Raw genomic sequence first — 72,089 nt, forward strand, 5'->3', positions numbered from 1 at the left:
AGAAGTTTTATGATTGCCATATTTTTGTTAGCCCATTCCTGCGATATGCGATCTTGCGATCGGGGTTATCGCAAATCGGAAAATCTTGAAGGCTTTCCCATTGGCATTATTTTATTGTGATGCGATATATCGCTTAGTACGAGAATCTTGCACATACCAGGATTATACCCAAATGGAGGAGTTTTTCTGTCATTTTATGATGCGACTCTTTAAATATTTTTCTTATCATAAACTTAGGTTTTAAAGTATTCAAAATATCTTCCTAAGCTTACGATGGTAACCTTATTTCGAAGAAAGGAAACTCTAGCTTTTCCTAAAGTTTTAACTAAGGGTCCCCATTCATTTAGTATTTTGGACAACACTTAAATGAAAAAAAAGGGGGGGTTGTTGCTGGCCACAACAATTGGCGATTCACTTGGGAGAACCAGTTATCTCTGATTTTCTATTGAACTTTTCAAATTTCCAAAACAAAAATTTTTTTTTGGAAAATTAAACTTTATTATAAAAAGATAAAGTGCATTATACCCTAAACTGTCAACGACATTTCGTTCCAACCTCTTTCTACTTTAATTATTTTCTTCCTCAGCTGGTCCTTGCATTTACATCAGCCATTACTCGGTCTTGTAAAAATAAAATAAGGTCTTCCCTGTGTACCAGTTTTTTTTTAAAATATGCTCATTTGTCGCAAGTAGAGCCTCTGCTGCCAGCAGGCGTTCATAGCCTCGACAGGGTTACCTATTACCCAGTAATGATCCTTTATCCTGCTTAAGGTGATCTACAACTTTCAAAGAAAAACCCATATTGACACTTTTTCCTTTTTTATTCTCAAAGAACAATGTCTTGGTTTGGTAGCCAAATTATGACACAGTCATTCACTTGATTTACACTTTTGCTGAACAAGCTGGCTCGTGATGAGACCCCTTGTCTCTTGATTTCAATAATCTTGAGCCATTGCCCTGTTTTGATGGACAGTGTTTGGAAAAGTCAGCAAAGTTTATAATATATGTGATCATGATAAGCCGGCTCGTGATGAGACCTCTTATTCTTTGAGATATAGTGTTTCTTGGATTGTCTCTCTGAATGCTGCGATTTTCTTTAACAGGGAGGATATCATCGCTTTCCTTAAGAAAGCTCTGGATGACAATAATAGAGTTTTTTGGACATGGCTGATCTACAGTGAATCCTCATTTCGTTATTGATACCTTTCATTGTACTGATATAAAACAATTTCTTCACTAAGATTGCCTTCGTCAAATTTTTGGAAGTTGAAACTAGTATCATATCTGGCTTAAAGTTTTTAACTGTATCTATTAATAATAAAGATCAAGTTTCCAAAAGATTTGATATTTATACGAGCAGAAGTTCAAAATCTGATAGAGAAATGGTGTCTTTAGTAAATGTCAAATGCTGTTAACCACAGGCAAATTTTATTAGGGAGGAGAATATTTAAAGAAATGAGAGGTAACTATTCCCTTGGATATATGTACATGATAGGGATAAGTTCTTCTCTTATTTTGCCTATCAATATTTAGAAACTAAATCATCCTCTTAACAACCTAGCTAAACTACCCCTACTCCTATTCTAACTATAAACAGAAAAATTCACTAGGTAAAATGATATTTCCAGTGGAACCATCTTTTCATTTTTATTCCCACACGTATGTACCTTTTAAACATTAGTGTTAAGAATAAAAATTTTCTTGGACTATGAATATTGGATGTAGGATCAGAAAGTGTAAATTCAGTTGGAATTCCGCCTGAAATTTCTTTCTTATGATATCTTCTGTCCAATTGGATACCTATTGGATCATAAAAATCGGGATGAATTTCTGTTATGGATTGGTGATCATGTAATAGGAAAAATGACAAGCCAGATTGTGAATATGATTTTTTAGTTTTAATGGCCTGTAATCTACTATGCACTAAAGTCAAGCTTTTAGCAATTTCTCGTAAAAGGAAAGTTTCCACATATAAATCACTAAATAAATCAACGAAGAATAGATGGAAATTTTTGGAAAGAGATTTATCAATTAACGCGAATTGCTAGTGAGTTTCCAAAAATACTTTTTTTTGTTGATGATGTCTTGGATGACACAGAATTTTCTCCTGAAAGGCTGATATTGATTGATCGTGGAATTGAAAAAGTTCTGTATTTCCTTGACACAATTCAGTTTTCCAAAATGGTAATACATCTTTCGAATGTTCCTTGATAAGGTGCTCAATATACCATAGTAATCTATTGAAAGTCTGAAAATTTAAAATACAATCCGATTTTGTACAAAATGAGTGCAAGCGAAAAAGAATGCAATGATTATCTGTACAGCTAATGTTACAGCACAACTGGGACTGACATGAAATATCTTCTTCTTCACAAGAACTGGCCAGAATTATGGGATCTGAGTAACTTTGAATTATGTCTTGTGAATCAGAAAACAAGTTATGATTGGGAACAGGCATAGGGGTTTGCTCATGATATGAATCATAGATCGGGACATTGTTTTGAATAGTAAAATCATGCAAATGATTTGTCGCTCTGGAATGAGGATCGACTGATATGATTCTTGAATTAGAATATCTCTCATTATTTGAGCTCTGTTGAGTTACTTGAGATAAATCAACATCAGCATCATCATCATAGTAGCTATCATAAATGATTTTACTGGTCTCTCTAGATTTTTCTTTTTCATCCAATATTTTCAGAAAAGGAAGGTCAAGTCGTTCTTGTTTATTAATGACCAAAGGATGTTCTATAGCTGCCTCTTTATTTTGAAAACCTAATGGTGATTTATTTGAATAATCCTCCGTACTTTTTGAGATATCATTAATACTGAGGGGGAAAAAATTATCATCACTAAATACATCAAGATAAAGAGAAAAATGCAATTCCGAAACAATGCATTTGAAAATATCATCGTGAAAAAATTCTTGTTCATCACATTCACCGTAGACATCGGGCTTTAGATCATACCTTTGCGTGTTTGTATTTTCCGAAAGAGAATTAATTTGCTGTTCTAACCTGGGCGTTTGACTTGCGATGATATTATCGAACCTTGTCCCCAAGTTGTCTTCTGGTTCCAAGGCAGGCTTTCTTTCAACATCTTCGCTTTTATCTTGTTGCGTTAGAGCAGGCAGGTTTCCTAAGCTTTGGGAATTTTCTTCATCATGAGTGATTCGCACATTTAAATTGGAATTTTCATTCCTATTAGAAGAAAATAAAACAAGACTCGAACTAATTTCTGATGGATCAGACATAGGAGGTAGGGAATGTTCAGAATAATCCGAAGATTCTTCATTCATGAGTTCATTTTCAAGATCATATTTCAGACAATCAAGATGAAATCGCATATTAAAATCCCTAACAGATTCATCTTCTTTTCGTAGATATTCAATCTCATCATATACCTGATCATAATCATAGCAATCAAATTTACAGATGAAAGCTTTGACAAATTGGTCCCAACTGTGAATTGAGGCAACTGGGAGGGTTCTACACCATTTTCTAGCTTCCGTCGTGAATGTAAGAGTAAAAATTCTGCATAAAATGCCTTCATCAATTCTTTGAACGTTCGAACTTGAAACTCTTTGAATAAATTGAAGAGCATGATTAAAAGCAGAAGAATTATTCTTACCATTGAATTTTACCTAAGACAAGAGTCTTACCACTTCAGGTGGAGTGTTGGAATAGGCACGAACATGGATGCAACTCCAAATGGGAAGTTTGTGAGCAGCCATCCTAATTCAAATGATTACGATTTCAAACCATTCCAACAGACACTATGTTCAAGCCCTCCTTCCAGCGCCAAATATGTTGAAGCCCCGAAAATCGGGTCGACAACAAGGGGGATACCCACCCGGTCCAGACCTTGGTTGGCAGCTCCTTATCCGTTTGGTATAGCAGATCCGACTGGGGATAATGGGACCAGTTTCCCAATCTAAGGGTGTGTGTGTGCAGAGTTGGATTATGCTGATATAAGAGTTCTGATCTAAGCTACTTTAATCTAATTCTATGCTATTATAATCTAATGAAAACAGCACATCTAATCTATGCTAACCCGGGGTGTATTTCTTCTATTATGCGATCTAAAGAGATTTCAAACAATAACCGGTAATAAAGATCATTCAGCTATCATAAGAATAGAAATCAATTAAGATGAACCACTTTGCATAAAAAGTTAGGCAAAACAGTTGTGAACAACATATCGCATAATAAGTTATTCATATATCAAACATAAATAAATGACTCCACTATACAAAAGTGCCAAATGGTAACTCACACATTCATGCAATAACATATAAACAACTAAAAACTGTATATCACTTTAAGAATATAAGCAGAAATGGCCAAGAGATAAAAGTACCATTTATGACTAGTCCTACTCATAAGCTTCAAGCAAAAATGATTTATCTCTACTTGTTCTAACATCTACTAAGAGTACAAAAGTGCAACATCAGTAGCAGACATCAAATGCAAACATTAATAAACCTCGATCCATCCATTCAAAACCTCCTCTGAGGGTGCAGAAGTGCATGTTCTGAGGACAAGTTTTTGACAAATTTCTGGACCCTTCTCCAAATGCATGAGAAGGGTTAAAATACTACTTCCTAATTCTAATAATAGTTAATTTACAAAATTTAGGATGCAGTTTTCAAATGACCGTCCTTTTTCTAATCTAATTTTAAAGAAAAAACAACATTCTAAATAAAATTACTTCTGAATCTGATCCTTAAAGCTGCATGCATTCATCATGGGTTTGAGGAGAGTCAGCTGGCTGACTTCTGCTTTGAGCTGGGCTGAGAAAACAGAATCTATGAGAGCTGGCACTACTTTCTCGGCCGCATTTATGATACATTTCACAGTCATTTGCTGACTATGCGGCTTCACTAAGTATGCCCAGTAACACTCCCAATTTAACCTGTCTAGTGCTTGGACCGCCTTTTTCTTTTCCTATGCCTTCTGTTTCCATTCTGCTTCTAGTCGCAGTTTATTTGGCAAATACCCTGGGGTGGTCTCTTCAATCAAGTTTTCTCTGTGCAAATTTTCATTTACACAGTCGACAAGAATGCTCGCTGTCGTAGCCGCTGTTTCTGTTGCTTGTTCCGCTTCCCTGATTTGATCGTCCCATTTGTTGAAGAGCAAGTCTTTATGATTTTCATTTATCTTGGGTGTGCCTGCTCTTTTTCCCTCGTCTTCTTCCTGCCAAGCCATGTACTTCGTCACTCATTTGTCAATCTGATCATAGTCACTTCGCAAGTCTACCACTTGATTGGTGATTTTATCACTCAGTTCGCAATAATAACTCCACTGTGATATATTTTGTCCCAACTCCTCCTGTTGCTGCAGTAGTTCTTGGTTCAAGGAAATAGACTCTGAAATGAACTCTGTAATTTTGGGGTTGTCTCTGTGCATCTCCTGTACATCCTGCAATTGTTTTCCCTTTTCATCCAAACTTCTTTGATAGCTTATTTGCATTTGCTGGAAGTCTTCCTGCAACTTTTCAAGCTGTTTGCGTACCTCATTATTGGCATTGGCTTGTTGCAATTGTAGTTGCAGTACCTGTATCTGATTTTCTTGCTCTTTCAGCAATTGTTGTACTTCTGACGCTTTGTCAATTGTCGCAGAGGCATACGCCCCTGCGATCTGAGACAGTTTGGTGAGATTTTCAGTTGGATTATTGACAGGATCTTTCCACGGGACGTCTAAGTGCTCAGCATCCTGAGAAAGTGTGTTTTCTAACTTCCTCTTTTTCATTTGCCTTCTTAAAACTGCTTTATGTTGGGGATTGTAAAATATGTCCAGTGAGGGAATTTCTTCTACATTCAGTAGAAGCTCAGAAGATGGAGCGATAGGAATATGCTCCGTTTCTGTGACATTGCTGACTATGGTTGAGCACACTTCTTGTGTTACCTGTGTATTTCTCACAGGTGTTTTTGGGGCTTGTCCTTCAATATTGATCAGTTCGTTGAAGGTTTCCCATTCTTTGTCTAATTCTGTTGTGACGGGTGGTGCTTCAACGATGAGAGGGGGAACATCTCTTGACGGGGAGACGATAACTTGCTGCTGTGGAAATTCCATTGACTGAGCGGTGTCCTTAGTTGACTCTTCACCTTTATCTTGGTCATTTACGGATTTCTTAGAATGCTCAGGCATCTCTTGTCCACTCTTAGATTTAGATCCAGCAGCGCTTGAATTCTCACTAAGGCTAATGCTTGGAGTAGGTTCTCTGGTAGGTAGTTGCAGCTTTTCTAGAGGAACAGTGACTAGTCTTCTTTCCCTGTATACCATGAATTTTTGGAGGTCATTTGGAGACAATTGCGATTGAGCTTCCCGCAAAATTTCCTGGAGTGAGCTTTTATTCTAAAATAAATCGTTAAATAAATCCTTCTTTCCAACGAATATTTTAATTTTGACGTTCGTTGTGAAATCTTTGGCAATTTTATTTGGGTCAAATGGCCTTGCCAGGAATTTAAATAATTGTAGACACGTCATATTCTCCACTTCGGTGAACGCGTGACCCACATCGAACAATGAAAAGGCCCCACAAGCTACAGGAAACTGGGGCCATATGGCCTTCTTTTTGTCTTTTAGGTCTTTGGTTAGGCCGCCTTCTGAACAGGTTTGATATGCAATTTCTCGAGCCAGCAGTTTGTCAGGAATATATAAAGGTAGGACATGAGGAGGGACGGTGCTTCCAAATACTCTAATATAGGTGAACCATTCTTCCCCGAACCATCTTGCGATGGGGATGATATCTATTTGTGCCTTAGGTGAGCACCTCAGGGGTTCTTTATCATACATCATTCTATACATGGGTAAGATAAGCCCATGACAAATTTGGTAGAAATGCAGAATGAACTCAGAATCCCATAATATCTTATGATAAACATGGATGGGTAATGGGTCCTGAGTTTTCCATTTCCAACCCATAGAGGGAAATTTAGACACATAACAAATAGAATCCATAACATATGCAGATAGGTAAAAAGGAGGATAGATCCTTTGAGACATGGATCTCTTAGACCGGTATTTGATAATAGTTGTGAACAGGTTATCTGAAAAGATCTTGGCCCAATCTATAATAATGGCATTTGTGGCAGCATCAATCAATGGTAACCATTCAGACGAAAACTTATTGATATCTGGCATCCCAAATAATCTACAAAGCATGGCCATATCAAAACAATACGGAGAGGTGAGAGAACCAGTGCTGTACATACCATTTTTATCCTTTTTGAGTGGTTCATCTTTTCTGGACCAATCTTTAGTGGTCTCTGATAGGTTCAGGTTCTCTACCACAAATTTTTTAATGAATTGTGCATTGTAAGTCGCCTGTGGTTCAGGAAGATGATACATGAGCTTTAAGTCTTGTGCAGCGAATGACCCGATGAGCCCATGTCCTTGAATCTTGAACTGTCTGTCGTTCATTTCTGCATTGTCAAGTATCCACTTGATCATATCCGTATATGGGAGAATTTTAGGCCTTGCTGCTATCCGATGAAGGAATGAGCACGCCAGTTCTTCTAAGGATGCTTCGGAAGAGCCTTGTGAATCTGCGACAACGGTAACCTTCATTATTCTGGGATTTTCTTCTTCAAGCAGTCTGTACATGCTTTCCCACGTCGATATCCCTGCGTCTCTGTTACAAGCTGTGTCTGTATATAAAGGTGCCATCTCCTTCACCTCAGAGCCCTGAGCCTTACTTTTCTTTCCCATTTCTTCCTGCGTATGGCTTTGTATCGCCTTTCGTTCTTCGTTCCTGCAGCTCACAAATGGAAATGATTGATCAAGAAAGGTGATGGGAGAGTCTTAAATGCAGCAGATATATCAAATATGCCACCTTACGTGAAGTAATTCTTTGTAAAAGCACGCGTCTACATTTAATAGATGACAACGAATTCCTTTATTATCATTAAAATCGCATGATCTTAAGTCAGATTATGGTAAGTGGCTTTTCTTGGATAACGTGCCCGAAAGTTTCGTGATGGGGTGATTTTTCGATTTGGTTCGCAATCGTCGCAGATCGCGACATCGCATTATCGCACCATCACGCTCTCGCATTATCGCACCATCGCATTATCGCAATATCGCACACATCGTAGATCGCAGAAGTTTTATGCTTGCCATATTTTTGTTAGCCCATTCCTGCGATATGCGATCTTGCGATCGGGGTTATCGCAAATCGGAAAATCTTGAAGGCTTTCCCATTGGCATTACTTTATTGCAATGCGATATATCGCTTAGTACGAGAATCTTGCACATACCAGGATTATACCCAAATGGAGGAGTTTTTCTGTCATTTTATGATGCGACTTTTTAAAGATTTTTCTTATCATAAACTTAGGTTTTAAAGTATTCAAAAGATCTTCCTAAGCTTACGATGGTAACCTTATGTCGAAGAAAGGAAATTCTAGCTTTTCCTAAAGTTTTAACTAAGGGTCCCCATTCATTTAGTATTTTGGACAACACTTAAATAAAAAAAAGGGGGGGTTGTTGCTGGCCACAATATATATGAATGCAATAAAAGTTATATGTTTACGCGAAGATAATCATAATTACATGTGAGGACTGTACGAAACTAAGACAATATGGGTAAATACAGAAGTAAGAGTAATTACAAAGGCGCGTAAGTGCCTGATCTATCTATTTAGGGTACGCAAAGGACAATCGTAGACCTTCGCGAAGGACTCCAGGATGATTAAGAAAGGTGTATCGATAAGCCTTAAAGAGTTTATCGATCTACATGAAGGTAAAGTGAAGGCATAAAAGAGACATTGCTACCATCTCAGGGTGCAGAAACTTGGTTGATGCATCCCCCCATACTGCTTCTGGTGAGACTTCAGTATGCACTCTGCGGATTGATGCTGAAAGGGCCAGTAGTGTAGGGATTTTCTTGGCTGACTAACATTGAACCTGGGTCAGGGCCCATCAAGCCAACAAATGGTTTCATTTCTCGGACCAGGATATGCATAACAAGATGTGTGATGTCGCATCATTGGAATCCAAATAAGAAAGAGATCGAAGACTGGTTGGATAGAAAGATCCACGAATTCACGACGCAAGAAAATAGGAATCCGCGATTCACAAAAGAACAGTGGTTGGACATGTTATACTCCTATACCAATAGGTGTCATATTTCATGATTGACTGGTTGAGCTTTGTAATATGTTCATCCCTTTCCTTGTTGCAAAGGTTTTCCATATTATCAAAAAGATCAAAAAAATATAAAAATATAAAAAAATGTAAAGAGGGTATGTCCTAAAAGAAAAATCAAAGGGTAAAAAGAATAAAATGGTCAAAAAGAAAAAGTGAAAGAAATGAACCCCAAACAAAGAAAGACCAGGAAAGTGTGCAAGTCAAAAATGCCACTACTTTTTCATTTTCTGTAAATAAGCATTGTGTGTAGCTCGTTAACTTCATGCCACAATTGATGAATGGCAAAACAGCTTAATCTTGGCTAGTTCATGTTTGAATTTCCTGTTTTAGAGATAGAGAATAAAAATCTGACCAAATTGTTTAATCGTGGCAGATAAGTAGATAGGTAGAGAAGCAAAGGAGCTCAACAGTTAAATATGAGCCCTTGGAAGTAATAAGTGCAGACTTAGGTAGGCTTGCCATGAAAAGAAAAGAAAATTTGATGAGGGTTTTCTAGTCTAAGTGCACCCAAGAAAGAAGGAAAAAAATGCTAGGCAAAGTAGGTAGGGTAGGTAGATTGGTGTTGCAGAATGATACCTGTGATAGATTTTGTCTCTAAAAAAGTGTTACTTTCACTTCTATCACAAGTGCAGTGGCGGACATTATACTTGGAGCAGCTCAAGCAAGGCAAGGTTGAATAACTAACTCCCCTTCATGCTTTTCCCCAAATCATTTACTAATTCCCCCCCTAAAATATTAAGAATCTATTCTTAATATCCTTCATAAATCACTCAACTCATTTCATAAACGTTTGTCTAAGTAAAACCCCTTTTTACTTAGGAAAGTGGCAAATATTCTCCATAAAAATCCTTTTTTCATCCTAAGCCTAAGTTTAACTACAAAAGCCAATTGTTTTTTACTTAGCGCTTATTTTCAATTCATTTTTCCATATTAAATTTAACCTTTATTATATAACTCCCATGTAAATATAACACGATCTCGTATTATGTAAATACAATAAAAATGCCAAATAATTAATATTCCCCCCCAGTCGATTACGACCATATCACTGTTTAAAGCAGGGATTAACAAGTTTAATTGAAACTTGTTAATAACATTCCCGCCTTGCCGTCAAGGGATTAATTAACCTTTGGTTAATTAATAACCAAACAACCCCAAACCATTAAAAACATTGGCTTATTACATCAGGCCCGTAGTGTTAACCTCCCGCCATCTCCATGTGTGTCCGCCGTCCAATCAACCGATCCATCATCCAACGGTCTGCATCCATTTCACGACCCACCTTTTGACCGATGTTTAACTTGCTAGGAACCGGCGGTTTTGGCGCCCATACTTTGCCACACGTCGCGCTCCCAGGGTGATCGCTCTCCCTCCACCCGAAACCACTTGACCCCAAAAGCGGTGCGGGAAAAACCACTTACCACCACCCTCCGCTTGACCCCCCCCTCCCCGTTGACGTCAGTTGTACTTTGCTGACGTCACCTACCACGTCCTCTACCATGTCATCTGCCTCGTACTCCTGCTAATGTCATTCGTCCTTCAAAACTAAAAATTCCCCCCAAAACTTCAGTTTGTCGAATAAAAAGAGTAAAATATCATTTTTACTATATTTTCGCTACAAAGGACACTCCAGGCATGATATCTACCGAGTTCACAGTTCATTCTTGACCGCCTCTGGATCAGAAAAGGCTCCATCGATGAGCTCCTCCACCTGTCAACCGACCCTCCAGTGTATGGTTTCCTCCTCTTTTGACACAGGTACCTGTAAATTTTCTCAATACATGGCTATTAGTGCATCAATTGCCAGGACTTCTCAGCAATCTCCACAGGAAGTTAGCATACCAGCCACAGAAATATCTAAAGGAAAGGAATTGGAAGGTGCAGAACAACCTCCAGTGTCCCAAAAACAAGTGTTTATCCATAGCTGCATTGTTACCGTTGGGAAAAAGGAAATTTTGGGCGAAATGCCAGACAGCGGTGAGCAAGGGTCAGTTCAACATTAAAGTGTATCAGTTCAGCATTAAAGATGTCAAAGCAACATTAAAGGTGGTAGATCATAATTAAAGAGCATAGTTAAGACAAGCAGTGGGCGCAGAGCTACTACAGAAGACAGCTGCAAGCCGAACCTTAAAGGCCTGCCTCCAGCACAACATAAGTTAGCCGTTTCTATTTTACCTGTAAATTATTATTATTCATCCTAGACATTATCTCACTGTAATGAGATATTTGTTGTACAAATTTGTAGTATAAATACCCCCTCCATTAGAGTATGGAGGGAGTGGGTGGTGTGATTTCCTAGACTGTGCAGTAACACTGAAATTTTGGAATAAAGAGCTGTTGGAATCAACTGTTGTTTGGCCTACTAGATGAAGAATTGAAGCAGAGGACTTGTCATAAAATTCTTGAATCAACCACTGGATCAATAAGTCCTATATATCTTGTGTTTATAGTTTTCTTGTTTATGATATCATCTGTGTTTCATAATCTGAATGATAAAGAAAAAGATTAATTTCAAAATATGCTTGATTGCACTCTGTTTTCAGTGTTTATTTTTCTCTATGTTTTCTTCAGAATTAGAATAAGCAGTGAAATCTTAATTGCTCCTGTTTCCTGATTCTTTCATGTTGATTATTTGCTAAAGAATTATTAACTGCTCCTTATCAGTAATCATCCATTTTTCCTCTTTCAATATGTTGAAGGATTCTTAACTGCCCTTCATCCAATTGAGTCCATTCCATCTGTTTCCAGTCTCTATTTGTTCCCTGTTTAACTACCTTGCTTTGTGAAGCCATCCTCTGTTAAAAAACAAAATCCAGAAATCTATCTTCTTTGACTCCATTAGCCCAATGGACTGAACTGCTCTATTTTACCTCTCTGTTCTATTGAATCCCACCACCCAAACTCAAACAAAACCTTTGAACTTCATAACTAGCCTAATACCTTCTAAAACAAAGCTAAATCATAAAGAGAGAGCCCTCTCTGGATACAAATTGGCTAGATTCTGTATCTAAAAGATTGGTCTGTGGTTACCTCGACACCCTTCCCTTTCTTACAACTTTGGGGAAAACCTGAGTGATAACATCATTGGCGACTCCGCTGGGGACCAGAATAATTGTTTGTTACTATTGTTTATTTCATAAGCTACATACGGAGCCTGAAGTTAGCCAGGTAGCCTTTGAAATGCTTTTTCTTTGCAATTGCAGAAGTAAATAAATGCTACTTCAGTCTATCTTCGGTCTAGCTTATAGATTGGACAGTTGGTTTCAAATACTTGATCAGTTCCTTTTTTTCAAACAAGTCTTTCGGAAAGTTCAAAACTCCCACATCTAAAAACTCCTAAAAGAGACTGTTAAAGTTGTATTGTCAAAAATATATTTCAAGAAAAAACCAAAAACACATCTAGAAACTGGCTTCAGAAAAGATTCATTACACTAGATCAAATCCTGATCCTAATCCCCCACCTGTGTTTGAAAATCCTAATCTGATTCCTAGGATTCTTAGAAGACAAGAGAGCCAAGAAAATTCTGCTACTTCACACCTTGACAGACATTTGCAGAACTCCATTCAATCTGAGCTTACCTCTAGAAAAACACCAAACCTTTCTGTGATTACTACAGCTTCTCCAAGTTCACCATCAGCACCTCAAACTACCCTTTCCACTCCTCCATCTACAACACACATTCCCATTGTTATCCCTACTCCTCTAGTTGTCACATCTATTTCTGCAACCATGGCAAACCGATATACTCCCCTAAACTTACCTGCCAATCCAGGGGCTATGCCCCAAGACTATCAAAGTAAAATCCCTTCTTTTGACAATACTGGCACTTACACAGCTCAACAACATACCAATAAAATGATCGACTATTTTGAAAAATATGAGGTTGATGATGATGATGTTAGAATGAAAGTATTTGTTCAAAGTTTAACTGGAGATGTTAGAACCTAGTTTAGAGCCCTCCCTGCAAACAGTATCAATGACCCACAAACTCTTTATTAGACCTTCTTGAACAGATGGGAAAAGAAGAAAGATCCTCTCCACATTTTATTAGAATATGAAAACCTAATAAGAGGCACACAAGAAACTGTCCAAGATTACTGTACCAAATTCAATAATGTCTACAATGTTATTCCTTAAAATCTCAAACCTCCCCCCAATTTGGCCTTGATCAAATTCCTTGATGCATTTGATTCTGATATGGCATACCAACTTAGGGAAAGAGCTCCTCGAAACTTAGAAGAAATGCAGAGTATAGTTGTTAGTGTTGAGGCCAACCTGATATCTAAATGGTCTAGAGCCAGAGCTGAAAGGAGGACACCTTTAAAAGAAGAACCTTTTGCCGTTGAGCAAAAATTAGATGCTATCATTAAAGGAATGGACAGACTTTGAGATAGAGTGGAAACAATCGAGAGAAAATCCCCTTGGGATGGTCAACCAAGCAATACTGGGAGAAATCCAAATTTCAAGAAGAACCAAAATCCTAACAATAGAAAAATAGGGCCTGACCAAAATATTAGGCCCCCATTTCAAGAAAATTATGCTGAAGCCTCAACTTCTGATGAACCAACAGAAGACACTCAAATTAATTTGATGGAACTCAACAATGAACAACAAGTTTTCTTGACCCAAGAAGATCAAGAAGCTCACATCCTTAAAAAATTCCAAACTCAGTCAGGTGAATCATTTGACTTTAGGGAGGGATATGATACAACCATTTATGAAGTCCACAAACAATACAATCTGAGGAGCAGAAGAATAGATGTCCCTGAAATCAACAAACAGAAAGATACCAAGCAGCCTAACAAAGGTAAGATCAATAACCCCCCTGTACATATTCTTGCTAAAACAGATCCTAACCCTAATAACCCAATTGTTGAAGATGTATCAGATAATCAGCCACCTAACAGACAACCTTCCACTTCTATTCCTTCTAAAGGAAAAGTAGAAGAGCCTCTAGAACTTGATTTGGAAGAAAATTCAGCCCATAATCCCACTCCTGAAGAGGAGAAAAACGCAGAAAATCCAGCTGTCCGAAATACAAGAACTCAAACCGAAAAACCTTTCAATCTTGAGACAGAAATAGGCAAACTAAAGATAGTTGTTCCATTATCAAAATTAGCTAAACATGATGTCTACAGAAGTCAAATCAGCAGATCACTCAAAATTTCTGTGAACGAAGATTCAGTAAATGTTTTTGATGACCAGCCTGAATTGATATTTGGCCCTGGAGTAAATGGAAAAACAGTAGAGGGAGAAGTTCCTCCTTTCTATGTAGGTTTAAACATACATGATAAAATACTTCATAATGCCATGTTTGATTCCAGTGATTCTCATAACTTAATGCCTAAATCTGTAATGGAGAAACTTAAGCTTGACATCACCAGGCCATATAAAGATCTTTTCTCTTTTGATTCAAGTCAGGTCAAATGTTTGGGATTAATCAAAGACTTATGTGTGTCACTAGTCCAATATCCTGCCAAAACCATCTTAATGGACATAGTAGTAGTTGATATTCCACCGAAGTATGGTATGTTATTGTCTAGATCTTGGGGTGCAAAGCTTCAAGGATCCCTACAATTAGACATGTCTTACGCTACTATCTCAGTGTCTGGTCAACCCAAGAGACTATACAGAGAAACCTTAATGAAGTATGTAGTAAGTAGTCAAGGGAAACCTCAAATTTTCCCTATCTACTCGGTACATTCAGATATGAATTCTTTTATCCTTTACAATGCTGAAATTGATCCCCCACATGAAACAAAAGTTCTAGCAGATGAAATAGAAAAAATTGTAAATGAAAGGTCTAGTGTCTGAATCCAATAAATTTCTGAAAATCCTGAAACATCAAATAAACTAGAAGAAACTGAAAAACCAAATCTCCATATTAAACAGATCCCTGAAACTCCAGAGACTAATTATGAACATAAAATCCTTTGGTACTTAGAATTTGATGGTTCTGTGAACAAATTAGGAGCAGGAGTCTAGGTGCACAATCTTAAGAACAATCATGCTGAAGGCCATGCCTATAGATTAAACTTTAGATGCACTAATAATATGGCTAAATATGAAGCTCTATTGCTAGGTCTTAAACTGGTCAAGAAATTGGGAGCAACTAGAGTGTCAATCCTGGGAGATTCTAATTTAATCATTCAACAGATAAAAGGGAAGTTCTTAACAAATGATCCCAGATTAAGAGAGTACAGAGAGACAGCTACAGAGATCCTCAATACATTTCGAGAAACTCAGCTTGCCAAAATCCCAAGAAAACATAACTTGCAAGCTCATAGCCTAGCAATGTTTGCCAGCACCTGTAAATTACCATTTGAACCAAATCATCAATTCACAGCCAAAATTAGACACAGGCCATCCATACCTGATAATGTGAAGAACTGGAAAGTGTTTGACAGTGATAATCAGATCAAAAAAATTTTAACCCTAGAAGAAAAATTTTCCAGCACTAACATAGATGGAGATACAGTTAGTGAGTTTGATCCAACAAGTCAGACAGAAACAGACATTTCAGCAGAAAATGCAACTCAAATGCTTCATCCAACGAAATTTACCAAAAAGGAAATACAGGATCTTAATGAAACAGATGTTGATGAGATTATTGAAGGAGAATCTGAAATTATCAATTTGAAAGACAATCATTTGCCCAAAGGATTAACTCCTTTGGAAGATCTCTTTGATTTTAACGATATTCCAAAGAAACCCCAGATGGAACCTCTAAAAGTAGACATTGAAGACTACAACATAGGAACTGAAGAGAATCCAAAAATGGTAAAATTGTCCAAATCTTTGCCCCCGGATCAAAAACTTAAATATGTTGAACTGATCAAAGAATTTCAGGATGTTTTTGCCTGGAGCTATGAAGACCTGAAATCTTATGACACCTCTATAATTCAGCATACAATACCCCTCAAGGAAAATCAAAAACCATTCAAACAAAAGCTCAGAAGAATCAACCCTGTACTGCTTCCTTTAATTGAAAAAGAAATCAGGCGAATGCATGATGTAGGGATAATTGCTCCAATCAGATTTTCAGAGTGGGTGTCTAATTTAGTGCCTACCAGGAAGAAAACAGGGGAAATCAGATTGTGTGTTGACTTAAGAAATGTAAACAAGGTTTCTTTAAAAGACAATTACCCTTTACCTAAGATGGATCATATTTTACAAAGAGTAGTGGGTGCTTCTAGAATTTCACTTTTGGATGGGTTTTCAGGTTTTAATCAGATTCTGGTTCATCCTGATGACCAAGAAAAGACTGCATTTACAACACCATGGGGTACATTCAAATATGTTAAAATGCCATTCGGACTTAAGAATGCAGGGGTAAACTTTCAACGAGCAGTGGACATAGCTTTTGCAAAAGAAATTCATGATTTTCTAGTTATATATCTAGATGACCTCACTGTGTTTTCTAGATCAGATCAGCAACATTTAGATCATTTGAGGCAAGTGTTTTTAGAATGCATAAAGTATGGTATTTCATTAAATCCTAAAAAGTCTTTGTTTGGTCTAGAAGAAGGCAAACTATTAGGCCATATCATCTCCAAAGATGGCATCAGAATTGATCATGCTAGAATAGAAGCTATTCTGCAAATACCCCATCCCAGAAATGTCAAAGAACTTCAAGCTTTCCTAGGAAAGATTAATTTTTTGAGAAGATTCATATCTAATTTGGTTGAATTAATTAGATTGTTGAAAAACATGTTAAAAAAGGATTCAAAGGTTGAATGGATAGTAGAAGCCAAACAAGCATTTGAAGAAATCAAAATGGCTTTGACCAAAACACCAGTCCTTACAAGTCCAAAGTTCGATAGAGACTTCATCATTTTCTCATTTGCATCACAACATACTATAGCAGTTGTTTTACTGCAAAAAGATTATCAAGGATGTGAAAAATCCATAGCCTTTTTCAATAAAGCACTTAGAGATGCACCTCTAAACTACAAAATCATGGAAAAATAGGCTTTTACACTCGTAAAAGCTATTAAAGACTTCAGAGTTTATATATTGTACTCCCATGTAATAGCTTATGTGCCAAATGCTGTTGTCAAAGACATCCTAACTCAGGATGGAATTGAAGGCAAAAGAGGTAAATGGATAGCTAATATATTGGAGTATGATATTGAGATAAAACCTACAAAGCTTATAAAAGGATAGGGATTGGCTAAACCCATGACTGAAACAAACTTTCAAGCCCTGGATACTAATGAACTGGATAATGAACAGGAGATGGCGACTCCACAAATCAACCAGGCCTTCTTAGAATCACCTTGGTATGTTGATATAATTCATGTATTATTAAACCTGCAGGCTCCTCCAGGGTTATCCAGAATATAGAAAAGGTTTTTAAAGATGAAAGTTTCAAAATTCTATATTTTAGATAATGCTCTTTTTTGGAAAAATCATGAAGGTATTCTATTGAATTGTTTAATAAAAGAAGAAGCTGACAGAGTTCTCAAAGAATTTCATGCAGGGGACTACAGTGGACACCTTTACTGGAAATCAAGTGCAGACAAAATCCTAAGGGTTGGATTTTACTGGCCAACCTTGTTCGCTGATGTAAAGAAGTTTGTCACCACTTGCCACAAATGCCAAATTTTTGAAGGCAAAAGGAAATTGTTACCTTTACCCTTGAGACCAATTTCCACTGAGAGACCCTTTCAACAATGGGGTTTGGACTTCATTGGAGAAATACATCCTCCCTCTTCTGGCCAACATAAATGGATTCTTACTGCCACAGACTATTTCACCTAATGGATAGAAGCCATTCCTTCTAGACAAGCCAATGATATAGTGATTATAGGATTCTTAGAAACCAACATATTGTCTAGATTTGGATGTCCTGAAAAGATCATAACTGATAATGTTGCCACCTTCAAGTCCAAGAAAATGATAAATTTCTGCAACAAATACCATATCACTTTAGGCCATTCCACAGCCTATTACCCTCAAGGTAATGGTCTAGCTGAGTCTTCCAATAAAAGAGTGATTAATATTATTACAAAATTGTTGGAAGAGAACAAGAAAAACTGGCACAAGAAACTGACAAATGCACTATGGGCAGACATACTTACTACAAAGAGATCTATTGGAACTAGCCCTTATCAGCTAGTTTATGACATGGAGGCTGTGTTTCCTTCATCTTTAGGAGTTCCTGTAATGAAATTACTGCAAGAAGCTTAGGTGGAACCCAATGACATTCAAAGAAGAATAAATCCGACTATCCATTTGCAGCAGACCAGAGAAGAAGTGCACTAAAGATCCCAAGTGTTACAAGAAAATATTTGATAAAAGGACCAAAGCAGAAGACTTCTACATTGGAGACAAAGTTCTAAAGTGGGATTCTGGGAGAGAAGACAAAGGAAAACATGGGAAGTTTTACTTCCTGTGGAAAGGGCCATTTATCATCCAAGCATTGCAAGGGAACAATACTTACTTTCTGAAGAGCCTGGATGGTACAGAAACAGAAGAAGGACCAGTGAATGGTCGAATGCTGAAACATTACTTTGATCCAGATTTTTGATGTATTTTGACTCTAACATGTACATATTATACCCTTAATAATGTCACAATTTGGATTGGATAGTAACTTGCTGAAGCCAGAAGAGAAGCATTTTCAAAAAGCAGAAGCCTTGTTTGAATTATCTTCCCCTCTGAAAGAAAAAGATGACATTGCTTCTTTTGATGATTTGACCAAATATGATCAGTATGATGATAATCATGTTCTTCAAATCCAAATTAACCTTGCAAAGGAATCAGAAACTAATTTTGGGAATAAGGAAATTCATGTTCAACAGCTTGAAAGAAGTGATCAGCTTGTTCATTTCAGCAATGAGAATGAGGAGGAAAGTGCAGAAAATTTTGAAATCAATGAAGGAACTTTATCATTTTGTTTTGCCTCATTTCAGTTTATCAGAGCCCCAAAATGCCATTGAATGTCAGATTGCAGAAGAATATTTGGAAGCAGGAAACATATGATCAAGTAATCCAAACTATGAGAGTCAAAATCAAGATGAGAATGGTTTTACAAGACAGACATTACAGTCAGCAGAAATATCATCACAAAGAATAGTTGAAAACATGTAGGGTGATAAAGATAAAAGTGATATTTCAGTTTCAAGGCGTGAAAACTATCCAGAACAGATGCACAATTGTTTGAATCAACTCAAGAATAGTGTATATATTTTACATGATCCTTTTGTACAGTTTCTAGATTCAGCATAGGGATATTTCAGAGCAGAGTCAGAATTATTCAGAAGACCATCTAACCTGTTGTTCTTGACTTTCCACCAGGGAAAGCCATCCCCAAGTGGAGCCACTGTTATACTCCTATACCAATAGGTGTCATATTTCATGATTGACTAGTTGAGCTCTGTAATATGTTCATCCCTTTCCTTATTGCAAAGGTTTTCCATATTATCAAAAAGATCAAAAAAATCAAAAAATATAAAAAATGTAAAGAGGGTATGCCCTAAAAGACAAATCAAAGGGTAAGAAGAATAAAATGGTCAAAAAGAAAAAGTGAAAGAAATGAACCCCAAACAAAGAAAGACCAGGAAAGTGTGCAAGTCCAAAATGCCACTACTTTTTCATTTTCTGTAAATAAGCATTGTGTGCAGCTTGTTAACTTCATGCCATAATTGATGAATGGCCAAACAACTTAATCTTGGCTAGTTCATGTTTGAATTTCCTGTTTTAGAGATAGAGAATAAAAATCTGAACAAACTGTTTAATCTTGGCAAATAAGTAGATAGGTAGAGAAGCAAAGGAGCTCAACAATTAAATCTGAACCCTTGGAAGTAATAAGTGCAGACTTATTTAGGCTTTCCATGAAAAGAAAAGAAAAGTTGATGAGGCTTTTCCAGTCTAAGTGCACCCAAGAAAGAAGGAAAAAAATGCTAGGCAAAGTAGGCAGGGTAGGTATATTGGTGTTGCAGAATGATACCTATGATAGATTTTGTCTCTAAAAAAGTGTTACTTTCACTTCTATCACAAGTGCAGTGGCGGACATTATACTTGGAGCAGCTCAAGCAAGGCAAGGTTGAATAACTAACTCCCCTTCATGCTTTTCCCCAAATCATTTACTAATTCCCCCCCTAAAATATTAAGAATTTGTTCTTAATATCCTTCATAAATCACTCATCTCGTTTCATAAATGTTTGCCTAAGTAAAACCCATTTTTACTTAGGAAAGTGGCAAATATTCTCCATAAAAATCCTTTTGTCATCCTAAGCCTAAGTTTAACTACAAAAGCCAATTGTTTTTTACTTGGCGCTTATTTTCAATTCATTTTTCCATATTAACTTTAACCTTTATTATATAACCATGTAAATATAACCCGATCCTATATTATGTAAATACAATAAAAACCCCAAATAATTAATATTCCCCCCCCCCCCCCCGGGTCGATTACGACCTATCATTGTTTAAAGCAGGGATTAACGAGTTTAATTAAAACTTGTTAATAACCTTCCCGCCTCTCCATCAAGGGATTAATTAACCTCTGGTTAATTAATAACCAAACAACCCCAAACCATTAAAAACATTGGTTTATTACATCAGGCCCACAGTGTTAACCTCCCAGCCATCTCCATGCGCGTCCACCATCCGATCAATCGATCCATCATCCAACGGTCCACATCCATTTCGCGACCTGCCTTTCGACCGATGTTTAACTCACGGGGAACCAGCGGTTTTGGCTCCTGTACTTTGCCACGCATCGTGCTCCAGGTGTGATCGCTCGCCCTTCGCCCGAAACCACTTGTCCCTAAAAGCGGTGCGGGCAAAACCGCTTACCACTGCCCTCCGCTCCCCCCCCCCCCCCCCCCCGGCTGACATCAGCTGTCCTTTGCTGACATCACCTACCACGTCCTCCGCCATGTCATTTGCCCCGTACTACTGCTGACATCATCCGTCCTTCAAAACTAAAAATTGCCGCCAAAACTTCAGTTTGTCAAATAAAAAGGGTAAAATATTATTTTTGCTATATTTTCGCTGCAAACGACGCTCCAGGCATGATATCTACCGAGTTCGCAGTTCATTCTCGACCGCCTCCAGACTAGAAAAGGCTCCATTGACGAGTTCCTCCTCCTGTCAACTGACCCTCTAGTGTACGGCTTCCTCCTCTTTTGACACAGGTACTTGTAAAGTTTCTCAATACATGGCTATCAGCGCATCAATTTCCAGGACTTCTCAGCAATCTCCGCAAGAAGTTAGCATACTAGCCACAGAAAGATCTAAAGGAAAAGAATTGGAAGGCACAGAACAACCTCCAGTGTCCTAAAAACAGGTGTGTATCCATAGCTGTGCTGTTACCCTTGGGAAAAAGGAAATTTTGGGCGAAATGCCAGACAATGATGAGAAGTGGTCAGTTCATTATTAAAGTGTATCAGTTTAGCATTAAAGATGTTAGAGCATCATTAAAGGTGGTAGATCAGACTTAAAGAGCACAGTTAAGACAAGCAGTCATCGCAAAGCTACTACAGAAGACAGCTACAAGCCGAACCCTAAAGGCCTGCCTCCAGCACAACATAAGTTAGTCGTTTCTATTTTACTTGTAAATTATTATTAGTCATCCTAGATATTATCTCGTTGTAATGAGATATTTTTTGTACAAATTTGTAGTATAAATACCCCCTCCATTAGAGTATGGAGAGAGTGGGTGGTGTGATTTCCTAGACTGTGTTGTAACACTGAAATTTTGGAATAAAGAGCTATTGGAATCAACTGTTGTTTGGCCTATTGGATGAAGAATTGAAGCAGATGACTTGTCGCAGAATTCTTGAATCAACCATTGGATCAATAAGTCCTCTATATCTTGTGTTTACGGTTTTCTTGTTTAAGATATCATCTATGTTTCATAATCTGAATGATAAAGAAAAAGATTAATTTCAAAATATGCTTGATTGCACTCTGTTTTCATTATTTATTGTTCTCTGTGTTTTATTCAGAATTAGAATAAGCAGTGAAATCTTAATTGCTCCTGTTTCCTGATTCTTTCATGTTGATTATTTGCTAAAGAATTCTTAACTGCTCCTTATCAGTAATCATCCATTTTCCCTCTTTCAATATGTTGAAGGATTCTTAACTGCCCTTCATCTAATTGAGTCCATTCCATCCGTTTCCGGTCTCTATTTGTTCCCTGTTTGACTACCTTTCTCTGTGAAGCCATCCTATGTTAAAAAACCAAATCCAGAAAGTTATCTTCTTTGACTCCATTAGCCCAATGGACTGAACTGCTCTATTTTACCTCTCTGTTCTATTGAATCCCACCACCCAAACTCAAACAAAACCTTTGAACTTCATAACTAGCCTAATACCTTCTAAAACAAAGCTAAATCATGAAGAGAGAGCCCTCTCTGGATACAGATTGGCTAGATTCTGTATCTAAAAGATTGGTCTGTGGTTACCTCAACATCCTTCCCTTTCTTACAACTTTGGGGAAAACCTGAGTGATAACAGGACAGATACCTATACACATGAATACATGAGATCTTCTTATCTTCCTTCCCGATCGAGTTGTACGAGTGGATCACGAAATTGGCAGACGGCCAAGGGAGGTGGAGGCTTGATGTTCCAATAGTCTGAACCCCAGAGTTAGTGTGGAGATTAGAAGCCTCTGAAGATAATATCGTGCACACTATCAATCATTGGCTCGATCGTATCATAGGAGGATTTGTGACAGAGTTTGTGGTTGATACTTTGGTCAGTTACAACAAAGCAAAGATGTGCTTCTACAGAGGCCCGTGAGGTAAGTATTTAAGGTCTTTAAATACTTAGATTAAGATGTTATTGTGTGAAAAGTGGGTTATGCAATTACCTTGATGTTTGGGGCTACACAAAGTGGAAGGAAATTCAGGAACGAAGGAAAAAAAAGGCCCTAAATATAGCCCACTGATTGAACCTCCTATGAGTGACGACAAGGGAGCATCACGAGATTCTCCACAGAGCATTGTTCAATTAATAAGGCAGGGTTTCCTTCGAATACCTCATCCACCCACACCACCTCCATCTTCACCTCCATCGCTTACACCCTCGCCCACATCACTGCCACCTCCACCACCGTTCAGTATGGCGAATTCAATAAAGTTGCCCATGTTCAAGGGCTTGGGGAATGAGGACCCAAACCAATTTTGGTTTGACGCGAAGGCTGTATGGGAAGCTCAGGGTATTACTGATAATCAAATGAAGTAGGCAACATTGGTTAGTGCTTTGCAGGTGTTGTACCTCTGAGTTGATAATGGTCAGTTATCAAGCCAGAGCATCTAAGATAATTGTTTTGGGTTTTTTTTTAATTGGAGGACCAATGAATGAAACAGATGTAACACTGTAATTCCTAACCTTTTGAATAATATTAACATCAAAGAAGAGGGCTGCTATAAAATTTCACACGGTGATATAGCTTGAATAGTGGTGAGCAGAAACAAAGAAATAATATGATTATCACAATTTCCAGACTGAAAATTAAATAATCATGAGTATGAAAGCCTCTGACCGATGTTTAGAAGGTTCAAGAGAATATGCTTATGCTTACAACAAGATGTTGATGATTTATTGATTTAGAGGGAATTAATTAAACAGACAGTTCATTAATCCATTCTCTTTATAGATTATCACTTCAAAAGCTTATAGGAATGGATTGAAACACAATTATTCCTACCTGCTTATCTCTATAAACATAATAATATGAAGAAAAACATAATGAGTAATACTGGAAAAACTTACAGGAAACACAAACTGTGTAAAATTAAATTCAGAATCCTTTACTTTGTATTAAGGGTCCAGAAAAGCTAAGTACATCAAATGCTTACAAATGCTCCATCAAGGGTGCAACCCTTCTTCAATGGTCAACCCATAATAACTTGTGAAGAGAGTTATTTATACAATAGTAGAACTAAGAAAATATACTAAACTCTTTTTACAAAAATAGATTATTATAAAATCAAAATAAACACTGCTAGTTGATCTGGCACTATTTTGATGTTGCTCTGTTGGTGACTATCACTGAAAAAGCTGAAAATTGTTGAAGCTAGCTGACTGCTCTTGTTATTTAGGTTCTACTATCTTTTAGACTTTTATCTTTTTCCCTTTAAGCTATTTGGCTATTTGGTCTTCACGCTGGATGTCATATTCACTTATGACCTTTCATCTGATACACTTTTATCTGGTCCTCCTTTGTTTTAACATTTACTGTGTAAATTGTTTCCTTCTGCTTTATCTATGGTTAAACAAAACTTTTGCTTGTACAGGAAAACCATGTGAATTCATTTCTCGAGAATCTGTAACAAACAGGGTTTTAAATCAGTATCAAACTATTTATCCAAACTTTTGGCCTTTTGCTAATCACCTGCAAAATACAACAATTGTTAAGAAAAACATAGGCTGACACAAAGGGCCGCAAATGGCTTTAGGGAACAAGATAGTGTATGGAGGGAGTCCTGGAAATGTTTGGAAGGTAATCGGAGGCACAATTTTTTTGTAGAGGCTCAGGGTGGCGCAGGCAAGATTAAACAGGTTTCACTGAAAAACAAGCGAAAAGAGTGAAAACGAGGGTTTTCGTGTTTAAAAGGTTAATGGTTAACGGTTAAATTTGGCACGGAAATTCATAATTGTGAACAATGAGTGGTTTAGGCCTAGGCGAGGAGGTGGTTTCATTACTAATCGCACTGCTTTTGGCAGTGAGGTGGCTTTTCTCTGAGGGCACGCGAGTTAACGTAGAGCTGCCACGTAACCATAAGGGGCCCGAGAAAAACCACGAATCTCGCATGCTCTCAGGCAGGTAAAGGTTGGAGATCGGGAGCGCGCGATATGGATGCACGCCGTTAGATCTGGGGGTGAAAGATATAACGGCTATCGCACGATAAAGCTACACGGAGGGCAATCGGTGTAGATTGGTGGGGCCCGGGGAATAATCACAAGTGATTTGTAATTAATTTATTGAATAAAGCAATGATTAAACATATCACAGTGGGTTTAGGAGTGGGACCGGAGTTAACCGCGGCAGGCTTTATTTAACCCTACCAAGGGTGGTGGGTTAAACAGGTTTAGTCGGGAAAAAGTGAATTTGCAGAGTTTTGTTAAGTAATTCGAGGTTTAATAAAACTTTTAGGATAAATGGTTTTATGGGTTAAAAGGGTTTTTTTCGGCAAAACATGAAGGCGGAGTTAAAGTTAAATAAAGTGGAGGGGGGGAATAAAAACTTAGGACAAGGGGTTTTATGGGTTTTTTATGGGTATTTAGGAAATTAATAAGGGGAAAGTGATTTTTTCAAAGGGGAATGGATTTCACACTTGGAAAAAGGGGTTTTTTGGTAGGAAATGACTTTTAGAGGGTAATTTGCTATGAAAATGTGTGAAACCAAAGGGCAAAGGTGAAAATGAAGGGAAAAGGGTATTTTAACAAGAAATGATGGGATAATGGGGAAATTAGTAAGTATGTAGTGGGGGATGAAATGAAATGAGGGGAAGTTAATCAAATCAACTAGTGAACATCCTTTCACTTTCATAAATGCTCCTGCACACTGAAACACATGATCAAGCATGATGTGCTTATGCTTCAATCAACTTTGTACTTCTGCAACTTTTCTTCTACCTACCCTTTACTTATCCTAAAAATGTTTACTTCACTTTATTGGGTGCATTTAGGCTAGCAGACCCTTTTCTTTCCTTTTTCTTTTGAAAAGCAAACTATCTAATTCTAATCTTATAACATCGAAGGGCTCAGATTAAACTGATGAGCTCTTTATTATTCTTTACCTAACTACTAATCTGCCAAGATTAAACAGTTTGGCTAGATCTTTATTCTCTAACTATAAACATTAAATTTAAAGCATGAAGTAGTTAAGATTAAACTATTTGACTATCATGGGTTGTGGCATTTATTACGAGCTACACACAACCATTATTTTTCATAATAAAGTAAAAAGTAATGGCACTTGGACTTGCACACTTTCATGATCTATTTTTTTCTTTTTTCTTTTCTCTCTAACCTAACATTTTATTTTTGCCTTCATTTTCTAGGGCATCTATTCTAACATTTTCTTTGATATGGACATATTTATCAAAATATTTCCTAACATTTTTATTCATTATTATTTTTGTCCATATCCTAGCATAACAGTTTTTGAAAAATATTTTCATTTTTGGACTAATTTATTTTAACTTATCAAAACCAAAAAATGCTACAACATTGGCTCCATCTAGGGACTGCTTTCTCCTGTAGAATGCAGAGAACCTACAGATCCATGTGGCTTGTCCTCGGGCTATGGAGTCTTTTGCTATAAAAAAAATCACACTGATAGCTTGAAAAGTAAAAGAAACCAAAGTTTTTACAATGCTAGTAATGAAATCTACTTCAACTTCGCAGTACTGAATGTAATGTTTGAGAAACCTTCTATTCACAGGATAAGTGGAATATATATCCACAAGATTTTGTAGCACAAAAGTGTTGTTTCCCTTCACTTCAACAATTGATGTTTTGTTGTTTCCCTTCACTTCAGCAATTGCTAAAGGTCCAAACCACAAGTTGTCAAACTTGCCATGTTTTCCCTTTTCTTCTCTCCTGGAATCCCATATTAGAACTAGATCACCTTCCTTGAAGTCCCTTTCCACGGCTCTTCTGTCAAACAGGCTCTTCATCTTATTCTGATACTTTTTCAGTTTGTATTGAACTTCATCTATGTTTTCATTTAGTTCAATAATCTGGTTTATTCTCCTTGAAAATTCATCAGGTTCATCTGTTGAATCCTATAGGAATTTCAAAACAGGGAAGGCCAAATTGGTAGGGAAGATTGCATCTTTTCCATAAACTAACTAGAAACGAGATTTTCTAGTAGATCTCTTTGGAGTAATTCTATTTTCCCATGCTACATAAATTAAATGAGAGTCCCAACTCTTTTTATGATCTACTAGAGTCTTTTTTATTACCTTTACCAGACTTTTATTGGAGGATTCTGCAAGGCCATTACCTTGTGGGTAATATGGGGTTGAATGATGTAACAGAGTCTGATATTTTTGGCAAAACTCAATCATTTTAACACTAGAAAAAGTTGTTGCATTATCAGTGACAATTTGAGTTGGGCAACCAAATCTAGATAAGATATTATCTTCAATAAATTTGATTACTACTGAATCAGTAGCATTTCTCACTGGAATTGCTTCCACCCATTTAGTGAATTAGTCTATTGCAGTGAATATCCATCTATGCTAATTACTTGAAGTGGGATGAATCTCTCCAATAAAATCTAATCCCCATTGGAGAAAAGGTCCTGAGACTATTGATGGAACCAGTGGAAGAGTTGCTAATTTTTGCTTACCAGCAAACATTCGACAAGGAACACAACCTCTGACCTTTGCTCCTACTTGCAAGAACAATGTTGGCCAATAAAATCCTCCCCTTAATGTTGTTGGGAAAAGTATCCAATACGGAATGACCCTATCCCACTCTAAGGGTGATAGTACCTCAGCAACAATCAAAGCAAAGCTATTTGAGATTACTTCTTTATGAGATGTAAAAGAGGAGAGAAAGAGATCCACTAACCGATGTCTTTCGCTAATGATTGATCCAATCTTCTCTCTTTGCTGCTTTCTCCCAGCTCCTTGCTCTTTCACTGGCCCAGCTACAACAAGATCCTGCAAAATGGCAAGAGAGGGAAACTACAAGAAGCATACATTCATAATTGATTCAAGGATTAGAATAAATCAAATACACAAGTATAGCAACACATCATTGAGACACATGTATATAGAAGAACCTCAAATGCTTTATTAATGGAAGAAGTAAAGTTCAGGAAGTGATACAACCATAAGAGGCCCAATCCAGCATCACCTCCCAGCAGAAAGAAATCTCCTCTTCACCTCCTTCAAAGCAAATCACCCAATAGTTCTATACTCAAACCAACAGCACTTCCTTACATTCACAAGATTCCAGCCTCCCTAGACCTCATGAGAGAGCTCTATATATAGGAGTTTTGGAGAAAGGATGAGTCAGCTTGAAGCTGGCATGAAGCTGACTAGTGTCCTCTCTCACTTCAGTTATTCTTCAGTTCTTGAGTCCACTTGGAGGTTCTTGCTTCCACTTGGAGATCTAGACCCTCTTACTCATCACCAGTCGAATTCCTTGATCCAAGTGTCATGTTGGAAGCTTCCTGGGCATTGACACCTTGAGGAATGACTGTGCCACATGTCCCAAATCGCCCAGCGCAGGTATCCTTCTTTGCAGTTGACATTCAGCGCAGGTAGACAGTGGAGCAGTTGACATTCAGCGCAGATGCTCAGTGGAGCAGTTGACATGATCCAAAATTGCCTTGTTTTTGAGTGTTTTCAGGTGGAGAACTGATATTCAGTGCTGTGGTTTGCTGACCTTGTTCCTCTAGGGGTAGGAACAACATGTTTAGGGACTTTGGATCCCTTAGATTATGGACATTTCATGCTTCATGCTGTAAGGCACAAAAATGTCTATAACACTTAATATCTTATATGTTGTTTCTCTCCAAGCATAATGTCATCCACAAAATCCTGTATGAAACTGGTCAATGATTCCTTTAGTTTCTGATTTTGTTAAACCTAATAGCAAAATATTTAGTGGGTATTTCTAGTACAAATTTGCATTTATGATACAATACTTGACTGATTTCAGTTTGAGAGTTTTACACTGGCTTTTGGAGAATGATGTTGGACATTCAAAATGGATCAAGAAATTTACAATGTCATGGTACCAATCTGACAACGGAAATTTGTCATCAATGTATAAAGGGTGGATCTGATCTAAAGGTAAAGGTTCTTATGTATTCTTTTCTTCGGGATGAAGGGAAGGTTCTTGTGGATTCTCCTATTCAGGATGAAGGGAAAGTTCTTGTGGACTCTCCTCTTCAGGATGAAGGGAAGGTTCTTGTGGACTCTCCCCTTCTGCAAGGACAGAAGGTTCTTGTGTATTCTTCTTATCTGAAGTTTGAGAAGGTTCTTGTGGATTCTTCCCTTGTATCTCTAAAACAGAATTGATTCTAAGCACTTTACAGTTGGATTCATCTAGAAGCTTAGTTAATCCTTGGCCTTTTACTAGCTTTATAGTTTTGATAGTTAGATCAAACTTCAGTATTTGAGTGATCCATCTACCTCTCTTTCCATCAGTGTCTGGTTGAGTTAAAATGATTTTAACATAAGCAGTAATAGGAGAATGTAGGACATACATCCTGAATGATTTCATGGCTTGAATAAGGGCATAGTATTGCTTCTCAATTATGTCATACTTAAGCTCGGCATCTCTCATAACCTTACTGAAAAAGGCTATGGGTTGGTCATGGGAATCTTCATTCTTTTGTAGTACAATAACAGCAAAGGTTGTTTCTGAGGCAAAGGAAAAGATACTTAATGGTTTAGTGTAATCAAGGCTGGACAAGGTGGGAGCTTCAGAGATAACTTTCTTGATCTGATCAAATGCATGCCTGGAAGAGACAATCCATTTAACTTCATGATCTTTTCGGAGCATGTTAGATATATCTTTTACAATCTCAGCATAATTTTGGATGAATCTCCTTAAAAAATTAATCTTGCCTAGAAAAGCTTGAATCTCCTTCTTGTTTCTAGGTAAGGTCAATGTTTCAATGCCAAACACACGCTTGGGATCAATCATTACTCCTTTTGAAATTATATGGCCCAGCAATTTTCCTTCATTGATAGCAAACAGAGACTTTTTTTTTCTAAGTTAGGTTAATCTATTAATATAAAACAAAAATGTATAGAGAGGACCAACCCTCGGCAGAGTATAACATAGTGTTTCAAAGTATATCTAGACTACCCCACTATTGGGGAAACTAGTCCGTAGAGACAAAAAAAACTAGATGGGATATCAGTCCTTAAGCCCAGAAACAACAAAAACCAGTGAAGTTTTACCATGAAAAATAGATCCAGACAGTTTCCAGTAGAACTAACATAACAAAAAGACCAGACAAAAGACACCTGGCAGCCACGTCATATCATTTGAATTCATCCGAGATGGGTTCCTCAACAATTGGACATGCCCAGTCATCCTCCTCCTCCGTCGACGCTCTGTCGTGTGGCCCACCTCCTCCACCGTGTGGCCCATCTACTGGATGGATGTCGCCATGGCTGCCAACCGCCACCTTCGGAGCTAACCCTTCATTTCCGGTTCCACCTGGGGAGCGCGTGGCACCAGAGCTACCACCCTCAGCATGCTGACCGCCACCAATGTTCTTGCCATGCAGAGCAAAATTACCTTCGTCCAGCAAATTCTTTCTTGTGTCTCGGCCATTTCTACATTTAGGAACCTCCTCTTGCCGTAAGTCAAAATTTTCCTCCTGGGTAGCTGGCTGCTCATTGTCTTCGGTGAAAAGGATGGTGATTGTAGCAGTAATTACTCACCTATTCAGGGTGCTACGAAATCTAAATGGCAAAGGAAAACTAGCTGAGTGAACCACAAAATCTCCATGACTTGCACCAGGAGACAGAGCATGACCCCGTCCACTATGAGTATTGGTATATCTTCCCAAATCATATCTCTGGGGGTGAAACAGTTTAGGGGAATGAGAGGAGGCAACAGGCTTAGGATTTGGCTCAGTCTGAGGGTGGGAACTACCTCCCTGAGTTCCTCCTCTTCGACTTCTCATGCGATGTCGCACCATGTCAGAATTTCTGGCTGAGTGTTCAGAGGGAGCGATGACAGAGGGATTGAGAAGGGGAGCAGAGTCAGGCTGAGCGATGGTTAAATGGAAAAAACTAGAATGGGAATGGTGATGCCCATTTCCAAAATCGACGCAACAAGTTAACCAGCATCGACACCCAGTAACTGTGCAAGAGTTGGGATCAGAAGCTTGGAGCGGGCAGTTACAGTGGAGCAGGCGAGAAGGAGAGATAATGAGCCGAATCCATGTTTGAGCAGTTAATAGCGCTTTCTTGATTCGAGCCTGCATTAAATGCTGCCTACGGTCTATCAAGAGATCAGTTCATAGTGGTATGGGTAGAGGGGCCATCAGCCAAGTGGCCCATCCTCTCGCCGCCGTTCTTCATATTTTCCATAAATTCACTGAATGTCACCCGCATCTGGGTAGCAAACAGAGACTTTTTAGCATTTAATGATATTCTGAATTTTCTACACCTATCAAAAACCTTCATCAAGTGCTTTAGATGTTTCTGATCAGATTTAGAAAAAATAGATATGTCATTAAGATAAATGACCACAAATTTATTTACCTAACCCACAAAAGCTACATCCATAGCTCTCTGAAATGTTACCCAATCATTGGTTAAGCCAAATGGCATTCTAGCATACATGAATGTACCCCAGGGTGTAGTAAAGGTTGTCTTCTCTCTGTCTGCTAAATCAACATTTACTTGATTATAGCCTGAAAAACCATCAAGCATAGAAAGTCTTTGTGCTTCTGAAACCATTTGAAGTAACTGATCCATTTTGGGTAAAATATATTTATCTTTTGATGATGCTTTGTTCAAATTTATAAAGTCCACACAAAGTCTAATTTCTCCATTTTTCTTTCTAATAGGAACTAAATTTGTAACCCAATTAGAATATCTAAGACGGAGAATAATCTGGGCATATAGGATTTTCTTAATTTCCTTTACTGCAATTGGTAGAAGAGCTGGATTGATCCTCCTAAGTTTCTGTTGATAAGGAACTTCTTCTGACTTTAAAGGAATCTTATGTTGTATTAATGAAGTATCATAGGTTTTTAGATCAGCATAGGTCCATGCAAAAACATCCTTATAATTTTGAAGTAACTTAAGATATTGAGCTTTGATCTCAGGATCTAGAGATGCACAGATTTTGATGTTTTTAATATCATCATTTGTTCCAATATTAATTTCTTCTATGTCATCTTGTGAAGAAATGGACTGAGGGTTTTGGAGGACATCATTTTGATCAAACAATTTTTCTAAAGGAATGAGGCCTTTGGGAATAAAATTGTTAGACAATTGAATAATGTCATGATAAACAATTTTTGAAATGAAATTTGAAGTAGCATTTCATTTATTTATGTTCTATCTTCATCAATTTGTAGAACTGAAAATTCATCTATAACCTGCAGAAAAGATTTCAAATGTTCATCATCTTCAAATATCTGCCAGTGTTTTAGATTGTCTAGGATGGATGGTTTGTACTTGACTTGTATTTGATAGAGTACATTGGTCTGATCAGGAATTTTAAATGAACTAGAAAAAACAGCTAAGGCATCTACATGAATATTCTTATTTCTTGGAATATAAGACAAATCAAAAGCATCAAAGAAGTTTTTGACTGAATCCAAAACTTCATTTCGATAAGACCTAAGTCTAGGATGCTCAGTCTGGCAAATATTTCTCACTTTTTTGACAATAAGTTCTGAATCAGTAAAAACACTTAAGCTTTGAACCTTTAAGCTTTTGGCTAATTGCAGTCCCAAAAGGAAAGCTTCATATTCAACCACATTATTTGTAACTTCGAAGTCGAGTTTGCATGATTGGGTTGTATTTTCTTCTTCTAGTGAAATTAAAACTACCCCATCTCCTCCTCCATCTTTTGTACAAGAACCATCAAAAAACAGTTTCCATACATCAGTTTGATTTGGTAAAGGACTTTCAATTACATATTTTATTTTAACTTGAGTTTGATGTATTGGGTTTGAAGAGAGTTGAAAGCAACAAAAATCCTGATCAATTGCATAAATGGGATGGTTCCTTGGTTGGTCTATTTTGCAAACAGTGTGCACAAATCTTACCTCTCTATATAAGCTTAGTTGTTTTCCCCCATAAACTGGAATAGTGGCATAAGACATATCCATTTGAATAGTTCCCGCTAATTTGGCACAACAAGACCTAGAAAGGAGCATTCCAAATTTGGGAGGGATATCTATGACAACTATATCAAACACTACACTTTTCACTGGAATTTGGGCAAGGGTGACTACTAAATCCTTAATCAATCCTAAGCAGGGCACAATTTTAGAATCAAAGGTGTACAAGTCATGATAGGATCTAGTTATGTCAAGTTTCAAATGGTCCATGATAGTTTTTGGCATGAGGTTATGTGATGCACCAGAATCAAGCATACAATTATATAACATGGAATCATTTGTCTTAAGAGTTACATAGAAAGGAGGCATTATTTCATCTATCATATATGAGCTAGGACCAAAGACAACTATTGGTTTTTCGTCTTGCATACTAATGATATCACTTTCAACATCAACCGAGGTGTTTTGTATCCATTTGGAGACTTGATTTTTATACCCAGGGTTTTTGGAAAGTTTTGAAAATGGAATTGGGATTTCAACTCTTTCTAACTCTTTTTCAACATTAAATGTAGTCAAAGCATTTTTATCATTTTGAGCAGTATCAGTTGACTGATTTAATGGTCGAATAACAGTTGTTTAAGTTTCAGCAGCTTTGGTACGATGTTCAATTATTGGAGTCTCCTTTGGAGGTCTTCCAGGGTTGGGTCTAGGCCTAAGATCATATATCTTATTCAACTCAACAATTAAAAATTCAGAGAAGGCATGGTATTTAGAAACCTGTGAGGATTCTTGATCTTCTTGAACCTGATTTTGTTGTGAAAGAGGAATAGTAATTGTTTGACTAGAAGAAGTATCCATGTTATTGATATCTTCAGTAATAGTCATATTATTTTCATCAGGTTGCTGGTCATCTATCAGTAAAGGAGTGGGAACCTGTTGATCATTGCTAGGTCTCTGAAGAATTTGTAATTGTGGATTCCTTCTATACTGACCTTGATTTTGATTTTGGGGTCTAGTAACTATTTGTTGAACTGTCCTGGGTTCAGTCTCAATCTTGGAAATTCTATTAGATAGATTTCTAAGAAGAGAAGTTATTTCATCTATTTTAGAATCTTTTGTTTTAGTCTTAGAAGAACTAGAGGAACTAGAGGCTTCTTGAATAGATTCAAGTTTTCTTTGGGCCTTTTCCTCTTTAGTTTTCAAGGAAGTTGAAGCAGCCCTATTTGCTTCCACCTCTATAGCATTCATTTGCATATCTTCAAAATTTCTTGAAGTTTTCTCTCTTAGCATTACAACAAAATCATCGTCAAAGGCTTTAGAAAACCTAGACTTATCTGTTGCTACAGGGGGTTTACAATCAGGGGGCATCTTATGATAAAATTTATTGAACCTTTTGATAAAATCTGATACAGGTTCACCAAATTTTCTTTTAAGTTCTTCAAACTCAGTCAAAAAGTAAAGAGGATCTTTCTTTACACGCCATTGATTTTTTAATATGCTTGTAATATCTTCCCAATTTCTAATGGAATTTACAAGTAACTGCCTAAACCAGATTCTTACATTTCTTTCAAGTGACTGTACAAACAATCTCATGTAAACAATTTCTTGTTCGATATTCATGTTGTCTTCAAAGTCTAGAAAAGCTTGAAGATGGTCCTCAGTTGTGGGACCAGTTTCTCCATTATACTTGGGAAGGTATTTCAAGTATCCAACTGGGAATGCATCGAGGTTAGCAAGTAAGGCTAAAGCTACATATCTAGCCTATACAATAGGTTGGAATGCCATAGTAGAAGGTGGCGTATGAGGTGTTTGTGTGGATGAAGAAGAAGAAGATGAAGAAGAGGTACATGAAGAAGGTGATTGAGGGGATGTGTGACTATGTGGAGGTGAAGAAGGAGGGGATCTCCTGAATAAATTTAAAGGACTCTTAAGAACTAACTTTGGGACCTGTGAATGAATATCCTCTTTTGTTTCAAAGAGTGGATTTGAATATACAGAGATGGTCTCTTCAGGTTGTTCAGAAGTAGAAGCTTCAGGTCATTCATAAGTGGAAGCTTCAAGTCGTTAAGAAGAGGAAGGAAATGAATAAGTGGTAGGGGATATGAAATCTGTGGTTTTGTATTTAGGTAAATGAACACCCAAGTCAGACTCAGTTTTAGGTGATCCTGGTGGTAGTGGGGGTTATGGATGCTTTTCAAAAGAATGAATGCGGAAAGCTGAATCTAAGTCAACTCCCCTATCTAATAGTTCAGAAACCCTAGGAGGTATTTGTGTCAAATCAGGATCAGATGGAATATTACTAAAAGGATCAAATGATACTAAATCTTTAGACTACAAGGCTGAAGAGGAAGAAGAATATGGTTGATGTCTCCTTTTAGAACTGGCTTTTCTCAGAAGTTTTTCAGGATCTGACAGAGGATTAACTAAGTCATATTCTGAATGAGATCTGGTGTGCTTAAAAGGTGCCAGTTTGGGCTAGTGGAGTCGTCAGGTGAAGGATTTTAACCTTTCTAGACCTTTAATCACCTTAAAGGAATAGAATGAATATTGTTGCCCCAGGAAAACTTAATGAAATTCAAATTTCCCTACAATGGTGACAGATTGATGTTGTACCTCTGAGTTAATAATGGTCAGTTATCAAGCCAGAACATCTAAGATAATTGTTTTGGGGTTTTCTTTTAAATTGGAGAACAAATGAATGAAACAGATGTAACACTGTAATTCCTAACCTTTTGAATAATATTAATATCAAAGCAACGGGCTGCTATAAAATTTCACACAGTGATATAGCTTGAATAGTGGTGAGAAAAAACAAAGAAATAATATGATTATCACAATTTCCAGACTAAAAATTAAATAATCATGAGTATGAAAGCCTCTGACCGATGTTTAGAAGGTTCAAGAGAATATGCTTATGCTTACAACAAGATGCTGATGATTTATTGATTCAGAGGGAATTAATTAAACAGACAATTCATTAATCCATTCTCTTTATATCTTATCACTTCAGAAGCTTATAGGAATAGATTGAAACACAATTATTCCTACCTGGTTATCTCTGTAAGACATAATAATATGAAGAAAAACATAATGAGTAATACTGGAAAAACTTATAGGAAACACAAACTGTGTAAAATTGAATTCAGAATCCTTTTCTTTGTATTAAGGGTCCAGAAAAGCTAAGTACATCAAATGTTTACAAATGATTCATCAAGGGTGCAACCCTTCTTCAATGGTCAACCCATAATAACTCGTGAAGAGAGTTATTTATACAACAGTAGAACTAAGAAAATATACTAAACTATTTTTACAAAAATAGATTATTATAAAATCAAAATAAAGGCTGCTAATTGATCTGGCACTATTTTGATGTTGCTATATTGGTAACTATCACTAAAAAGCTAAAAATTGTTGAAGTTGGTTGACTGTTCCTATTATTTAGGTTATATTGTCTTTTAGAATTTTATCTTTTGCCCTTTAAGCTACTTGGCTATTTGGTCTTCACACTGGATGTCATATTCACTTATGACCTTTCATCTGATACACTTTTATCTGGTCATCCTTTGTTTTAACATTTACTGTGTAAATTGTTTGTTTTAACATTTAATGTGTAAATTGTTTCCTTCTGCTTTGTCTATGGTTTAAACAAAAATTCTGCTTGTACAGGAAAATATTTTGAATTCATTTCTCGAGAATCTGGAACAAACAGGTATTTAAATCAGTATCAAACAGTTTATCCAAACATTTGGCCTTCTGCTAATCACCTGCAAAATACAACAATTGTTAAGAAAAACATAGGCTGACACAGAGGGCCGCAATGGCTTTAGGGAACAAGATAGTGTATGGAGGTAGTCCTGGAAATGTTTGGAAGGTAATTGGAGGCCCAATTTGGTTGCAGAGGCTTAGGGTGGCGCAGGCAGGGTTAAACAGGTTTCATTGAAAATATGAGCGAAAAGAGTGAACACGAGGGTTTTCCCATTTAAACAGTTAACGGTTAATGGTTAACTTTGGCGCAGAAATTCATAATTGTGAATAGTGAGTGGTTTAGGCCTACGTGGAGAGGTGGTTTCATTACTCATCGCACTGCTTTTGGTCGTTAGATGGTTTTTCTTTGACGGAATGAGAGTTAACGTAGAGCTGCCACGTAACCATAAGGAGCCCAAGAAAAACCACGAATCTCGCGTGCTTTTAGGTGGGTAAAGGTTGAAGATCGAACATATCGTGACGTTAGATCTGGGGGTGAAAGATCTAATGGCCATCGCACGATAAAGTTGCGCGGAGGGAAATCGGTGGAGATTAGTGGGGCTTGGGGAATAATCATAAGTGATTTGTAATTAATTTATTGAATAAAGCAGTGATTAAACATATCGCAATGGGTTTAGGAGTGGGACCAGAGTTAACCACGGCCGGCTTTATTTAACCCTACCAAGGGTAGTGGGTTAAACAGGTTTAGTTGAGAAAAAGTGAATTTACAGAGTTTTTTTAAGTAATGTGGGGTTTAATAAAACTTTTAGGATAAAGGGTTTTATGGGTTAAAAGGGTTTTTGTCGAGAAAACATGAAGGAGGAGTTAAAGTTAAATAAAGTGGAGGGGGGAATAAAAACTTAGGACAAGGGGTTTTATCAGTTTTTTATGGGTATTTAGGAAATTAATAAGGGGAAAGTGACTTTTTCAAAAGGGAATGGGTTTCACACTAGGAAAAGGGGGTTTTGGGTAGGAAATGACTTTTAGAGGGTAATTTGCTAGGAAAATGTGTGAAACCAAAAGGCAAAGGTGAAAATGAAGGGAAAAGGATATTTTAACAAGAAATGATGGGATAATGGGGAAATTAGTAAGTATGTAGTGGGGGATGAAATGAAATGAGGGGAAGTTAATCAAATCACCTAGTGAACATCCTTTCACTTTCATAATTGCTCCTGCACACTGAAACACATGATCAAGCATGATAAATGTGCTTATGCTTCAATCAACTTTGTACTTCTGCAACTTTTCTTCTACCTACCCTTTACTTATCCTAACATTTTTTACTTCACTTTATTGGATGAATTTAGGCTAGTAGACCCTTTTCTTTCCTTTTTCTTTTGAAAAGCAAACTATCTAATTCTAGCCTTATAACATCCAAGGGCTAAGATTAAACTTATGAGCTCCTTATTATTCTTTACCTAACCACTCATCTACCAAGATTAAACAATTTGGCTAGATATTTATTCTCTAACTATAAACATGAAATTTAAAGCATGAACTAGTCAAGATTAAACTATTTGACTATCATGGGTTCTGGCATTTATGACAAGCTGCACACAACCATTATTTTGCATAATAAAGTAAAAAGTAGTGGCACTTGGACTTGCACACTTTCATGATCTATTTTTTGTTTTCTGCTTTTCTCTCTAACCTAACATTTTATTTTTGCCTTCATTTTTTAGGGAATCTATTCTAACATTTTCTTTTATATGGACATATTTATCAAAATATTTCCTAACATTTTTATTCAGTATTCGTTTTGTCCATATCCTAGCTTAACATTTTTTGAAAATTATTTTCATTTTTTGGACTAATTTATTTTAACTTATCAAAACCAAAAAATGCTACAACAGCAGGAACACGCACTAACATGGTACATTAAGTACTGCATTGTTAACCCGATGGTTGCATTAGCAAATATCCAAATTTCCCTAAATAAGGAATTCAGTAGACCTAAGTCTGAAGCGCAATCAATTGTGGGATTCAAGAGATCATGATGAAGCCTGGTGAGACACCCTAGGATTTGGATCAGATATTGAATTGTTTGATCCATGAGGCTAACATGAATCTGACTGATGGGCAGCACCGTGAATGATTTGTGGCCTCACTCCTGCCTCATCTAATGGTTGCGCTATCACAATAGAATATTGGGACCTAGGCGAAAGCTCTGGAAATCGCAATGAGATTGTATGAGACGGAAACGCAAGATGTTAATCTGGGGGTTCAGCATATTCACGCGCAGTTGCAGAACCTTTGCCTCGAAATGTAGAGTCTGAAGAAACATAGAACAACTCGGCCTGAGGCACGTGAAGAAGTTTGGTGCCTAAAGTGAAAAAGTCAAGGGCATGACAAAGATCACTATCCAGTTTTCACAAATTATGTTGCAGTAGGGGAACCAATGCCTCTGAGGCCGGAAGCTACAGTAGGGTCAAGTACAGGACCCGCGCTATGGTTTTCTATATGTCAGGTAGTTGGGAAACATGCGACAGACAATTGCCATTTGCTGCAGAAATTCGTACACACACCGCAACAGCTCTTCTGCAACTTTTGCCAATCAATGGGTCATGATGAGTGAAATTGAAGGAGTTACGAATTAATGATGGACAGGACACCTACATATAGGGTGCAAGCAGAAATGCAACCTCCGGACGAAGGTGCTGGAGGAGCGCAAGGCGAGTATCAGGTGTGCGGATGAGGCTGAGGTGGAGGAGGACCTGGTAGAGGTCAAGGGCAGTTTATTTGTTACAATTGTGGAGGACCGAGACACTATGCACGAGACTAATCGAATCTGACATGTTTGTCATGCTGCTCTTGTACTCAGTTTGACCATGCAATGGAGGATTTCCCTATATTGTTGGATAAGATATGCAAGAAGGGGGCGCAAACTCAATAACTGACTCAGAACCTATAGATGACGGGGGCTGAGCCTCGCGAGGAAGATCCTAAGGTAAATATTGTGCTATGGAGTGGGACAACAATTGGTGAAGATAAGGGGAAGTAGCTTGAAGAAGGTGAGTGGGTTCGCAAAGAGCCAGAAAAGGAGACCAGGTTTGATCTAGAGCACGCAAAAGAAATGTTTGTGGACGCAAATAAAAGTTTCGCTGAGGCCTCTACCTCAGGGAGTCAAGAGAAGTTGGCCAAAGAAATGGACCCATCCATGATTACCACGTTTTTGGAGACCTGCATGAAACTTCTACGCGATAGCAAGGCTATGAAGAGACTGTAGGAGCTGATCAATAGGTGTGCTAGGAAGGAAAATGCTACTAATGGACCATGCGTAGTCAGAAATATTGGCAGGCATAAGACAAGAATGGGGCGTGAGATGAGGCTTACTGCGCAGATAGGCGAATATGAGATGGATCAAGTTATTTTAGATTTGGAGTCGGACATGAACGTTTTGCTGAAACAGACATGGGAGACAATGGGGATACCTGCGCTACAGTGGTCTCTGATTCAGTTAAGGATGGAAAATCAGCAGAAAATCATCCCAATGGGGAGGTTGCAGGGGGTAACAGTTGATATTGAAGGCGCGAGCACACTAGCTGATTTTGAAGTGATAGAGATTGTGGATGACAGCAATCCCTACCACGTGCTCCTTTGGATCGATTGGGCCACTGACATGAATGGGATAATCAATATGAAGAAGCAAAAGATGATATTTGAGAATAAATCGCTCCACCTAGTTGTGCCCCTAGACCCTATAGAAGGACCTCACTATACTGAACCGATCCACGATTGTGAAAGTGATGACGATTTGGACCAGATTTACAAGATAACAACGCAAGATCAGGATTGGGTGAATCTAACAACAGATGGACATATTGCATGGGACCATGAGAGTTCCTGCACATTAGATTCAGACGAAGAACTGGAGCACTAGCAAAATTGACTACATGAAGTATCTACATTGCGTTGTAATAAGATGACCAAGTCGTTGCACTGTGTATCATCAGAGATAATAAATTTGCCTTACTATGATGGTTTAACTAATGTTGATCACTTTTTGGATGCACTTGAGAGAGAAGTGCCAGAAAAACATCGCTTCCAGGCCCTAGACTAGGCACTGTGTGCTACACCTGCAAGATGGTGGGGCACACACAAGGATAGTTTTGATGATTGGCGCGTATACAGAAAAATGATGAGAGTGCAGTTTGGTCACACATAAGTGCGGCTAATAGAAAAGTATGATGGGAGAAATGATCTGTGTGACCTTTTGGCCAAATGGATTGAAGTGTATGGACCAAAGCCTCATCTAGAGTGGGTCCATATATTTTGTCATACCTTGGATGTTATATCGATGAATTGGTACTTGGAGACAGAACTATGCCATGGCACTGAAGAATGGGATGTTTTGCGCCAAGGATTTTTGATGACGTTTAGCTTTAAGTATGGGTTTGAATGTATCGATGAAGTGTTGTAGGAGGTTAAGGTAGAAATCTTCATGATACCATAGGATCCTTTAGATTTGATTCAACCTGATTGGACTACCCAACTGAGCCACGCGCTGGAGTGCTACAATGTAACAGCGGAAAAAGAAGACGAAGATCTAGGAACATTAATATCCCAAAGGCTGAAGGTCACCGCAAAGTTGAAGACCACAACTAGAGAACCTAGATATGACCGAGCCGCTCAAAACTAGACAAGTGAACATTGGCATGGAGGCAGAGCCGAAGTTTGCAAAGATTGGGGACTACTGGGACGATGCGACAATAGATAAGGTCGCCGAACTACTCTATGAATATCAAGATTTGTTCCCCACGAAGTTTTCAGATCTGAAAGGGATAATAGGGGACTTGGGTGTCATGAAGATCACTCTAAAACTAGACGTGAAGCCAGTTAAGAAAAGACCTTACCACCTCAATCCAAAGTATAAAGAAAGGGTCCATTTGGAGTTGGATAAAATGCTTGTAGTAGGTATCATTGAACCAATCGAGGAGTCTGATTGGGTAAGCCCAATGGTAGTTCAAGACAAGAAATAGAAGGATGAGATACGGATATGCGTAGATCTCAAGAAGTTGAATGACGCCTGTGTGCATGATCCCTTCCCAACTCCGTTCACCGATGAGGTGTTGGATAATGTTGGCGGCTAAGAAGCATATTCGTTTACTGACGGGTTCTCAGGGTACCATCAGATCAAGATCACGTCAGAGGATAGGAATAAGACGACCTTTGCGACTGAATGGGGATGTTTCCAGTATACGGTGATGCCTTTTGGGATGAAGAATGCGTCGGCGATCTTCTCGCACGTAGTCATCGTAGCGTTCAAGGATTTCATTCACAAATTTCTGGAGATATACTTTGATGATTGGACATCGTTTGGACTGGTAAAGCACCACGTAGTAAATCTACACTTGATGCTAGATACATGCCGGAGGTACCAAATCGTACTCAATCTGAATAAATTCTTGTTCTGCATCCCTTTTGGGATCTTGTTGGGTCACGTGGTATGCAAACATGACTTGATGGTAGAGCCCATGAAGATCGCGGTTATAATCAATTTGGAGGCACCAAGAAGTGTGAAATAGTTGTGTGCAACGTTGGGGCATAATGGGTACTATAGAAAGTTCATCAAAAGCTATGCCCAGATCATCGCGTAGATGGAGAAATTGTTTTAAAAGGATGCTACATTCTGTTGGAATGAGGAATATCAGAAGAACTTGGATGTGCTCAAAGAGAAGATGGTCACCGCGTCAATCCTAGTCTTCCCATATTGGAAGAAGGAATTTCATGTGCATGTGGATGTGTCATGTATTGTGTTGGGAGCAGTACTGGCACAGGTTGGTGAGGGAGAATTGGATCACCCCATAGCATTCGCAAGTAGGAAGCTATCTAAAGCTAAGAAGAATTATTCAATGACAGATCATGAAGGTCTGGCTATGGTATACGTGCTCCAAAAGTTTAGGCACTACCTGCTAGGTGGACACTTTAAGATGTATACAGACCATTCTGCATTGAAATACTTGGTGAACAAGCCTGTGTTGGGGGGGAATATGCAGATGTCTATTGTTATTTCAAGAATATGATTTTGAAGTTATTGTGAAGCCAGGATGATTGAATGCAGGATCGATCATCTGTCGCACATTGAAATTGGAGAAGAGCCTACTAATTTGGAGGAAGGACTCCCTAACACGCAGCTCTTTGCAGTGCGCGTCACAAACAGTCACTTTGAATATATTATACACTTCCTGATGATAGGAATAGCTCTAGAAGGATATACAAGTAAACAGAAGAAGGAACTTGTGGTGTGCGCGACAGACTTTTCTATCATTGCAGGGTACTTGTAAAAAATGGGATCAGATGAAATATTGTGACATTATGTGCTGGAACAACATCCTCACTAAGGCTCATGGTAGAGCCACGAAAGGTCATTATGTAGGAAAAGCAACAACACAAAAGATTCTACGCGTTGGGTTGTGGTGGTTGACCTTGCATAAGGATTCAAAATCATATTGTAGGGAATGTGATGCATGTTAAAGGAGTGGCAGGCTATCACATAGGGATGAGCTGCCTCTGAATTCGCAGGTGACGTTACAACCATTCGAAAAGTGGGTGATTGACTTTGTGGGACTTATTCAGCCTCTAGGAAAGAAGACGAGTGCGTGGTACATCATCACCATGACTAAGTATTTAACCAGATGGGAAGAGGCACAGCTTGTGAAGGACTGTACAGGCACAACAGCAGAAAAGTTCATTTTTGAGTATGTACTTACAAGGTTTGGGTGTCTGAAGATTTTGATGAGCGATCGCAGTACGCATTTTCTTAATGAAACGATCAGCGCGTTGACAGAGGAATTTCAGGTTTACCATCAAAAAAGTACACCTTATCATCCGCAGGCTAATGGGATGGTGGAAGCATTTAATAAAATATTGGAGAGCGTGCTAACAAAGGTTCGCAATGATCAAAGAAATGACTAGGATGTGCGCATACCCGCGGTGCTATGGGCCTATAGAACGACTTGCAAGAAGCTGACTAGACAAATGCCATTCAGGCTGATTATGGCATAGAAGTTGTTATGTCGATGGAGTACATTGTACCTAGTCTACGCATAGCGGCATTCACAAGAATGGTGAATCACAAATCCTTGGAGAAGAGGCTTGCATAGCTAATAGAGCTTGAAGAAGATAGATTTCTGGCTGGATTCCATCAACAAGTTCAAAAAGAGCACGAAAAGGCATGGCACGATCAACACATAAAACTATGCACCTTCAAGGTAAATGATTTAATTTTATTATATGACAACAAGTTTGATAAATTTCCAATAAAATTTAAGCTGCATTGGCTGGGGCCATATGTCATCAAGGAGATTACCGATGGTGGAGCAGTTCAGTTGGTAAAATTAAATGGAGAACCCTTCCCAAGAAAGGTGAATGGTAACCAATTAAAGCCATACACCGGCGATCCGGCTAGATGACTACATGATGGAAGCATAGTCTTAGTTCTCCAGGCAGCTGAAAGGAGGAGTGGGACTATAAACTACACTGCTCGGGTTGTGGAGCTGCGCGATTGGGCAACTGCGCATAACAAAGGAATGTCACAGTGTTAGCAGAAACACCTAGGGAGATGCGCTATCGAAGAAGGGACCATGCAAGGCAGCCTGAAAGTAACCGTTATGGTCAGTGTTCATGATTTGAAGATAAAAAAATAGTTAAATGGAGCGGTGGGGTGGCATTTAAGTCAAAATTTAAGGGCAAGATCTTTGAAAATCTACCACCAATCTAGCATTTATGAACGAATTTTAGGGGGAATGGTTGGATTTGAATTCGAAAATGCCTATAAATTACAAATGGTTTCCCAATGAAAAACACTTGGCATTTTGAGAATTGAGGTGTTGAACTCTCAAGCACGTATGAACTGTGAGAACTTTGAAGATTTGATAGTGAGTTCAGTGTTTGAGAGGTTGCCAAAGGAAATGTAGGAGTTTTTTACTAGCATCGTGTCGATGCTCGCAGAAACCATGGGTGCTGGAGAAGTAATGGCAACTGAGGGAGCTACCCCGGAGGTAGAAATGGAAGCTGAGGAAGTTGCCCCAGAGATAAAAAGTGTCGAAGTACCTATAGAGGTACCCAAATTTCCGAGGCCTATGCTGACCAAAGAAGGCCCGAAAATGAAGAAAGATAAGCAGAAAGTGACACCGTCGGTGCGCGCGTCACCAAGAAAACACCCACAGAAGGAAAAACCCACCACGCAAGAGAAGGGCAAGGTAGTTGACCTCGAACCTGAAGAAGACATTGAAGATATCAATATGCGTGGGGAAGATATTGACATGGGGGTAGAGGACATTGACGTTGAAGGGTCTGACCCTATCTCTAAACTGCCCAAATACATTCCTCCACATCGAGGCAAGGCAAAGATCCCAAAGGACATTGATGAGAGCAAAGTCACATTGCATACATTGTTGTTGTCGGACAAGATCGCATTTTAAGGACCACGCGTGGCGCGCATCCCCCATTTAAAGCTGGAGGATTGGGATTTGGCTGATACAGAGCACTTCCCCATTTAGCGACCGATCGATTCATGCACCGTGTCTTCTATAAGGACTCTGGTGTGACCACGTTGGAGCCAAGGAAGTGGATAAAAGGGGTGGACAAGGAAGGACTGCTAAACATGATATGGGTGTTGCATTATAACCGCATGCCCATTACCATGATAGTGATCAAACAGCTTCTATGCTTGGTGCACAGTGGGTGCCTATGGTTAGAAGAACCAATACCGATCACTAACATGTTGATCCATAAGATCACTCGGTTGCTGCATTCAGGATTAAATCCGGCCATGCCATTTGGCAGAAAGAGATGTGAGTGCGACCTCACCGAGAAAATGAAGGACAAATTTAAGCTCGCCAAGAAGCCACATGGCTACTCCATTTATAGTATAACTAACCCTGCGGTCAAAGTAGCCACCCAGATCCTGGCTGGGAAAATTATGAGGAAGTGTTGTGTAGATGAAGTATCAGCATCGGTCATATCATTAGCGGCCCAGTGTGTGAAGGGTGTAAAATTCAATTTGGCATGCTACCTCTGCAGCGAGTTCCTCGCAAACTGCAGAGAGGCACAGGATCAGAGAAAAACCTTTCACTATGCATGGCTACTATTGTCCATAGTATTAGTTGCATGGGACTTACTGGAGGATAGTCAGTTTCCTCGGCTCGCGCAAGATTTACTGGAAGCAGCGAAGTTTGCTTCACTCTTGGCCACCAAGGACCCCCAAAGGGTCAAAAATAGCAAGATATTTTGGATCTTGATGGAGATGAGTATCAACATGGCCATCAACCACAAACTGCGATTATCACCAACTGTCTTTGAACAGTTGGTAGGGTATGTGGAGTTCAAGGCAGACTTCCACTGTATCTCCATGTGAACATGGAAGGACCCTGATCAAAAGTGGTATGACCTTCCATACCTGGCCACAGACGACGCAATCACGGCGGTCCTCGACCGTTGGCTAGCAGAGTGGTGCACAACCTCAAACTTGACAACTGGGTCTAGCAAGTCTGCAGCAAAGCGTAAGAAGGAAGAGGCTAGACTAAAGATGGAACAATTGGCCGAAAAGAGGAAGAAAGAGGCTGAGGACAAAGCCAAAGCAGAGCACACTGCCAAAAAGCAGACAGAAGGGCAAGAAGAAGAGGAGGAGTGCGACTCCAATAGGAGTCAGAAATCTCCTTCCCCAGAGACAAAAGAGGAAGAGTAGCGATCCGAACAGGGAGGAGAAAACTTAGAGGCTACTCCATTCTAGGTTAAGCTCAATAGGGAGCTAGAGAAAGTAGTGCCACGAAAGAAGTCCAAGGCCAACAAAATGTCCCTCAACCCAATCACCTTGATAGAAGGTGATTTTAATGATATTTGCGATACAGTGAGGGATGCAACTGCGGAACTGCTGCAGCAATTTGAGCAGTAGCATAAACAGGCCTTGGGTGCCATTCAAATGGGTCTACGTGAGCTTCAAATCCAGGTGTCATAGGTACAGACTAGTTTGGGGTGAAGAAGCACAGCGTAAACTAGTTTGGCACCTGGAACTTTAGAGGCGGCAGAAATGGTGTGCACTTTGGATCCCCAGGCCATAGCACTACCAGATGGAGCACTGACTACAGAAGAAGAAGCCGATAAGACCACTATCAATGCCCTAAAGAGGGTTGGGATAAATTTGACTGTGCTTCAAATTTAAGCCCTTCACACCTTGCAAGATGGTGTGATCACGGAACTTCTTGCTCAGGAACAGCACGCCCTAAACATTATCAGTGAGTAGAAGGTGAACAACGCTCAGATGGTTGTACAAAAGAATTTTTCCATTGATCTACTTCAGGCCATTACAAAAAAGAATGAGCACACAACCAAGGTGGTGGTTGAGGCATGCAGGACTGTTCTAGAACTAGATATTCCTGAAGATGTGCCAGTGGATGTGAGAATTTGGAAGCTTGCTGCCGGATTGGGCAAAGCGAGAATAGAGATGGCTAAGGTTCAGTTTGAACTAAACCTTAAAATTACAGAGCTCGAGTTGACAGCCCAACCTTCGACTCCACCAAAGGTTAAAGAGCAGTGTGTGGACGCTTTCAAAGATGCAGTAGCAGCTATAGATGCCGCAGTGAAGGATTGCACTATGCTCTTTGAGTAGACGCTCGAAGTAGTCACCAGCCTACAGGAGGATCCCAATGTGCAGAAGCTGGAAATAGAGGTGCGAAAGCTGCAGCAGAGATATGATGAGGTTAAAGTGATAGCACACACTGTCACCATTACACAAAGGTTAGCGAAGCTGCAGGAAGCAAAGAAGCTTAAATAACAGGTGGACGCAGCACAGCACAAGGAGGCAGTACTAAAGGCTCGAGTGAAGACTTGGCTGGATGAAACATATGTACTCACGGCCAGCATTGAAGGAAAACTGGCTAGTCTGTAGGAAACACAGTAGAAAATGCAATCAGATAGCACGGGGCCAGCAACGGAGCAGCTGGTCGAGCAGGTGAAGCAAGCGGCAACACAGTGCACCACTGAAGTCGCAATGGTACAGATGGAGCTGGGAGATCTTCACGACAATATCTCTCCACTAGCAGAGTGAATCGAAGGCGAGTCACCATGTTTGTGTTGGGGGCCTATTGGGAACAGGTTCCCCTAGAGTCAATTTTGGGGTCAAAAGCCCAAGTTTTGGGGAAGAAAGCCCAAATTTTGTATGAAAGAATGTAAAATATCTGCATTTTGTGGTCGCAGAGTGCGAAGATGTAAAGATTCATTAAGGGTTTCTGCCCTTCTTTTGTGTAAGTCATGTCAGCTTTAGATATCTACCCATGGTCCGTGAACCGTGGGATTGTATAAAAATAAGTCCTAGAAGAGTCTCTTAGTAGTTCAGTTTAGTAGATCATGGATGAATCATTAATGTAATGGGTCTGTGAGAGCTAAGAGTGAAGAGTCTTAGCATAGGAAGGAGGCTCTGCAGCTATGTGCGCAGAGGCCTAAGGTAGAAATCCGCAGCTGAGTGCGCGGACCCCTACAGCTGTGTGCGCAGGGTAGTCAAAGTCTGTGCTAGAAATCTGGATTATCAATAAAGAGAAGTATTTTGGAATTACCTGTGTATTTTACTTCTGTTAATTACATGCGATTATGTTACGTTCAACACTAGGTTTATGTTTTATTTCTATTTTGATGCGCGAATCTATATGTTTCTCTTTGTTATGTGAACGCAAGCAAATATATATGTTTACGTGAAGATAATCATAATTAAATGGGAGGACTATATGAAACTAAGATAATATGGGTAAATACAGAAGTAAGATTAATTATAGAGGCGTGTAAGTGCCTGATCTGTCTATTTAGGGTACGGGAAGGACAGTCATAGACCTCCGCAGAGGACTCCAAGACGATTAAGAAAGGTGTATTGATAAGCCCTAAAGGGCTTATCGATCTGCGTGAAGGCATAGTGAAGGTCTAAAAGCGACATTGCTACCATCTCAGGGTGTGGAAACTTGGTTCCTATATCCCCCCATACTGCTTCGGGTGACACTTCAATCCACTCTCCACAGATTGATTCTGAAAGGGCCAGTAGTGCAAGGATTTGCTTGGTTGACTAACGTTGAACCTGGGTCAGGGCCCATCAAGCCAAAACTTGGTTTATATTAGTAGTAAGGAAAGAGGCATTATGCATTGAGTTACATTCAATAAACCAATAGGCTCACCGACCTTTCAAAGACATGTTTTACAAACAGAAGTAAAACTGATATCATAAACTTTAGATATCCAATTATGCAAGAACAGTATAATAAGGATGCTCTGCAGCTTTCAACTTTAACAAACCTACTTGTAACTCTAGACACACAACCATTATACAAAAATTACATAGCCATTGTATGGCCATAGACAAAATATACAGTTCTTCTTCCTCCTTCATCCAATGTCCAACATCCCACCACCAACCCATTTTCTTTCCTCATCATCCTACTTTATGCTTTCTTGGAAGCCCCTGGAACCTTCTCAACCCTCTGCCTAATTGCTCCAACTATCCTGCAAACCATTAAGATATTTCTTAATCCATCTTTGAGTTGGCCCATGAGTTTTATCGTCCCTTCAACACATCTTCCCACCATATGGCTCCACTCTTCCCCTTCTCCTCCTCCTGCAAAATATCTCCAACCTCCAATCTCCCAAGACATCCTCATTCGGCTCCATCTTTTTGCAAAATACTAACTGCCTATATTCCCTTGTATGTGTGTCTCATCCTTAGGCACCACTGCCACCTCTTTGTGCAACATCCACCTACATTGTGATCTGCTCCCTACGACAACCCTATTGCACTCCATTCGTACCTCCTGCGCTCCTCATCCCTACTGCGTGGCCCTATACTTACAAAATTAAACAAAAAAATTATGGGCTCCAACACACATCAAGTTTTCTCCTATCTTCTTTGAAAACATGATAAAATGCTTTGCTTCCATTTATTCTTAAACGGCTTACTATTGGTTTATAACCATAGATAACTTCAAAGGGAGTCTTATGATCTAAACTTTTAGTTGGACTTCTATTTTTCAAATAAACAACAATACTAACAACTTCAACCCAAAAGGCATTGGTAAGGGTCTTACCTTTTATCATGCTTCATGCACATTCTATTAGGATTATTTTCTTTCTTTCAGCTACTATGTTATGTTGTGGAGTATGTGGCATCGTGTACTGTTGTACAATACCTTGGGCTTTGTAGTACTTAATGAATGTGCCTAATGTATATTCTCCCCCTTGATCTAACTAGCGGATCTTGATGTATTTTCTTGTTTGCTTATCAACCAAATTTTTGAAATCTCTAGGATTAAAATACATCACTTTTCTTTCTCATGGAATAAATCCATAAATATTTTTTGCAATCATCAATAAAAATTAAAATAATATGCTCCACATAGTGATATTGCCTGCATACACCCACAAACATTTGTATGTACAAGTTCAAGGATATCACTTTATCTTCTATATGTATGAGTAAATAATTCATTCCCATGCATCTTCCCTAATGCACACCCTTCACAGGAAAGATATTCATTTTTAAGTAATGGAAGTCCCTCCACCATTCCTTGTTTTGAAGAAACAAATCATGATAGTTAAGGTGACCATACCTTTGGTGCCAAAGAACTTTATTGTCATGGTTATGAATTCCAATTCTTGATGACTTTTTCTTGTCATGTCAAGCTTGTATAACCCTCCAACTTTCGCTCATGTTGTGATGACCTTGAAGTGATATTGCATGTCTTTCACCATAGAATGTAACTTTACAAACTCTACCCTCAAATCTTGATCTGTTATGGTAGAAACTAAAATTAAGTTCTTCTTAATACTAGGCACATACATCACATTGTGAATATGTTTAACACAACCATTTGGTAATGTCACAAATACATCACCATGCCCTTTAATTTGGTGTGAGCGATCATCCCCAAAATATATATATATATACACCATTATTAGTTTCATGAAAATTTTCAAACCAGCGCTTATTACAAGACATATGGATGGAGACTCCAAAATCAACAAGCCATGCATTGAATTATTTGTTTTAATAGACAGTGCAGCATCTGAAATAAATAGTCTAAGAGTTTTGAAGTTATCATTCAGTACTTCTCCTCTACTAGAAAAATGACTAGTGTCCCTTTTGTTTCTATTTCTAGACTCATGATACTTCTTTCTCATACAATCTCTAGAATAAAGTCCAAACTTACCTTAATAATAACATTTAACTCTAACGTCAACATTTTTAGGTGTTATATCTTGTTGTGGCTTTATATATGGTGGTTTTCCATATGATGGATTTCCATGTGGTGTATTTCCTCCCTTAATTCCTTCCCATGGCGTTCCTCTAGAAGGTTGTTTCCCTTTCACCATCAACGCCAAGCCTTAATTTAGAGACTTGCAATTAGGATATTTTTGTTGTTCTTACTCATAAAGAAGAATTCTTATGAGCTCATCAAATGTAGGAGTTGTTTCTCAGTTGCAAGACCTATAATAAACATATGATATTATTTTAACATACCATTCAATTTTATAGTTACCAAATATGTGCTAGAGACCATTTCACCAATTTAACCTAGTTTCTCCTTGAAATCTTTAATGCTAGAAATAAAGTTATTTACATTCTCATTCTCCTTTTTCATTCAAAGTAAGTTAATTTTTAAGAAAAAAATCAGTTTGTATTAGCTATTTTACAAAATTTTAAGCGTATCCCATGTCTCCCTGAATGTTTTGTAGTCTTTGATATGCAAAATAATATTGTCCTGCACGAACATTCTAAGAAGCAATTTTTCTTTGTTCTCACAATGCTCCCAATCATGAGTTGACATTGTGGGTGTTAATTTGGAAACTCAGGGACAAATTCCCTCCTTTGGACAACCTTCCTCATCCGAAGAAGACCCTCTTTACCCATGGAAGAATTTAATTTTATCAAGGAAAAACACATTTTTAATGTGAAACCCCACATGCGCACAAAAGTTCAGGTCGGCCTAAAGGACAAATTGGGTCTCCAAAGTCTCATATAAATACAGGACAAGGAAACCTCATTTGGACAGACATCCTATTCTTCTCTTGGAGGTTCGTTCAAGTCTAAAAATTGTAGCTCCCTTTCACACATGTGAGTAGGAGAGAAAAATTTCAGAAGGGACAAAATCTGTCTTTTAGTTATCTTTGACCAGCATTGACTTTTTGGTGTTTAGGCATACTTTAACTTTGTTTGACTTCAGTTTTTGATATGTTTTTGGCGGGTGAATTCTTTGGCATAGAGATCGATATTTTCTGAGTAGTTTGACTTTTGTTGACTGTGATCTTTGACTACAATTTAACCATGGATCTTTCTCTCTCATTTGACCATTTTTAACCGATTTTTTGGGGATTGTTTTGACTTCATTTTGACCAGAAATCAAGGCCACATTTTTTTATAGTTGACTGAGATATTTTGGAGTTTGACCATTGACTTATGGATTTGTTAGGACATCAATGATTTTTGTTGATTGTGGCAGAATTGCAGATCTTGACTTGTTGACTAGATATGATTTTGAGGCTCATATATTGGATATTAGTTGGTAGATCTCTTGGATAGTCAAAGGATTGAATTTGACTCTTTTGTTAATGAATGGAATCATTGTATCTATCTATTGAAAATTTTATGACAATCTAATAAGAAGAAGAATTTGAAAGGGTTTTCCCCTTGTGGGTTTTTTCTTGGTCTTTGACCAAATATTATGTCTCTTATTTCTCTTGATTGTCTTCTATTGTTCATTACATTTATTATTCTATCTACAGTTGGTATTTGTTATTGGAAGATTAAAATTGATTTGAAATTAATTTCTAATTAAAGAAAATAAGTGGGCTAAAGTGATTATAACAACATAGAATAGTGGATAATTAACATGGTATCAAAGCCAAGGTGAAGACAAGCCCAAGGAATCAAGAGACAAGAGAAATCATTGGAAGAATCTAAAGGAGCCTATTTGAATTGTTCAATATGTCTACCTCTTATTTCAAGGTTTTGAACATAGCAACAAGAAATGCTAAAAATAGAAGTGCTAAAAATAGCACTGCTATAAATAGCATTTCAGGATACCTTCCAATTTAAGTTAGTCCCTGAACTAAAATTGAGAAGTAAAATTTGAATTTGATCTTAGCAGTTGTTTGTAAAATAATTAATTAATTCATCTTGAGTTAATTAGTTGTAGGAAATAAAGCATGAAGTCTATGTGAAGACATGCAACAGTTTCTCCATTGGTTGAGGAAGTTATCCCTTGATTAAAGGAGATCATGATGAGTTGTACTTTGAGTTATAATTAGTTAGCTCAACTATCTAAGTTAAGTCCAGTTAGATTAGTTCAAATAGGTTGTTGAACTAATTGTGAGTTTAGTTAGTTAATGCATGCATGCATGTAACTACTGCACTTCAGATAACTGAATATTCTCTCATAAATAACTCATGCATGTCAGTTCAGTCAGAGACCTAGTTGAGATAAGGTGATGGGATAGTGTACCATTAGTTGCAGGAATATTCCTTGGAGGATATCTCTTGCATGCAGAAGGAATTCATTCCTTGGAGATTGCACAGTTACTTTTGAGTTTGATGGTTGTGTGATGAGGCCAATTCACACAGGTGGCAGCATTGGACCCCAAGACAAACTGCGCAAGGAAATAGGAGGCTTGGAGGGCTAGAGGAAGACATATGTTGTGTCTATTCAGTCTATGAGCGGTATTGTTCGATTGTGTTGAGAGTTGGATGGCTTGTGAGTTGAAGCTTTGTGTAATCTGAACATATTTCCACTTGTATGATATTACATAGATCGAGGTTTTAGGTTGAGGCTTTCCCCAGGGTATTCTTCTATGTTCATGTGTGATTGCTTTCTCATTCTTAGTTATATGTGTTCTATTTGATCTTGCTCATATTCAATTAAGCTTCCGCAAAGTTTGTTGTAGAAGCAGATCTTGTATTTTGCTTTAGTCTATTGCATAATCTGTTGATCTACAATGAGAAATTCTACACAAGGACACTGAGAAGTTGGGTGATTCATCCAACTTTATTGCTTGGAAGATCAGGGTGGAAGTCATACTAGATGATGATGGTGTTTTGGAACACATGGAAGGAAAAGTACCTGGGCCTCTAGAGAATTCTCATGTTGCTACCAAGTCAAAATATAAGAAAGGTGAGCTCAAATCCAATAAAATTATTATTAATTAATTGAAATATAATTTTCTTACTTATGTTGGAAAATTGAATAAGTCTAAGGAGATTTATGATAAGTTGGCTAGGATATATGAGGTCAAGAATTTGAATCGTATCCTCTCCTTAAAGAATCAACTCAAGGACATGAAGATGAACAAGGGAGAATATATGCAATCATATTTAATGAGGATATCCCAACTAAGGTATCAATTGCAAATTGTTGGTGAGCCTATATTTGACAAAGAGTTGGTGTTGGTCACTCTTCAAGGTCTTCCTCCTATATGAGAAACCTTCATTACTACTATTAGCAATAGTGACAAGTTCCTGACATTTGATGAGCACGTTAGCGAGTGTACTCAAGAAGAAACCAAGATGATCTCCAAAAGGAAGATTCAAAATCATGAAGAAGGAGAGCCCTTTGCATTTGAAGCACAAGACAAGAAGAGAAAAGGAAGAGGGAGAATGTCTAGTTCAATAAAGTTTTCCCCTGATTCAAAGGAATCAAATAGAATATTAAGGAATATTGAATGCTTCAATTTTCACAAGCATGGTCACTATGTTTGAGACTGTCCAAAGAAGAGAGATGCTCCAAGGGAAACTTATAACAACAATCATGGCTCCAACAATAACAACTTCAATGATTAAAGAAGAGGAGATGGTAGAAGAAGGAGAGGTGCTCCTAACAATTATGATGAAGGCCATCATCCTCAAAATAGGTCAAGGAACTCCATACACGAAAGAAATGTTTTTTATTCACAATCTAAATATATTCTTATTTCTACTATTTCTAGTTCCTCTCCTCCATATTCTTGTGACAATTTGTTGGTAGATAGTGGGACTTCTATAACTTTCTCTCGGTATCAGGAAGTCCTCTCAAATCTAGTTGAGAGGGAGACAAATCTAAATATCATCCTTAGGGACAACTCTACTTATCTGGTGAAGTGATTTGGTTCCGTTAAATTTCATTTGGACTCTGGGGAAATCATTCCTCTTCATGAAGTAATGTATGTTATGGGATTAAATAAGAACTCAATGTCTATATCTTCCTTGGAAGATAAAGGGATGATAGTTTCCTTCATAAAATCGAAGTTTCTCACCTGGCCTATGGAATCTTGCTTGAGAGATTGTTTCATATTGGGATCTAGAATTGAAGGACTCTATAGAGTCAATGGAAGGCCACTGCAAGCATTGGTTCACGATTCCAATCATCAAAGTGAGTTATGGCATCAAATACTAGAACATCTACATTATGAAGCCCTACTTAAAGTTAAAAGATTGGTTTCTAATACATTTGATGTTCCATCTAGTCATGATGGTGTATGGTTGGGATGTGCTAATGGAAAGAATACAAGGGGACCATTCCCGTATAGAAAAAAAATGGCTAATGACAACTCATCCACTCTGACCTATGTGGACCCATGCATGTGCACTCGCTTGGTGGCCATATCTACTACATAATATTTATTGATGAATTCTCTAGGAAAACATGAATATTCTATTTGAAGCTTAAAGATGAGGAATTTTATATGTTAAATTACTTTAAGGGGTTGATAGAGAATCAATTTTCAGGTTCGACAATGGTGGAGAATATACCTCAAATGAGTTCATTGACTTTTGTAAGGAGGTTGGAATCAAGAAAGAGACTATTGTACCATATAATCCAAAACAGAATTATGTGGTTGAAATAAAGAATAGGTCTATCATGCAATTTTACCAATCCATGTTACATGATCAAAATGTTTTGAAGTTCCTTTGCGGAGAAGTTACAAATATAGTTCTCTATGTTCAAAATAGGGTTCCTCATCAAGCCCTGGATAACAAAACTTCCAAAGAAGTGTTTACAAGTGTGAAGCCCAATATTGGTCATCTAAGGATATTTGGCTACCCCATGTATTTTCATGTTCCGAAGGATAAAAGGAACAAGTTGGAAGCCACCAAAAATAAAGGTACGTTTGTTGGATATTGTGAAATTTCTAAAGCCTTTAGAATATATATCTGGTCAAAGGAAAATCGAGTTTATCAAGGATGTAACCTTTGATGAATATGTTTCCCTTGGAAAAGCAAGGGACCTTCCTCTACCTCCTCCTGTTGAGAATAAATATGATGGTGTGCACTTACTAGGTGGCCCTTCTATGCCCGGTCTATAGGAATATGTTGTTGACGATCCTATGGAGCCTATGGACTCCTTGGATTCCCCTCCATGTGATCCCCCTGTCAGGAAGAGACCCCTTTGGATTTGTAATACATTACAAGATGTTGAGAGGCATGTTCCTACCAAAGGAACCTTTAGAGAAAGCAAGAAACCATATCGGTACCAGAGACACATTGTAGCTATGAGCTTGATCATCCAAGTTGAGTCTCCCACTTTTAAAGAAGTTGTGAAAGAGAAATCTTGGAAGGATGCATGGATGAATAATAAGAGTCTATTATGAATAATTGTGTATAGGATGTTGTACCAATACCTAAAGAAAAACCATTTGTGACATCGAATTGGGTATACAAGATCAAGCATATAGTTAATGAAATACTTGAGAAGTATAAGGCAAGGTTCGTGGCTAGAGGTTTCTCCCAAAAAGAGGGAGAAGAATATGATGGCATATTTGCACCATTTACCCAATACACTACCATCTGTTCTCTTGTTTCCCTTACTACTAGTCAAGGATGGACCCTTCACCATATGGATGTGACTACATTTCTTCATTGCATACTACAAGAATAAGTATATGTTGACCAGCTTCAAGGATTTGAAGTGAAGGATAGGAAGACTCATGTTTGCAGGTTGAACAAACTTGTATATGGATAGAAACAAGCCCCCAGAGTTTAGTATGCTCACATTGACAATTACCGGATGAATGTTGGATTCACGAGAAGCAATGTTGACTGAAACCTTTACTTCAAAGTGGTCCAAGGTATGCCTTTAATTTTGGTTTTATATGTTGATAATCTCTTCTTGACAAATAGTGAGCCTTTAATGCTCGAGTGTAAGAGGGAGCTGGCCTCTGAGTTTGAGATGAATGATCCTGGTTTGATGCATTACTTCATGGCATTAGAGTTGTGGCAAAGATCCGATGATATTTTCCTTTCTTAAGGAAAATATGTCAAAAGGTTGTTGAAAATATTTGGAATTGTAAAATGCAAGTCCCTGGCGGTCACACTAATGGAGATGAACTTCAAGAAGTTATGTAGAGATGTTGTTGTACCTAACTTGGTGAATCCCTATGAGTAACAATAGTTGATTGGGGCATTAATGTTCCTTGTGAACACTCGTCCAAACAATTGTTTTGCAATCAACACTTCGATTCAATTCATGACTAAGCCCCTTCATGCACACTAGGTTTCTACCAACCACATGCTGAGATATTTGCATGGGATGATCAATATTAGTATAATATATATTTTTGGATATGTGAGGCTACATGGATACGCTAATTCTAATTGGACCGGAAATGTTATTGATGGGAAAAGCACATAAGGGTGTTGTTTTAGTTTGGTTTCTATCATGATATCTTGGATGAGCAAGAAGAAGAAGTTCGTAGATTTGTGTATGGTAGAGTCAGATTATATAGCTACTAGCATGGCTAGCTACAAGGAAGTTTGGTTGAGGAAGCTCTTTGGAGGGTTGTTTGAGCAAGTCCTAGATACGAAAGTGATATAGTGCAACAACAAGAATCAGATCTGATTAGAAAAGAATCTCGTGTTCCATGACAAGCCCAAACATATTGACATCAGGTAACACAGAGTAGCAATGAGATTTCATCACATTTTGAATCATGAGTAGATAGAGGATATACTCACCAAGACTTTTCTGAAAGGGAAGTTCTTGGTTTCCAAAGAGTAGCTTGGATTGATGGATGTGACCCTCCCAAGTAAGGGTCCTAGTTGATCGAGAACACTAATTTATGATATTCCCCCCTATTTTATCTCACATGGAAAGTAATTGAGCCTAAGAGCTCCTGGGGTTGAGGGAACTTTGGACAATAGGATAGTATGTGATCCTTACCCTCCATGGTAAGTCAAATCCTTCCTATTTTCGAGCAACAGAATAGTTTGTGATCCTTACCTTCCACGGTAAGTCGTATCCTACCTATTGTCTCTCTTTGGTCTTGACATAGTATACCCCAGTTGGCATCCTACCCACAATCTAGGCTTGTTGGGATTGTTTCCCACCCATCTGGCCAATGTGTGTTGGCTACATGAGTTAAGCGCAATCCTTACCATTTATGGTAAGTAGTATCCCACTCAATTTATTGGATGCAGGTGTTCTACCACTAACTCTTGAGGGTCAAGTTTGGAAGATCAAATGACAATAGGATAATTTATGATCCTTACATCACGGTAAGTGGTATCCTACCTATTATCATAGATCAATAGGATAGAGTTTGATCCTTACCTCATGGTAAGTGCTATCCTACCTACTTTCCTTGGATAGAGGGTGGTATCTTGAGCTCCCCTATGATGTCAAACTCTTCTTATTTTAGATTCAAGAGTGTTTAGCAGATGAGTAGAGTTGAAATTTGACTTTATGATGATGAGACATTTGATATGGGAAATATTTGCAGTCGGAAATTTCTCCCTAGTTGAAAGGGAGTATTAATTTGTTAGCTCAAGGACAAATTCCATCCTTTGGACAACCTTCCTCATCTAAAGAAGACCCTCTTTACCCTTGAAATAATTTAATTTGATCAAGGAAAAATATGTTTTTAATGTGAAAACCCACATGTGCACAAAATTTTAGGTCGATCTAAAGGAAAAATTGGGTCTCCAAAATCTCATATAAATACAGGACAAGACAACCTTATTTGGACACATAGATCACACATCTTCTTCTTCTCCTAGAGATTCATACAAGTCTAAAAATTATAGGTCTCTTTCACACGTATAAGTAGGCGAGAGAAAAATTTCAAGAGGGTTGAAATATGTCTTTGACTAGCATTGACTTTTTGGTGTTTGGGCATACTTTGACTTGGTTTGACTTCAGATTTGGATCTATTTTTGGAGGTCGCATTCTTTGGCATAGAGATTGATATTTCTAGGAAGTTTGAATTATGTTAACCATGGGCTTTGACTGAATTTTGAAAATGGACCTTTCTCTCTCCTTTGAACAAGTTTGATCAAGATGTTTGGGATCATTTTGACTTACATTTTGACCAACATACCGCATTTTTGGATAGTTGACCGAGCTCTTTTGGAGGAGTTTGAACATTGACTTGTGGAATAGTTTTGGGAATCATTGACTATTGTTGACTGTGGTAGAATTGCATATTTTGACTTGTTGACCAAATTTGAATTTGAGGCTTATCTATTGGATATTGGTTGGTAGATATCTTAGATAGCCAAAGGATTGACTTTGACTATTTTGTTGATGAATGGAATCATTATATCTCTTTGTTAAAGATTTTATGACAATCTAATAAGAAGAAGAATTTGAAAGGGTTTTCTCCCTTGTGGGGTTTTTATGTGGTTTTTGACCAAATCTTGTGTCTCTTATTTCTCTTGATTGGCTTCTATTGTTCATTTCATTTATTGTTCTATCTATAATTTTTATTTTTTACTAGAAGAATAAAATTGATTTGAAAGTGATTGCTAATTGAAGAAAAGAATTGGGCTAAAGTGATTGTTATAGCATAGAACATTACAAAATTATCAGTGGGGCTATAGGTTTGTCTACTTGTCCAGATACAATGGGCCAACCATTTTCTCTTTCTAGCAACATCTAAAGCTTGAACTTCCAATTAACATAATTTGACCCATCTAACTTAGTTGCTTCATTTAGATATGATTCTGCCAAAGGGTTAGCCATAGAGAACAATTTAGAATAATAGCAAACCTTGAAAATATTTGCAATAAATTCCTTCAAGCCAACTTGATAAATCATGTTAAAAAACAAATTCCTAATAGATAAGATAATTTTAATGCTTCAACTCCTGTATGCAAATAAAACAACTTGAGCAGCAAGAGCTTTGATACTTTTCACAACACTTTAACTCTTTTGTTGGTTGAATTCACAATCAGAGCCAAATATGCAGCAAACAACACACTTCGTAGGTCTAATCACACTCTCACATAGCTCTTACCATTGCCTTACAACCACTCCACTATATTTTAATACACAACACCCTATACTGATAGCAGAACACCATTACCTTCTAATTGTTGGCTCCTTAAACTTTGTGCAATACACCACTCACCATAAATGGTCACTTCACAGGAGGTCAAATCTGTGTGGGAAGAAAACAACTAGATACATGATCCATGCACTCAATCCTCAATGGGAAACTCAATCTATGATGGGAAACTCAGCTTCACACCATAGGTCTAGTCAAGGTTTGTCATCCACATAGCACACGACATTGGACTAATAGTTATTCCTCCAAACAACAATTATGCCAAAGTGTTATCCTCCACTCAACGCACACCATCACATTGACTTTCACTCCTAACCACACCAAACTTGCACCATGAGCCTTAACTAACTCCCTTGAGGGATTCACTGGGGCAGCAATACCATACCACGTGCATTCATATTGGGGGATATATATTAACGAAAAGGTGAAATAATATATTGAGCATATAATAGGGAATAAAGGGTTTTTATATGTTGTGTATAAGAAAATGGAGATCAAAGCTAATGAAAAAAAACATAAAGGGGTATAAAAAATGTTAATAAAAGAATGAATACCTACAATACCTAGTGAAAGGAGGGTTTTTTTTAATTAGGAAGTTGTATTGGGTTCATATTGATAGGGGGTTAAATGAAGTGATTTTATAGGTATTTTCCAATATGTATTCAATTAAGGATATTGTTTAGTATACCACGAATGCACATTCTATGTCAGAGGTTCGTTGAGTGAAGCCTTGGTGCTAACTCCCATTAGCCACATGCACAGCTTTCATGCATGCCACAGGTGGAGACTTGCAATATTTTCATGTACACCACAAGTGGAATCACACCAGACTTACAATAGGATGTAGTGGAATCGCACCACTCTAATCACAAACTCATAATTTCAATGCAAACAAATGTAGCACGCATCTATGCTCACCAAGAGGTCACTCACCACCATTATATAATCCCATGCCATTGCTCTGATACCAAATCAAAAAATAGAAAGACAAATATTTTAAAAGGAGGTGGAAGGCAACTCTCAGGTTAGATAATGCTCATCCTAGAGACTACTCAACTCTCAAACTCACATTCATCAAACCAGAAATCAATTACATTTATAGAATTACAAAATAGTTGAGTTTGAACAACCTCGTCAAAAATAAGATATAAGACCTAATTAAGACACGCAATCCCAACGAGACAATAACCAAACATAACAAAGTCCTAATAATGATAAATTCTAGAAAGTCTCCATTATTCTCATGGAATGTTTTATGGGTGGAATCAAAAAATATATATATGCTAATAATTGTATTCTAAGGCGGAAAATATATTTTGTAATAATCTCAGTTTTAAACAATATTGATCTTAGACAAAAAGGTTTTGTTAAACATTTATATACTATATTTCGTCTTTTATAATATAATGATTTTTTTATATTGATTTGGAAAAAAAAATTGTTAAAACTTTATATACTATATTCAATCTTTTGTAATATAATGATTTTTTTTCCATATAAAAATTAAAAAAAACAAAAACAAAAACAAAACATGGAAACTTATTACAAAAGTTTTAATAAATATTTCGCTCACTAATCAATAAAGATCATTAAAAAAAATATTTATATCACAAATAAATAAAAATTATTAAGGAAAAACTATTAAATAATTTATTTAAAATAAATTAAAAAGTATATATAAATGAGAAACTCATTTTGTAAAGACACTTTTCAAACCAACTAATTTAAATTACGCATAACATATTTTATCATTTATTTTGTTTGTGGAAAAACCTGTGAACAGTTATTGAACCAACATGATCAGGGCAATGAGATTTGTATTTTGAGAAGAGAGAGCGTGAAATTATGGAGCTATTAATAGTTGATTGAAAAAATATTCAATGTTTTTTTTTGGTTGGCTTTCAAATGACTAACTAATTAATAATTATTTCTTTATTAATTTATATGTATACTAATTAATTAATTTATCTATATATTAATTTATTTATTTATTATTATTAATAGTCTTATTATTAATAATTTATTTTTATTTAATATTTAATTTATTTATTATTATTATTATTATTATTTATATATATATATATATATATATATATTAAAAGGGATTGATTATGTATATATTTAAATTTAATAATTAATTAATTAATTATTATTATTGTTATTTTTTTTTAATAAAATTAGTTTATATAATTAATGTATTTGTCTTAAGAAATGTTAATAAATATTAATCTGGGAAAGATCTAAAAGATTAATGTTTAAGGAATTAATCTAATATTAGTAATACATTATATAACTTAATGTATAAACAATTAAATAATCTATTAATATATTACTATATTGTTAATAGTTAATTAATATTATAGATAATATTACTATGTTACTAACATAGCACTATAATATTAATATATTAATATTTATATAACGTAATATAATATCTATTATATTAATGAAGTGTCTTAAATGAATTAATGGATTAATACCCTAATATCAAGATAGTAATCTATTAATTTATTATGGAAATGTATTAATAAATTATTGTATTAAAATTAATATGATATAATAATAAATTAGTAAATTAATATTAATGAAATACAATAACAATTTTATTTAATTAATTATTTATTATTATTAATATTATTATTATTAATTATTATTTTAGATTTTACTGTTGTGTATTTAAGTTGTTATTATTATTATTATTATTATTATTATTATTATTATTATTATTTAGATTTTAATGTTATGTATTTAAGTTCTTTGCAATGTATTAAATACTATACTAGTAATGTGCTTAATCAAGGTTTATTTATGTTGACTAATTAAATTTTGTCTAAAAGAGGGTTAAAATTTTATTTTATTTATTTATTTATATTTTTTTAATGAATGAATGATTGTATATTTGTGTTTACTGTTTTTTAATTTTATTTAATAAGGGTTTCCAGGTGTTACTTAATTTTAGCCCGTCGTCTCTATTCATGTTGTTGGAAGATTTTTCGATTTCAATTGCTTCTTTCACCCTTCTTTTTAAATAATGGTCTTCCTTGTGAATTAATTTTGCTTGTTCCATACAAATGTAGTGTGAGGAGGAACATGCATGCTCTGCTAGACCTGATTTTTCCGACCTGTTTCTTGTAATATCATTAATGTGTTCTTTTAACCTTATGCCAAAGGATCTCCCTGTTTCACCTATATATACTTTTCCACATGAGCAGGGAACCGAGTATACTCCTTTGTGATTTTTTGGGTCTATTATGTCCTTGGCAGAGTCAAGCATGTTTCTTATGGTGTTAGGGGGCGTGAAGGCAACCATGATGTTATGCTTGGAGAGAATTTTGGCAATTCTGTCTGTGGTTCCTTTTATATAAGGTAAGGAGATTCTAGGGTTTTCAGGAGTTTTTCTTTTTTGGATATTGGTTGAGGATTCTTTAATTATTTTTTGGATAATGTTTTTCTGATAGCCATTGTTTATAAAGACCTTGTAGAGGTGGTTGAGTTCTTCTTCTAAATGTTCAGGGTCAGAGATTCTAGAAGCTCTGGTAGCTAGGGTTTTGATGACACCCACTTTCTGCTTCGGATGGTGGTGGGAATTTGAATGAAGATATTTGTCAGTGTTTTATAAAGACCTTGTAGAGGTGGTTGAGTTCTTCTTCTAAATGTTCAGGGTCAGAGATTCTAGAAGCTCTGGTAGCTAGGGTTTTGATGACACCCACTTTCTGTTTCGGATGGTGGTGGGAATTTGAATGAATATATTTGTCAGCGTGAGTTTGTTTCCTGAAGACCTGGTGGCTTAAAAATAAATTACCACAAACATATTTGTCATAGTATTACTACAAATATATTTTTTATGATATTTAAAGACATACTATAAATATATTTTCTATGATATTTAAAAAACAAATTAGTGACTAGAGGAATTAGTAACTTGATCAGTTTTGTACTTGTGTGATACCACTATAGTATGCCCCTTCTACAAACACAAATAAATCAAGAGGATTTGAACTTCAAACCTCCTAGTACATAACACTTCATTTTCACGCTCATCACCAATTGAGCTACCCTCAAGGGCTGATATTTAAAGACACATTAATAAAAGTAACATTGATTTTTTTCTAATTCAGAGGAATAAGTAATTCATTAGGATTCTCTGGGTGAGGCCTGAGTTCAAATTCAATTGGTTGCTATTATAACTTATAGGCTAGTTCCAACAGCCCACAAGCCAACATGTAAGATGAAACTTATGACTTGGCAAGGGTCAAGACATCCCAAGGCACATTAGGGTGTGAATCTCTATGAAGGAGTCTTCTACACTTCTAAATTTTTCACAACAAACCAACATGTCCATAGCAAAAAATTTAAATAACTTACTTTAAAAATAAAAATAAAAATAAAAAAATATTTTAATAACTTGCTAAAAATTTTAATTTTAAAATAAATAGACAAATAAAATATAAGATAAATGTGAATTACAATATAATCTTAAAATAATATAATATAATATACATTACAATTACAATATAAATTTGAACTATATACTAGCCTATATCCATCTTAATTGCCAGCGCCAAGAGGGATAAAATCTACTTTCACTTTAAAAGAGGTTTACACCTCAAGAGATTCAATCCCTCTTAGGGCTTGAGAGATCCAAAGTTAAGGTGAATATAGGCTTGTAGAATAGCATTGGCAAAACCATGGGTTGTCAAAACCTCGAGCCCAAAAATTACCAACATTGAATTGACTATTTTACCTTAATTTTATGTTATCCAAAGTTAAGGTGAATATAGGCTTATAGAATAGCATTGGCAAAACCAAGGGTTGTCAAAACCTCGAGCCCAAAAATTACCAACATTGAATTGCCTATTTTACCTTAATTTTATGTTTTTTTTAATTTTATTTTACTTTTATTTTTATGTAATTTGACCCAATCAAAATGTTTACATAACAAATCATTACAACATCTCTACCATACGAGACTCGGTGCAATAGAATTTAATAAATAAATATAAGATAAGATAACTATGAATTATAATATAATCTTAAAATAATATAATATACATTGCAAATATAATATAAATTTGAATTATATGTCAAATGAGAAGTCATATTGAATCTCAATATGATAAAGTAAAGATTGCATTGAGAGGTGCTCTCTAGTTCAATATGGAAGAGATGTTGTAAGGTTATGTTATGTTATGTAAACATTTTGACTTAGTCAAATTACATAAAATAAAGTAATATAAAATAAAACAATAATTATAACTATAAATATTAATAATTAAATTAGTCTATATCCATCTTGAGTCTAGATCTATCAAGCGATGGGAGGGATCAAACCTCTCAAGGTACAAATATGTCCTCATGTTTTGCACTCAAAAAATAGGTTTGCATCTTGATATATTTGATTTTTCTCGATGTTTGATAAATCCGAAGTTAAGATGGATCTAGACTAGTTTAACCTCATGTCAACATTTCATATTATATAGATTACACACTAATTTTTATTATAAAATATGTAAATGAGGGTGGAATGTACGTAAAAAATTACCTATGGGGAATAATTAATATAAGGTAGTCATAATAATGGAATAAAGTCCATTGAATAGTTAATGGGTAAGAAATAGGTCCACTAGATAGAGCGAATAATATAATCATAAGAGGCAGTCGACATAAACCCAAAGAATACTCATGAGAATATATATATATATATATATATATATATATAATCATAAGAGGCAGTAGACACAAAGAATACTCATGAGAATATATTATTTGGGTTTATGTCTACTGCCTCTTATGATTATATATATATATATATATATATATATATATATATATACTCTTTGGGTGTATGTCTACTACCTCTTATGATCATATTATTCGCATATATATATATATATATATATATATATATATATATATATATATATATATATATATATATATATATATATATATATATATATATATATATAGTATGCTTGACTTGCATAAAATATTATAAGTGTGAAATATGTGAGAGATACCATAGAAAATAACACAATGAGATGATAACAATGAAAATATTTTATTAAGGTTTGCAGCGATATTGCTCACTTGCCTCTTCAAAGGGGCAATCTCCAGTAGAGCAGAGCTCATTTACACAACATAACACAAGACTTCCCTTACTATCTTCGAAAATATATAGTTTCATGAGGCCCAAAACCCTAACTACTCATTGTCCCTTGCATAATGCAAGTTAACCACTTTATTTATTAATTACAGCCGGTTATAACTAATTATGGTTCCATTTTTATAATGTGGGTCAACCACTTACAATTCTTATGGGATTTATTTATTAAACTAACTAATCATGAATCTTATGGAGCCACTTGGGCTTATTACATTAATAAAGGGGTTAGGGTTGGATCATAACATGCCATCCCCTTTAGAACTATACTTGTCCACAAGGTTGGAGCTGTGGAAATTTCTGAAGAATAGTTGTTGGTTCCCATGTCGCATGTAGAAATTAATAGAAACTTTCTACTATTGATGAAATCAAACTGAAATCAAGAGATTACAAACTTCCTCTACTATTTTTTGGAATGGAAATCACAATTTAGAAACACATGCAATGACATGCAACCATCAAAACCACAAGAACACAAATATTTATAGGGGAACCCAACTGGGAAAAACCCCCTTGTTGTTTTTAATTAATCAGATGAGAATGAGAAACTATTACAATGTCTTGATTCAATATTGAAGCACACCTTGCACTGTAAACCTGTTCTCCCACTGACTTTCTTGCTCTGGCCAACACTTAGCAAATTCAAGCCTCTAGCTTCTTCCTATTTCCTTGTGCAATCCTTGAGGAAATTATTTCCTAAAAGATAGGAATTTCCTCCTATTTACTTGCACAATTCCCAAGGGAATTGATCACCTGCTTAACTTCCAAGCCTTTACACTCAACTAGTGTACAATTGATAATTACAATGTGCTTTTTCCTCCACTCCAGTTAGGAAATTTTAATTCCATGCATGTCTGGGATATTTTTAGTTGATTGACTAGTTTAACTGATAAATCATTGATGTAACAACAGTTCTACTACTCAACTCACCTTCAACTGACGCAAATAGTTACTTGAGCTCAATTAACTGAGTCAAACTGAAAATAACTTAACTATATTGCTAAATTTTAGCAATCACTACATGCACAGCTCTACTTCTAGCCTATGTTATGAAACCAGCTCACAAAAAGATAGAAAAGATAGATCAACGCCTTAGAATTCAGCCTCTTTGAGGGGGCAACCTCCCTTACATTACACAAACGAACAATTCTTGGATGATACAAATGAAAAGACCTACTTTCTATATATAGGAGTCTAAGGGGTCATAATATAATCAGAGCCGACATAACAATAATAATGTAAGGGCACAATAATAACAATAGTGGGCTTCTATGGGGAACAATAGTAACAATATGGGGACTACATGGGTACAACAATATAATAAGGGTGTTTTACTAATAACAATAAGGGGTTACACTAGTAGTATAGGGACCTAACATGCCCCTCTCCTTCAAAAAGTGTTGTCTTCAACGCTTGAGTAGTTCTTGATGCTTCTATATAAAATTCTTGTCCTCCTCATTTGGAATATTCAACGGGTAAGTTCTTCCACTTGATGAGATACTCTGAAATTGATCGATTTCGTAGCTGTCGAGTTCTTATTTCTATGATTGCTCCAGGTTCCAATATGATTTTTCCTTCCTCTTCAAGTTCTGGAAATATTATTTGAATTGGGATATTTTGCAACTTTTGAATGAGTGACCAAGCTTCTTTGTCCTTCTTCCATTCATCCATTGCTTCGTTTATCCAATCTGGTTGGATAATAGAAATAGCACAAAGCAATGCTTCCACGTCCTCATACTTTCTTGAGAGTGCATCTGCAACCAAAATTTTCTTTCCTTTTCTGTAGATGATGTCAAAGTCATAACCCAACATATTTGTGACCCATTTTTTCTATTCTTCTAAAGATAATATTTGTTCTAAAAAGTATGTAAGACTATCATGATCCATTTTTACCTTGAAGTGTCTTCCCATTGGGTAAGGTCGTCATTTCTTAAGTGCATGTAGTATTGCCAACATTTCCTTCTCATAAATAGCTTGCTTGAGATGTAGTCGTAAAAATACCCAATCACCTACATCAAAACTTTTTTCACTGCGATGTTGATCTACTTTTTGTTTCATTCGATTCTGCACCAAAGTGGCGTTATCCTTTAAAATTTGGAGAACTTGTGGTTGATGCTCAATGTGATCTTTCACTGCTTGAATCTTTTTCTTCTTGATATGTCCTTCTATCTTGAGAGTTTTAGGAGTGGAAATTTCTTCCAGTGCTTTACAAGATATGGTTGGATGCATTTCTTGATACTCAATGTGATCTTTCACTTCTTGAACATTTTTCTTCTTGATATGTCCTTCTATCTTGATAGTTTGAGGAGTGGTAATTCCGGCCAATGCATTACTTCTTCTTTCTTGATGTGATCTTTCACTTCTTGAACATTTTTGTTCTTGATATGTCATTCTATCTTGATAGTTTGAGAAGTGGTAATTCCGGCCAATGCATTACAAGATATGGTTGGATTCATTTCTTCTTTCTTGATGTGATCTTTCACTTCTTGAACCTTTTTCTTCTTGATATGTCCTTCTATCTTGAGAGTTTGAGGAGTGGTAATTCTTGCAATGTTTACAAGATATGGTCAGATTCATTTCTTCTTTCTCTAGGGTTGGTTCCTAGTGTATATCCTCTTCTTTTGATGTTTCTTGATCCTTTTCTTCCTCCTCTTCATAATCTATGTAAAATAATTTCTTCTCAACACACTTATGACCTTTAGTGCATTTGATATCACAATTGTAACAAAGCCCGTTTTCTCTTTTTTTTTCCAATTGTTGTGGTGTCACCCTTATAGTTTGTGGAAGGCTAGGAGAAACAACACTTCCATGTTTATAGTTGTGACGGGTAGAATTCATTTTTTCCATAATTTTGCTTTCCACTTTTCTTACCAACCTGGCTGCCTTCTCTAATGAATCAGGTTCCCAAAGAGGAACCTCATGTCGAATGTTATCCTTTAAAGTCCCTACGGAGACATCAATCCTCTGCTTCTCTGGAGTATCATTTTCCCTTATATTCAATTTTTGAAAGTCCTCAATGTGCTCTTCTGTTGAACACTTTTGTTTGAGATTTATCAATTGGCTAAAGAAGGTGTTTCTCTTTGTATCCTCATAATGTGCTATCATTTCCTCCGTGAAAATTGACCATGTGACAAGTGGTTTATAAGAACAAAGCCCTTTATACTATAAATATTGATTCGGTTCTAAATAATTAGATGCAATACATACCTTTTGTAATAGTGGTACACCATGTAGATCAAAATATTTCTCCATCTATAGTATCCAATTTACCGAATCCTTACCATAACTTCCTCATCTCGCATTTTCTTGATTTTAGGAGCTCGATCTTGAAACGACTGTAACTCTGTAATTTCAGATCTTCCAGTTCTGAATTCACAACATGCAGTAGTCCTCTATGTCCTCTTTCCAATGCCACTAGTATGATCGAAATTAGATTCTCCAAGAAATAGTTATGCACGATCTCCCAAGATGACCTGATTATACACCTTTTCAGAATAGCGAACTTGTATGACTTGCCACGTGTCACTATTTTACCTTCAGATCTAAAAAATACACACAAAAAACTACATTCCGTCCTCTTTCTGTAACTTCTGATGAAATTTCAATCTGATGCTCAGAGAGGAAGTTATGACGATTTTCCCCAGGTCACCTGTTTGGAATGTAATTCGGGAGTCTGGAAAAAGGCCAACTTCCTCAGATCATATCTCCGTAAAATATAGCGTTAAAAGCTCTGAAATTCGAACACGAGGTTCAAAACGATTTCAACCCAAATGGGTTTCTTTTTTAGCATCTGAAATGTTGCACAGAAAACGTTATAGTGCAAATGTCACAATGACCTGTTTGGAGCAGCGAAGCCCTAGAATCCAAAGCTCCGATACCAAGTGTTATGAAACCAGCTCACAAAAAGATAGAAAAGATAGATCAATGCCTTAGAATTCAGCTTCTTCGAGGGGGAAACATCCTTTACATTACACAAATGAACAATTCTTAGATGATACAAATGAAAAGACCTCCTTTTTATATATAGGAGTCTAAGGGGTCATAATATAATCAGAGCCGACATAACAATAATAATGTAAGGGCACAATAATAACAATAGTGGGCTTCTATGGGGAACAATAGTAACAATATGGGGACTACACGGATACAAAAATATAATAAGGAGGTTGTACTAATAACAATAAGGGGTTACACTAGTAGTATAGGGACCTAACAACCTATAAATCAAATTTACTGAGTGAACTAGTAGACAAGTCCATGTCACTCTAGCTAACTACCATCCAAGTCATCTTGCTAATGTGGAAAATAAAATTACTAAATTTGACTAAGGAACAAGGAAAATTTAACCTTTATTGCTACCATTTCTAACATTTCATCTTTTGGTAAGGTGTATTACCACTCGATGAGAACTTCCTTGATAATGTGGTCGTGAAGATGATGTTATCGTGAATCCAAGACCTATTTTGGTTGGAGCCAAATAGAACCTTCCTCGTCCAATTCAGGCAGTATGGTCTGGACCTTTCAGTTGTACCCAACAACTTTCTTGAGGCAAGAGACATGGAATATAGGGTGGAATTTTGAAGTGATCGACAGTGCCAGTTTGTAGCTGACGAAGCTAATACACTAAATCACCTAATAAGGCCCTAGAATTTTAGAGCTAATTTTTTGAATCCATTTTCTTTAAGAGATGTCTGCTTATAAGGCTAGAGTCTAAGAAACACTTGGTCACCCACTTGAAAAAACCTTTTTGAGTGATGTTGGTCAACTTGTTGCTTCATCTGGTTTTGTGTTTGATGGATATTATTCTTCAAAAGAGCGAGAGTGGTTGCTTGGTTTTGAAGCATCTTATTAATGGCCTACACTTTAGAAGATCCTGGAAGGTAAGAAGTTGGTGAAGGGGGAAGTTGGCCATACACCACCTCATTTGGTCTCATCTTGGTTGCTTCATGATAAATAGTATTATACTACCATTCTGCTAAAGGTAACCATTGCACCCATTAATTTTGCATGTCTGAAGAAAAGCATTGCAAACAGGTCTCCAGATATTTGTTTATTGCTTCGCTTTAACCATCTGTTTGTGGGTGATATGTTGTATTCATTTGGAGTTGTGTGTCATGTAGCTTGAATAGCTCTTGCCAAAAATTGCTAGTGAAGGTGGGATTGTGATCAGACACAATAGAAGTAGGCATGTCGTGCAGTTTGAAAATTTGGCCCATAAATACTTTAGCCACCAAAGCGACTAGTTATTGTAAGGCATAAAAATGGGCAAATTTGGAGAGTTGATCCACTACCACCATGATGACTGACTTGCTGCCTAATTTAGGGAGGCTTGTAATGAAATCCTTGGAGATGTTTGTCCATATAGAAGCAATTAGGTAGCAGCAAGGGTTGTAAGGTTCTTGGTGTCTTCATTGTTTCCCCTTTGTTGCACTAGCAAACATCACATTCAGTGAAAAATCTAAGAATGTCTTATTACATCCCTTCCCAAAAGAAGGAGCATTGTGCCTGAGCATAAATCTTCTGAAAGCTTGAATGTCCTGCAATGGGTGAGGAGTGCATATCTTCTAGGATGTGTGGTTTAAGAGTGGATTTAGGGGAGAGCACCACCCAGTACTTATATTGAAGAATATCTTCCTGCCAAGTATAACCCGCTAGGTGGTTAGGATCCGCTTATAGCCTTTGGATTAGTTGGGAAATACATGGATGGAAAAACCATTCTTTGTGTGCCTCCTCAGTCCAAGATGGTATGGGCAAGGATAAGTGGTGGGCTCCAGTATTGTAGCAATAATGATACAACTCCTGGAGCTTCCTTCTCTAATTTTATCAACCCGATAGTTCGTAACAAACTTGGAAGCGACGGTGCTGTATGCACAAGTACTAGCTCTTGCCGCAGCGGTCACTTGGTCAGCTGGCACAACTCCGCTAGGGCTCAAGCCAACTTCTATGAGCTCTTAGAAGAAGCTTTTTAACCGATGAACGAAAGCTAACTCAAAGG

Source organism: Pinus tabuliformis, chromosome 8 (genome assembly GCF_031772625.1).
Source record: "Pinus tabuliformis cultivar Carrire ecotype Pingquan chromosome 8, CPIR1, whole genome shotgun sequence".
In the NCBI taxonomy this organism is placed as follows: domain Eukaryota; kingdom Viridiplantae; phylum Streptophyta; class Pinopsida; order Pinales; family Pinaceae; genus Pinus; species Pinus tabuliformis.